The 60,948-nt window shown below is 43.9% G+C and overlaps 2 protein-coding genes across 2 annotated transcripts; both read left to right on the top strand.

The window, feature by feature from the left end:
- Positions 1-17,558: 17,558 nt before the first annotated feature.
- LOC142865880 (electron transfer flavoprotein beta subunit lysine methyltransferase) lies at positions 17,559-19,495 on the top strand. Its single transcript, XM_075999362.1, has one exon. It carries the CDS (start codon positions 17,856-17,858, stop codon positions 18,636-18,638), a length of 783 nt encoding a protein of 260 aa, XP_075855477.1. The 5' UTR covers positions 17,559-17,855; the 3' UTR covers positions 18,639-19,495.
- Positions 19,496-23,574: 4,079 nt separating this feature from the next.
- Positions 23,575-47,992, top strand: LOC105862159 (zinc finger protein 41-like). The gene is made up of 4 exons (XM_012748255.3): positions 23,575-23,692; positions 37,985-38,242; positions 47,485-47,611; positions 47,879-47,992. Exons 2-4 carry the CDS (start codon positions 38,174-38,176, stop codon positions 47,980-47,982), a joined length of 300 nt encoding a protein of 99 aa, XP_012603709.2. The 5' UTR covers positions 23,575-23,692; positions 37,985-38,173; the 3' UTR covers positions 47,983-47,992.
- The last annotated feature ends 12,956 nt before the right edge of the window (positions 47,993-60,948 follow it).

The raw sequence follows: 60,948 nt of genomic DNA, 5'->3' as shown, positions 1-60,948 counted from the left end.
GATAAATGAATTTGGTAAAGTCTCAGGATACAAAATCACTACACAGAAATCAGAGGCATTCATATACACCAACAACAGTACAAGTGAGAACCAAATAAAAGACTCAATTCCCTTGAAAATAGTAACAAAGAAAATAAAGTTTCTTGGAATATATTTAACTAAGGAGGTAAAAGACCTCTACAGGGAGAACTATGAAACACTGAAGAAGGAAATAGCAGAGGATGTAAACAGATGGAAGAATATACCATGCTCATTGATCGGCAGAATCAACATTGTTAAAATTTCTATACTACCCAAAGTGACCTACAGAGTCAATGCAATACCTATCCAAATACCATCATCATTTTTCACAGATATAGAAAAAATAATTTTATGCTTCTCATGGAACCAGAGAAGACCCCAGATAGCAAAATCAATCCTAGGCAATAAAAACAAAACAGGAGGTATCAATTTATCAGATTTCAAGCTATACTACAAGGCTATAGTCATTAAAAGAGCTTGGGACTGGCACAAGAACAGGGACATTGACCAGTGGAACAGAACAGAGAACCCAGATATAAAACCATCCTCATATAGCCAAGTAATCTTTGACAAAGCAGACAAAAACATACACTGGGGAAAAGAATCCTTATTCAATTAATGGTGCTGGGAAAACTGAATAGCCACATGTAAAAGACTGAAACAGGACCCACACCTTTCACCTCTCACAAAAATCAACTCACGCAGGGCAACAGACTTCAACCTTAGGTGTGAAACTATTAGAATTCTAGAGGAAAATGTTGGAAATACTCTTCTAGACGTTGGCCTAGGCAAAGAATTTATGAGGAAGACCCCAAAGGCAATCACAACAGCAACAAAAATAAAAAATGTGACCTGATCAAATTAAAAAGCTTGGGCACAGCCAAAGAAACTGTCAAGAGAGCAAACAGACAACCCACAGAATGGGAGAAAATTTTTGCAAGCTACACATCTGATAAAGGGCTGATAACTAGAATCTATTTAGAACTCAGGAAAATCAGCAAGAAAAAATCACACAACCCTATCAAAAATTGGCAAAGAACATGAACAGAAACTTCTCAAAAGAAGACAGAATAATGGCCAACAAACATGAAAAAATGTTCAACATCTCTAATCATCAGGGAAATGCAAATCAAAACCACAATCAGATATCACTTAACTCCGGTGAGAATGGCCTTTATCAAAATGTCCCCAAACAACAAATGCTGGCGTGGATGTGGAGAGAGAGGAACACTCCTACACTGCTGGTGGGAGTGTAAACTAGTTCAACCTCTGTGGAAAGCAATATGGAGATACCTTAAAGCGATACAAGTAGATCTACCATTTGGTCCAGCAATTCCACTACTGGGCATCTACCCAAAAGATCAAAAGTCACTTTATGAAAAGACACCTGCACTCGAATGTTTATAGCAGCACAATTCACAATTGCAAAGCTGTGGAAACAACCCAAGTGCCCATCAATTCATGAGTGGATTAATAAAATGTGGTATATGTATACCATGGAATGGTATACCATACATGGAATATTACTCAGTTTTAAGAAACAATGGTGATATAGTACCTCTTGTATATTCCTGGATAGATCTGGAACCCATTCTACTAGGTGAAGTATCTGAAGAATGGAAAAACCAGCACCACATGTACTCACCAGCAAATTAGTATTAACGGATCAACACCTAAGTGGACACATAGGAGTAACATTTATCGGGTGTCGGGAGGGTGAGAGGGGGAAGGAGGTGATGGGTATATACAACCACAACAAGTAAGATGTGCAACGTTTGGGGGATGGACATGCTTGAAGCTCTTACTCAAGGGGGGGGGCATGGGCAATATAAGTAACCTTAACACTTGTACCCCCATAATATGCTAAAATTAAAAAACAATTTTAAATTAAAAATAACCATTTGTGTACAAGTCTATATGTGGACATAAGCTTTTATATCTTTTGGATGAATACCTACAAGTAGAATGGCTGGCTTATACAGTAAGTATGTGTTTAAATGTTTGAAACACTGCCGAAATTCTTTCCAAATTGCTTTTACAATTTTACATCCCCACCAGCAGTGTAGGACAGTTTCAGTTGTTCCACATCCTTGCCAACACTTGATAAAATCAGTCTTTTTAATTTTGTGGATTCTAATGGATGTGAAGTGATTTCTCACTGTGGTTTTTGTTAGCATTTTTTTGATGTCTAATGAATCTTTTCATGTGCTTAATGACCATTTGTATGCCTTTGTTTCCTAAGGGGACAGCTTAAGTTATTGATTTTACATCTTTCTTCTTTTGTATTATAATATATGCATTCAATGCTATGAGTTCCCTTCAAGCACTGCATTCCCTTCATCCCACAAGTTTGAATAAGTTGTATTGTCATTTTCACTGAGTTCAAATATTTTTTAATTCCTCTTGAGACCTCTCCTTTGACTCATGTTTTACTTACAATTGTATTGTTTAATCTCTAAATATTTGTTGATATTTTTAGTTAGTGATTTCTGGTTTGATTCCATTGTGGTCTGAGAACATATTTATGTGGTTTATTTTCTTTTAAGTTTGTTAATGTGTGTTTTGTGGCCCAGGAAGTAGTCTATCATGGTGAATGTTCCATGTGAGCTTAAGAAGAATGTGTATTCTCTTACTGGATAAAGTATTCTATAAATGCCAGTTTGATCCATTTGTTTGGTGGTTCCAGTTTAACTGTATTCTTACTGATTTTCTGCCTGTTGGATCTATAAGGTACAGGAAGAGAAGTGTTGAAGTCTTTATCTATAATAGCAGATTTGTCTATTTCTCCTTGCAGTTCTATTGGGTTTTGCCTCGTGTATTTTGATGCTCTAATGTTAGATGCTTGTGTATTGATAGTTATGTCTTCTTGAAGAAATGACCCCTTTACCATTATGTAATGCCCCTATTATCCATAATTTTCCTTGTTTTGAAGTGCACTTTTCTGAAATTAATATATCTACTCCAGCTTTCTTTTCATTAGCATTAGTATGGTATATCTTTCTCTATCCCTTTACTTTTAACTATCTGAGTATTTATATTTAAAGTGGGTTTCTTATAGACAATACATAATTGTGTCCTTTTTTTATGCACCCTGACAGTCCCTGTCTTAATTGGCATATTTAGACCACTCACATTTAAAGTGATGATTGATATAGTTGAATTAATATCTACCATATTTTAACTGTTTTCTATTTATTGCATTTGTTCTTTTTCATTTTTTCATTTTTTATCTCCCCCCTTTTTCTGCCTTGTCCACTTTTTTTTTTTTTTTTTTGAGACAGAGTCTCACTCTGTTGCCGGGACTAGAGTGCCGTGGCGTCAGCCTAGCTCACAGCAACCTCAAACTCCTAGGCTCAAGCGATCCTCCTGCCTCAGCCCCCCGAGCAGCAGGGACCACCACCATGCCTGTCTAATTTTTTCTATATATTTTTAGTTGGCCGATTAATTTCTTTGTATTTTTAGTAGAGACAAGGTCTTACTCTTGCTCAGGCTGGTTTCAAACTCCTGACCCCCGAGAGATCCTCCCGCCTCGGCCTCCCAGAGTGCTAGGATTACAGACGTGAGCCACCATGCCCGGCCTGCCTTGTCTACTTTTAATTGATCATTTTTTTATTATTCCATTTTCTCTCCTCTCTTAGTATATCAATTATACTTCTTTTTAATTTTTTTAGTAGTTGCCCTACAGTTTGCAATATGCATTTATAACTAATATATGTCCACTTTCAACTAACACTATACTGCTTCATGGGTAGTATAGGTACCTTATAGCTGAGTACTCCTAGTTCCTTCCTTTTATCCCTTATAACACTACTGTCATTCATTTCAGTTATAAATATGTTATAATCAGATAATACATTACTTTGAACAAATAGTTGTCTATTAGATCAATTAAGAATAAGAAAAATAAACAATTTTAACTTTTATTATTCCTTATCTGACACTTTTCCTTTTTTTTGCATAGATCTGAGATTTTGACATATTTTCCTTCTCTCTGAGGAACTTCTTTTAACATTTCTTGCAAGGCAAATCTACTGGCAATCAGTTTCTTCAGTGTTTGTTTATCTGATAAAGTCTTTATTTCTTCTTTACTTCTGAAAAAAATTTTTTCAGAGGTAGATATATTCCTGAACTTCTTTACTTTTGAAGGATAATTTCACTGAATCTAGAATTCTATGTTATTGAGCTTTTTCTTTTTTTTTTTTTTTTTTGAGACAGAGTCTCGCTTTGTTGTCCAGGCTAGAGTGAGTGCCATGGCGTCAGCCTAGCTCACAGCAACCTCAAACTCCTGGGCTTGAGCGATCCTTCTGCCTCAGCCTCCCGAGTAGCTGGGACTACAGGCATGAGCCACCATGCCCGGCTAACTTTTTATGTATATATCAGTTGGCCAATTAATTTCTTTCTATTTATAGTAGAGACGGGGTCTCGCTCTTGCTCAGGCTGGTTTTGAACTCCTGACCTTGAGCAATCCGCCCACCTCGGCCTCCTAAGAGCTAGGATTACAGGCGTGAGCCACCGCGCCCGGCCCTGAGCTTTTTCTTTTAACACTTTAAATATTTCATTCCACTCTCTTATTGTTTTCATGGCTTCCAATAAAAAATCAAATGTAATTCTTAACCTTGTTCTCTAGACTAAGAATTTTCCCCCTCTGGATTCATCTAATATTTTCTCTGTTGTTGGTTTTCTTCAGTTTGACTATCATATAACTAGGTGTAGATTGTTTTGGTATTTATCCCGTGCTATGATTTGGATGTTTGTCCCCTCCAAAGCTCATGTTGAAATTCAATCTCCAATGTTGGAAGTGAGGTCTAATGGGAGGTGTTTGGGGTCATAGGGGTAGATCCCTCATGAATGGCTTGGTGCCATCCTCATGATAATACATGAGTTCTAGCTTTTTTAGTTCCCATAATAGCTGCTTGTTAAAAAGAGCCTGTCACCTCCCTCCCCGTCTCTCTTTCTTCCTCTCTCTCCATGTGATCCCTGCACACGTTTGGCTTCCCTTCACCTTCCACTGTGAGTGGAAGCAGCCTGAGGCCCTCACCGGATGCAAATGCCCAATCTTGAACTTTCCAACCATCAGAATCATGAGTCAAATAAACCTCTTTTCTTTATAAATTATCCAGCCTTGGGTATTCCCTTATTGCAACATTACATTGACTCAGACATCCTGCTTGCTGGATCTGTGGTTTGGTGTCTACCATTAAGATTGTAGAATTCTTTGCCATTATTTCTTCAAATATTTATTTTGCTCCTCTCTCTCTTTCTGCTTTCCAATTATGTATGTGTCACACCCTTTGTAATTGTACCACAGATCTTTTATATTCTGGGGTGGGTTTTTTTTTTTCAGTTTTTTCTGCTTGTAGTTCAGCCTGGGAGGTTTCTATTGACATTTCTTCAGGCTCACTGATTCCTTTTTTTTTTTTTTTTTTGAGACAGAGTCTCACTTTGTTGCCCAGGCTAGAGTGAATGCCATGGCGTTAGCCTGGCTCACAGCAACCTCAAACTCCTGGGCTCAAGCAATCCTTCTGCCTCAGCATCCTGAGTAGCTGGGACTACAGGCATGCACCACCATGCCCGGCTAATTTTTACTATATATATATTAGTTGGCCAATTAATTTCTTTCTATTTATAGTAGAGACCGGGTCTCGCTCTTGCTCAGGCTGGTTTCGAACTCCTGAGCTCAAAGGATCCGCCCACCTCGGCCTCCCAGAGAGCTAGGATTACAGGCGTGAGCCACCACGCCCGGCCAGGCTCACTGATTCTTTCCTCTGCTATGTCCAGTCTACTTATGAGCCCATGAAAGGCATTCTTCATCTCTGTTATAGTGGTTAATTTTTTTTCTAGCATTTCTTTTTGATTCTTTCTTATAGTTTTCATCTCTCTCTTTTTATATTACCCATTTGTTTTAGCATGCTGTCTACATTTTCCATTAGAGCCTTTAACATATTAATCATAGGCCAGGCATGGTGGCTTATGCCTATAATCCTAGCACTCTGGGAGGCCCAGGCGGGAGGATCACTCAAGGTCAGGAGTTCGAAACCAGCCTGAGCCAGAGCGAGACCCCATCTCTACTAAAAATACAAAGAAATTAATTGGCCAACTAAAAATATATAGAAAAAATTAGCCGGGCATGGTGGCTTATGCCTGTAGTCCCAGCTACTCAGGAAGCTGAGGCAGAAGGATTGCTTGAGCCCAGGAGTTTAAGGTTACTGTAAGCTAGGCTGATGCCATGGCACTCTAGCCCAGGCAACAGAGTGAGACTCTGTTCCCCTCCCCCAAAAAAAGTTAAAAATATATTAATCATAGTTCTTTTAAATTCCGCACATGATAATTTCAAAATCTGTGTCATATCTGAGTCTGGCCCTGATGCTTGCTTTATCTCTTCAGACTGTGGTTTTTCTTGCATTTTTTCCTACTTTTGTGATTTGTGATTTTTTGTTAATAGCTGGACTTGATGTATCAGGTATCTGAGGAATACAGGCATTTAGTGGGAAGTTTTATGTTAATCTAAGAGCTCGTCTATGTTTAATGTTTGCTATAGTTGTAGGTACTGTATTTGTAGGTGCCAGAGGCTTTAGGTTTTTCTAGTATTCTTTTTTTTTCTTTCCCTAAGAACTCCCTCATTAAATAGAGGCTTTGTCTTAAAGCTCTTTTAGTTTTAATTGACTGTTTTTATACTGTGATGGTAAGGAGTGAAGGAGAAGTGTTCTATTATCTTATGATTAAATTTCAGTCTTTTAGTGGGCCTGAGTCCCTGGGCTGTGACCTTCAGATGTGTTTCTTAGCCTTTTTTTCTCTCCTAGATTAAACAGGAAAGTTAGAATGGGCTGGAGTTGACTGAGTGCTCTTCACCCAGATAGACAAGTCTCTAGAAAAATTGCTTCCATTGGAGACCAAACCTTTGTTATGGAGAAAGCTCTCGGTACATCTTGAAAAGGTAACTTTAACCCTCCTCTTGCCAAAAACCTGAGGGGATATTTTTTAGATCTTCACTTTGAAAATCTGCTTGGTTCCTGGAGGTAAAACCCAGGAAAGTGTGAGACCTCCCTAAGACTAAGGTTTCTCACTCTCAAGCTAATTTACACACAGCCTCCAGCAGTTTGTCAAAGTCATCAGTGAAGTGTTCCTATCACTTTAGGGATCCCGAGGCTTCTACTCCAGGAAAAGTAAGCTGATCTCAGCTGTGATTCTCTGTATTTGCCTGTCTCTCCAGAGTTTGGGGTGGCAGTTTGTCTTGTAACCTCAATTCTCTGAGAGGTCTATGAAAAGTCATTGATTTTCAGTTTGTTCAGCTTTTAGTCTTGTTCCAAGTGTGGGAATGATTACTTCCAAGCTCTTAACATGTCAGAACTGAAACTGGAAGTCTGTATGCACTTTTCAAATCTCATCAAAGGATGCACATAAAATCTGTGTATTTTACTATATATAAATTTTGCCTTAAAAATATAAACAAATAGTGAACTCCAGTTTATGATATGCACATTGAATTTCTAGGGGTGATGTGTGCTGATGTAACATAATTTGAAATGCATCAAAGAAGATAGGTTGAATGGAAAGAAGAATGCATAGATGGATAGATATGAGATGAAGGAAATGTACTAAAATGTTGGTTATAGATTTTTTAGGTTGTGCTTTTGTGCATTATCATTTTTAATTTCTTTTGAGTTTTTATATCCAAAAATGTTCATAATAAAATGTTGGAATGAATGTATCATACTGTCTGTAATGTTTGGTAATTTATATTTTTTCACTTAGTATTTGTCCACATCGTTAAGTATTACTGTAGTTTGTTCATTTTGACTCCTTTGGTGATCATCTGGTTTGTTTCCACGTTTTTATGTCATGAGCAGGCTTTCCTGAATGTGCTTTTATGTTTTCTGGGCCACATGGGCAAGAGTGTCTCTTGGGATTATTCCTAGGACTGGACTCACATAGTGGTGAGGTATGTGAATGTCTAATTATAGAAGGAAATGCTAAACTGCATTTCAAAGTGGTTTCACTAATTTACACTCCCACCAACAGCATATGAGAGATCCTCACTAAAAGAATGGTCTCGCTAATGGTTAACAAGAAAATAAATTTCTAACTGGCAGCCAATTAGAGTAGCACAAGCCTTGCCTCTAAGGTTAGTAACATGAATATCTCTCCTACAGAGATGTTTACCTAGCAATTAAAGGAAGCTGAGCAGACAAAAGAAGGCATAAATCCTCATTAACATTTGTCAGAGCTGGTCAATTTACATTCCAAAAGGAAAGAAAGTTTCTGGGAGAGAGGAGGAAAGGGTAGACTATCTGATGGACTGTCATCAAAAATTGACTGCCTGTAAAAAAGTTTTTTGAGTATTGTTAAAACATCCTTGAAAAAGTTCCTGAGCGGACAGCAGGAGTGCAAACTTCCCTCACTTCTTCAAGAAGAGACGGTAATAAATGCCTCCCACTATCAAGAAGAAAGAAGAAACTAATTTCTGCTATCAATCTAATACGTGATAAACAGGAAAAGCCAACACAGCAGTTTCTCAGCTATTTTCTGCCAACTGGACTATAGTCATAACCCCTCCTCAGCCTGCTCTAATAAAAGGTCAGAGTCATTTGGTCTCAGGGCCAGCATGTCTGTCTGACTCTCTCCTTTCTCTCCCTCTGAAATAAACTTTTACTTCTGTATATTGTAATCATTGAGAATTCTTTCTCCCCTCGAGTATGGACTTCATACCCTAACACTCACCCACATTTAATCTTGCCCACCTGTTTTATTTTTGTCAAATTAATGGATATAAGAGAGTATCTCACTATGTTCTCAATAAGCATTTCCCTGATCACTAATGTTTTGCTAATTATTTTATTTCTGGTTTTAACTTTTACTTACCTCCTTTGCTGATATTTTGTTTTCCTTTCCTACAGTTTGTATTAAAAGTTTAGGTAGGCCGGGCGCGGTGGCTCACGCCTGTAATGCTAGCACTCTGGGAGGCCGAGGCGGGCGGATTGCTCGAGGTCAGGAGTTCGAAACCAGCCTGAGCAAGAGTGAGACCCCGTCTCTACTATAAATAGAAAGAAATTAATTAGCCAACTAATATATATATAGAAAAAATTAGCTGGGCATGGTGGCGCATGCCTGTAGTCCCAGCTACTCGGGAGGCTGAGGTAGGAGGATCACTTGAGTCCAGGAGTTTGAGGTTGCTGTGAGCCAGGCTGATGCCATGGCACTCACTCTAGCCTGGGCAACAGAGTGAGACTCTGTCTCAAAAAAAAAAAAACAACAAAAAAAAAACAATAAAAGAATTTTCAAAAAAAAAAAGTTTAGATAATTTGTTTTCAGAATTTCTTGTTTATTAATAATTGCAGTTTATGATATAAATCATCTTAAGTGTATTAATTTGCCCAACCCATAGATGTTGTGTGCTCATGCTCTTATTATTCTAGGTAGTTGGTAATCCATTTTAATTTCCTCTTTAACCCAAGTACTTACTGTATGTGAGTGTTTTTAACATCCAGGCATTTGAAATATTTACTCTTTGTTTTCATATCCATTTTTATTACACTGTGGGCTGTGAATATTGCCTGTATGATATCATTTGAAAGATTTATTATTTTTGTGGCCTAGTACAAGGAGAATTTTAGGAGTGTCTCATTCATGTTTAAAACATGCATTCTCCATTGAGTACAAAATGAAGATTGAATGTAGCTATAAAAAAATCATGTTTCTTGATTGTATTATTCCAGTCTTCATACCTTACACATTTCATCTACCTGACCTTGTCAGTTTCTGTGAGATGTGTTTTTCTTCCACTGTAATTGAATACTTGTAAAATTTTCCTTGTTGTATCAGCAACTTTTTGTTTTATGTATTTCAAAAGTACATATACACACACATAAATGCTTGTGATTGTTGTTATCTTTTTGGTGGCTTGCAAGCTTTTAAATTAAGAAATCTGGGCTGGGCGGGGTGGTTCACACCTGTAATCCTAGCACTCTGGGAGGCCGAGGCAGGCGGATTGTTCAAGGTCAGCAGTTCGAAACCAGCCTGAGCAAGAGCGAGACCCTGTCTCTACTATAAATAGAAAGAAATTAATTGGCCAACTAATATATATAGAAAAAATTAGCCAGGCATGGTGGTGCATGCCTGTAGTCCCAGCTACTCAGGAGGCTGAGGCAGCAGGATCTCTTGAGCCCAGGAGTTTGAGGTTGCTGTGAGCTGGGCTGATGCCACAGCACTCACTCTAGCCTGGGCAACAAAGCGAGATATTGTCTCAAAAAATAAAAATAAAAAATAAAAAATAAATCTGTTTATCTCTTTTAAAATTGTTCACTTTGAAATCTATTTTGTCTAATATTAGTATTGTTCCTTGTGAATATTTCATCTATTTCTTTTCTTCATTTAAAAAAAAACTTTTCATTATAAACCTTTTATATATATACTAAAGTACAGGAAATAGTATAATGACTCCCTATGTACCCAAGGGTCAGCTGCAACAGTTACCAACATTGTATTTTATTTGATTGCTTCCCCATTCCCTTGGTTGAGTATTTTAAAGCCAATATCAGACTTCGTATCATTTCCCCCATATGCCTCAGTATAAATCTCTAACACATAAGGACACTTTTCTTTCCTTTTCTTTGTCTCCTTCTTTTCCTCCTCCTTCTTTTCTTAACCACAGTACCATCACCCTCAACAAAATCAACAATAATTCCTGTAATGTTTTAGATATGTATCTGTGCTAGCAAGCTTCCATGGATTCAATTTCTTATTCACTCAAAAAAAAAATATCTAGTCCAGGGCTGTGGGAGAGACAGAGAACTATGTAATAATCAGAGAGTTCAACCCTCTAATGTCCAGAATATTGAATTGGCATCCAAAAAGGATGTGACTGATCTGAGGGCATGAATATAGAGGCCACCAGAGCTTAGGAACAGGTGCTTTCAGAAACCTTACCCCTGGAGAGATACCGAAAGATGGCGGACGAGAAACACTGCCAGACAGAGTGTCTCTGCAGAAAAGACAATTCTAGCAGAAATTAGAAGAAACAAGCAAGAAGACAAGCATACAGCGGAAAAGGGTTGGAAGTAGAGGCACCTGGGACCACGGAAGACTCCACGGGAGGAAGTTGCGGAGGAGAACTGGAAGCTGAGACCGCCAGAGCAGCCCAAGACCAGTGGGAAGGGTACGTGGATCGATCACCTTTCCCCTCCCATGCATCTCAGATGGCTGGTGGGCTCCCCAGTGGGTGGAGTGACCTGTGAACACCAGCCCAGAGACGGCCCCCAGCAGTGAGCAGTAAGCCAGTAGCGGACGCGGCACCAGGCTCCCAAATCCCTCGGGGCACCTCTGTGTGCACAGACCCGAGCCTCGTGGCAGGTGCCACATTGCCTCCTTCTCCCCTCCGCCAACCCTACCCGCGGCTGCCCAGAGAGACAATACAGCCACCAGCCAGAGGCACCTCCAAGGAACGGGACCTTCCCGTTTGGGACCCTACAGCTGACTAGGGGGAACTCAGGCGGTGAGCTCCCTACCTGCCAGCCCTCCCAGGGGCTGCTGGCACGGTGATCCCAGGAGAACGGGGCAGACCCTGCGGCTGAGAGACATAGACCCAGCTTGGGCTCCCCGTGGGTGAACTGGGACCGGCACTCATCTCTCTGGTGGGGATATAGTTTGAACTCTGGGACCCAGAGGTCAGACCTGCAGATCAGATCCCATGCCCCGAGGTCTCGCATTGCCCGGGGCACAGAAGGGATATATATGAAGAGCCTACTGAGGTGTGTGTGCTTTCAGGGGTCGATCAGCGTCCTAGAGGGCAACCCTCCTCCCTAAGGGAGGCCATGAGCTCAGCCCAGGTGGCGTCCCTGCACAGGGAATATCCCGGCTGGCATCACAGTCCAGGGAGGCCTCTGGTGGCGTGTGGTCTGGTCAGCTGGCAGAGAAACAGGAGTAGCTGCAAAGTTGGGGAGGGTGGAAAGAAGCGAGGCCCGCTGCAGACTTTGGGTCTCAGACAGCCCCACCCCACATGTTGACTTTCTGACTGAGTGGGACCATTCCAGCCCCTCGTGACAGCTTTTCCTGGAAGCAGAGAACAGAACTTTGACCCCTGCTAATGACATTGGTGGTGCCCGAGGGCAGGCTTACCCAACTGAGCTCTGTCCAGAATCTCTCCTAGACAAGCCCTCACTGAGGGGGAGAAAAGGACACAACTGGAAGTCCGAGGAACCCACCAACCACCTGAGGCACTAGAGTGCCTCTCTACAGGAACAAGAGCTGATAACAGGACACAAAAACAAAAGTGTAGCCTCTTCCTCCAAGCAAGCGCCACCTACTGACAGGGAGGATATCCTGCACACCCTTTTCACCTGACCTACTGACTCATCATACAGGGAGTGGTCAAATCTCACCGACAGATACCACCTACCGGCTCAGAAACTAAACAAAGCATGTGAATATCCAAACGAAAACCTAAAGGAAAGAAACAACAACTGATCAAAAGGGAAGAAATCAGCGAAGGGACTCCAGAAATATGAAGAACCAAATGGAAAACACACCCCCAAAGAGGAGCACCAGACCCCTAGAAACAGACACCAACAATAATCAGGCAACCAAAATGACAGAAGAGGAATTCCGAATGTGGATCATAAGAAAATTCAACGACTTGCAAGAACAACTCAATAACCAACACAAAGAAACCACAAAAAGCCTCCAGGACGTGGAAAAAAAGTTCACTAAAGAAATTGACACAATGAAGAAAAGTTTAACCGAACTCGTGGAAATGAAGAATCAATTCACAGGCCGGGCGCTGTGGCTCACGCCTGTAATCCTAGCTCTTGGGAGGCCGAGGCGGGCGGATTGCTCAAGGTCAGGAGTTCAAAACCAGCCTGAGCAAGAGCGAGACCCCGTCTCTACTATAAACAGAAAGAAATTAATTGGCCAACTGATATATATTTAAAAAAAAAAATTAGCTGGGCATGGTGGCGCATGCCTGTAGTCCCAGCTACTCGGGAGGCTGAGGCAGAAGGATCACTCAAGCCCAGGAGTTTGAGGTTGCTGTGAGCTAGGCTGACGCCACGGCACTCACTCTAGCCTGGACAACAAAGTGAGACTCTGTCTCAAAAAAAAAAAAAAAAAAAAAAAAGAATCAATTCACAGAACTACAAAATACAGTGGAAAGCCTCAAAAACAGGGTGGATCAAACAGAAGAAAGAATCTCAGAGATTGAAGATAACACGATCCAATTAAATAAAACAGTCACAGAGATAGAGCAGAGAAACAAGAGAAAAGAGCAAAGCCTACAAGAGATGTGGGATTATGTGAAGTAACCTAATGTGAGGGCCATAGGGTTACCAGAAGGGGAAGAAGACAACACTCAAGGGTTGGACAGCCTATTTGAAGATATAATAGAGGAAAATTTCCCAGGCCTTGCTAAAAATCTCGATATACAAGTTCAAGAAGCTCAGAAGACCCCTGGGAATTTCATGCAAACAGGAAGAAGTCATGACATGCAGTCATAAGACTGACCAAAATATAACTAAGAAGGCCCTTCTAAGAGCTGTAAGACGAAAGAAGCAAGGAACATACAAAGGAAAGCCAATTTGAATAACACCAGACTTCTCTACTGAGACTTTACAAGCAAGGAGAGACTGGAGCCCCATTCTCACTCTTCTGAAACAAAACAATGCCCAGCCTAGAATCTTATTCCCTGCAAAACTAAGCTTCGTATATGAAGGAGAAATGAAGAAATTCTCAGATAAGCAAAGTATCAGAGAATTCACCAAGATAAGACCAGCCCTACAAGAAGTACTCAAAACAGTATTACACACGGAACACCATAATAAAAACTCATGAATATAAAAATAACCAAAACCCAAAGATTAAAGGCCAGCTATTACAATGGCTGAAGAGAGAAATCAAAGCAATAACATCCAACCCAACAGAATGAACAATAATCTACCTTACCTATCAGTTCTCTCAATAAATGAGAATGGCTTAAACTCTCCACTCAAGAGACATAGGCTGGCTGAATCGATAAGAAAATACAGGCCAAGTATATGTTGTCTTCAGGAAACACATCTAACCTGCAAGGATGCATATAGACTAAAAGTAAAAGGGTGGAGATCAGTATTCCAGGCAAGTGGAAGCCAAAAGAAGGCTGGTGTGGCAGTTCTAATTTCAGCCGATTTAGTTTTTAAACCAACAAAAGTAGTGAAAGACAAAGAGGGTCATTATATAATGGTAAAAGGCAAAGTTCAACAAGAAGAGATAACAATTTAAATATATATGCACCCAACTTAAGTGCACCCAGATTCATAAAGCTAAGCTTACTAGCTCTAAGCAAATTGATTAATAGCAACTCCATAATCACCGAAGATTTCAACACCCCACTGATGGCACAAGACAGATCCTCCAAACAGAAAATTAATAAAGAAATAATGGACTTAAACAAACTCTAGAACAATTGGGTCTGACATTTACACGACATTCTACCCAATATATATGTATATGAATATACATTCTGCCCAACATATAATGTATATGAATATACATTCTTCTCATCAGCTCACGGGACATCCTCTAAGATTGACCATATCCTAGGACACAAAGTAAACCTCAAGAAATTTAAAAAAATTGAAATCATACCATGTACCTTCTCAGATCACAGTGGAATAAAAGTAGAAATCAACCCTAACAGAAATTCACATTTCTACACAAAAACATGGAAATTAAGCAACCTCCTACTAAATGATTACTTCATGAATGAAGAAATTAAGATGGAAATAAAAAAATTCTATGAACAAAATGACAATGGAGAGACAAGTTATCAAATCCTCTAGGACACAGCTAAAGCAGTTCTGAGAGGAAAGTTTTTCTCCATAAATGCCTATAACCAAAAGTCAAAAAGATCACAAATAGACAATCTAACGAAACGACTCAAAGAGATGGAAGAAGAACAGACCAACCCCAAACCCAGCAGAAGAAGTGAAATCAACAAGATCAAATCAGAACTAAATGAAATTGAAAACAGGGAAGCTATTCAGGAGATTAATAAAACAAAAAGTTGGTTCTTTGAAAAAATAAACAAAATTGACACGCCATTGGGTAAGCTAATGAAAAGCTGAAAAGAGAAATCTCTAATAAGCTCCATCAGGAACAAAAAAGGAGATATCACAACTGATCCCAAAGAACTACAATATATAATTTATGAATACTACAAAAATCTTTATGCACACAAACTGAAAAATGTGGAGGAAATGGACAAATTTCTAGAAACACACAGCCTCCCTAGGCTCAACCAGGAAGAAATAGATATCCTGTACAGACCAATCGCAAGATCTGAAATAGAAACAGCGATTAAAAATCTCCCTATAAAGAAAAGTCCCAGTCCAGATGGTTTCACGCTCGAATTTTACCACACTTACAAAGAAGAACTAGTACCTATCTTGCAGAAACTATTCCACAACATCGAGAAGAACGGAAACCTCCCTGACACCTTTTATGAAGTGAATATTACTCTGATACCAAAACCAGGAAAGGATGCAACAAAAAAAGAAAACTACAGACCAATATCCCTAATGAACATAGATGCAAAAATTTTCAACAAAATCTTAGCTAACCGAATCCAGACGCTTATCAAAAAAATAATCCATCACGACCAAGTGGGTTTCATCCCAGGTATGCAGGTATGATTCAACATACGTAAATCTATAAATGCAATTCACTACATAAACAGAAGTAAAAACAAAGACCACATGATTCTTTCAATAGATGCAGAAAAAGCTTTTGACAAAATTCAACACCCCTTCATGATATGAACACTTAATAAAATAGGCATACAAGGAACATACCTAAAAATGATACAAGCCATATATGACAGACCCATAACCAACATCATACTGAATGGGGAAAAATTGAAAGCATTCCCACTTAGAACTGGAACCAGACAAGGCTGCCCACTATCTCCACTTCTATTCAACATAGTGCTGGAAGTCCTGGCTACAGCAATCAGACAGGAAAATGGAATCAAAGGTATCCAAATAGGGGCAGAAGAGATCAAACTTTTACTGTTTGCTGATGATATGATATTATATTTAGAAAACCCCAAAGATTCAACCAGGAAACTCCTGGAACTGATCAATGAATTTAGTAAAGTCTCAGGATACAAAATCAATACACAGAAATCAGAGGCATTCGTATACGCCAACAACAATCAAATCGAGAACCAAATCAAAGACTCAATACCCTTCACAATAGCAACAAAGAAATTAAAGTACCTAGGAATATACTTAACGAAGGAGGTAAAAGACCTCTACAGGGAGAACTATTAAACACTGAGGAAGGAAATAGCAGAGGATGTAAACAGATGGAAATCCATACCATGCTCGTGGATCGGCAGACTCAACATCATTAAAATGTCTATACTACCCAAACTGATCTACAGATTCAATGCAATACCTATTAAAATCCCATCAGCATTCTTCACAGATATAGAGAAAATAATTTTATGCTTCGTATGGAACCCAAGAAGACCCCGAATATCAAAAGAAATTCTAGGCAACAAAATCAAAATGGGAGATATTAATATGCCAGATATCAAACTATACTACAAAGCTGTAGTAATTAAATCAATTGGTATTGGCACAAAAATAGGAATATTGGCCAGTGGAACAGATATGTGAATCCTAATATAAAACCATCCTCATATAGCCATCTAATCTCTGAAAAAGCAGACAAAAACATATGCTGGGGAAAAGAATCCCTTTTCAATAAATGGTGCTGGGAAAACTGGATAGCCACCTGTAGAAGGCTAAAGCAGGACCCACACCTTTCACCTCTCACAAAAAATCAACTCACGCTGGATAACAGACTTAAACCTAAGGTATGAAACTCTTAGAATTCTAGAGGAAAATGTTGGAAACACTCTCTTAGACATCGGCCTAGGCAAAGAGTTTATGAAGAAGTCCCCAAAGGCAATCACATCAGCAAAAAAATAAATAAATGGGACATGATCAAACTAAAAGGCTTCTGCACAGCCAAAGAAACAGTCATGAAAGTAAACAGACAACCTACAGAATAGGAGAAAAGTTTTGCATCCTAGGCATCTGCTAAGGGGCTGATAACTAGAATATTCTTAGAACTCATGAAAATCACCAAGAAAAAATCAAATAACCCTATTAAAAAGTGGGCAGAGGACTTGAACAGGAACTTTTCTAAAGAAGACAGAAGAATGGCCAACAAACATATGAAAAAATGCTCAACATCTCCAATCATCAGGGAATTGCAAATCAAAACCACAATCAGATATCACTTAACTCCAGTGATAATGGCCTTTATCAAAAAGTCTCCAAACAATAAATGCTGGCGTGGATGCGGAGAGAGAGGAACACTCCTACACTGCTGGTGGGACTGCAAACTAGTTCAACCTCTGTGGAAAGCAATATGGAGATACCTTAAAGCGATACAAGTGAATCTACCATTTGGTCTAGCAATCCCATTACTGGGCATCTACCCAAAAGATCCAATGACACTCTACAAAAAAGACACCTGGGCGGGAACTCGCGTCTAGGGAAGCGAGACCGCCTCGCGGGGCCGGGAAGAATGTGCGGAACGACTCGCAGGGACGAGTGACAGACGCGGCCTGTGCTCTACTGTCGAGCGCGGTGTTAGCAAAGCCAGGCTCGTATCATTCAAGGGATAGCCCAAAGCTGCGTGATGACAGAATTAGTCCAATGATGCATTGCTCCAGTGGAGGAGATCCAGAAATTCCAGTTGAGATCAAGTTGAAAGACACCCCTTGTTCTTTCCCCATGAGGAGCAGCCCTTATCAACAGCAACACTGACAGAACCTGCGTTTAGGGTAAGGCCTGATGGCTTTGAGTCTAGGTTGGAAAGCTCGCAGGAGCTGCTGTGGTCTCCTTCTGCAGGCTGTGAGACGTCCTCCTTTGTTTCCCTGGGCCAACTGTTCCTGGAGAGGAGCTGGAAGCTTTTTGGATCCTGAGATGAGAGCTTTCCTGGAGGAGAACACTGAAGTCACCGGCAGTGGCAGCCTCACCCCCGAAATCCAATTGCGGCTCTTGACCCCCAGGTGCAAGTTGTGGTGGGAAAGAGCTGACCTGTGGCCCCACAGTGATCCTTACTGGGCAATCTACTGGCCAGGAGGCCAAGCCCTGTCTAGGTATCTTCTGGATCATCCTGATGTTGTCAGAGGGAAATCTGTATTAGATCTGGGGAGTGGATGTGGAGCTACAGCCATTGCTGCTAAGATGAGTGGAGCATCAAGGATCTTGGCCAATGACATAGATCCTATTGCAGGAATGGCTATTACACTAAATTGTGAATTGAACCGACTGAATCCTTTGCCCATTTTAACCAAAAACATTTTGGATTTGAAACAAGATAAGTGGGACCTTGTTGTTCTTGGAGATATGTTTTATGATGAAAGTCTTGCAGATAGTCTTCATCAGTGGCTGAAGAATTGCGTCTGGACCTACAGAACTCGAGTACTGATTGGGGACCCTGGGAGGCCCCAGTTCAGCGGACACAGCATTCAGCATCAGCTGCACAAAGTGGTAGAATATTCACTTCCAGAGCCTACCAGGCAGGAAAACAATGGACTGACGACAAGCACAGTGTGGGATTTTCAGCCTTGAGTTGTCAAAGTACTTCCAAGTGTGAATATAGTTATGTTTGGATTTAACCCTAAAAGTTTTCTTCACAGGAGATATTCTCTAGTTTAAATAATGCAATTCCTGGCCTCGAGCGGCGGCACACGCCTGTAATCCTAGCACTCTGGGAGGCCGAGGCGGACGGATTGCTCGGAGTTCGAAATCAGCCTGAGCAAGAGCAAGACCCTGTCTCTACTATAAACAGAAAGAAATTAATTGGCCAACTAATATATATAGAAAAAATTAGCTGGGCATGGTGGCGCATGCCTGTAGTCCCAGCTATTCGGGAGGCTGAGGCAGCAGGATCACCTGAGCCCAGGAGATTGAGGTTGCTGTGAGCTAGGCTGACTCCACGGCACTCACTCTAGGCTGGGCAACAAAGTGAGACTCTGTCTCAAACAAACAAACAAAAAAAAGAATGCAATTCCTGTTAAATGGCAAATCTAGTTTCCAAATATGAAGGTTTAAAGTTGTATCAGCCTTTGTTACTCTGCATCTTTGTTAGTTCTGCATTTCTGTGCTTGCTCATTATACAATTCTCTGTCTGCAATTTTTTCCCTAGTTTTACTGTTATAGAAATATTATGATGGAAGGCAATACTCAGTGGTGGTAACATGTGATTTAAGTAGTGGAAATGAATTAGAAATTCTAGCTGGGCCAGGCGCGGTGGCTCATGCCTGTAATTCTAGCACTCTGGGAGGCCGAGGCAGGCGGATTGCTCGAGGTCAGGAGTTCAAAACCAGCCTGAGTGAGACCCCGTCTCTACTAAAATAGAAAGAAATTAATTGGCCAACTAATATATATAGAAAAAATTAGCCAGGCATGGTGGCGCATGCCTGTAGTCCCGGCTACTCGGGAGGCTGAGGATCGCTTGAGCCCGGGAGTTTGGGGTTGCTGTGAGCTAGGCTGACGCCACGGCACTCACTCTAGCCTAAACAACAAAGCGAGACTCTGTCTCAAAAAAAAAAAAAAAAAGAAAAGAAATTCTAGCTGAATTTGTTTCTATAGTTGAGGATAACTGTGATGAATCTTTGAATTAAACAAACAAAATACAAAATGTAGAAGGATTTTTTTTTTTTTTGAGATGGAGTCTCTCTATGATGCCCAGGCTGGAGTACAGTGGCTATTCATAGGTGTGATCATAGCTCGCGGCGGTCTCAAACTCCCGGGCTCAAGTGATCCTCCTGCCTCAGCCTCTCCAGTGGCTGGGCCTCTAGGCTTGTGCCACTGCACCTGGCTTAGGAGAATATTGTATATTTAAAAAGTTATTTGTAAAGATCAAATATACAGTTAGTATCATAACAGAGTACATAGGCTTTTGAGTCAGGCAACTCTGTCACGTTCTAGCCAGAATTTTGGGCTAGTTAAGCTCTTGAAACTTTAATTTTCTCATCTAGAAAATAGTAACAAAACTCAATAAACCTTACCTCAAAGGGTTATTGAACTAAATGAAAGTATAAGGTGTCTAATATAGTATGCAGTACATAGTAGGGCCTCAATTAATAATCATGGAGAAAAATAAAGATTTTAGAATTTCCTACATATTCTGTGCTGTGACACCTTGTGATTCCTCTTTATGGTTTACTAAGGTTAGCTAGAAACTGGTTATGCCACCATTACATGTCCCCGGGTTGTCAGGATGTTATCAATAAAAATACTATTACATAAGTGAAAAATAATGTGAAGAAGAATATGTATATTATGCCACTATTTTTATAAAAATGTATATATTTACCCATACATGTATATATATATTAATAAAATACATACTTGCTTACTGTAAAAAAAAAAAAAAAAAAGACACCTGCACTCGAATGTTTATAGCAGCACAATTCATAATTGCAAAGCTGTGGAAACAGCCCAAGTGCCCATCAATCCAAGAATGGATTAATAAAATGTGGTATATGTATACCATGGAGTACTATTCAGCTCTACGAAACAACGGTGATATAGCATATCTTATAGTTTCCTGGTTAGAGCTGGAACCCATACTACTAAGTGAAGTATGCCAAGAATGGAAAAACAAGCACCACATATACTCACCAGCAAACTGGTATTAACAGAGCATCACCTAAGTGGACACATAGGTACTACAGTAATAGGGTATTGGGCAGGTGGGAGGGGGGAGGGGGGCGGGTATATACATACATAATGAGTGAGACGTGCACCATCTGGGGGATGGTCATGCTGGAAACTCAGACTTGTGGGGGGAGGGAGGAAAGGGCATTTATTGAAACCTTAAAATCTGTACCCCCATAATATGCCGAAATAAAAAAAAAGAAAAAAAGAAAGAAAGCCTTCCCCTGCAATGGAACAATGTCTACTGGGAAAACAAAAAAGATTTAAAACACAAAGAAAAAAAGAAATTAAAGATTAAAAAAAAAAGCCTTCCCCACTAGCTTGGTCAGAAGGGGCTTCAGCTGACATAGACTCTCCTACCATGGTCAGGGAGGGCTTTCCATAGGAGGTATGTGGACTAGGTGTTGGAGAATGTTTAGCAGTTCATCATCAAAAAGAAATGGATTATACGGGGCGTGGTGGCTCACGCCTGTAATCCTAGCACTCTGGGAGCCCCAGGCAGAACCATCGCTCGGGGTCAGGAGTTCGAAAGCAGCCTGAGTAAGAGCAAGACCCAGTCTCTACTAAAAATACAAAGAAATTAGTTGGCCAACTAAAAATATACACTAAAAATTAGCTGGGCATGGTGGCGCATGCCTGTAGTCCCAGCTACTCAGGAGTCTGAGGCAGGAGGATTGCTTGAGCCCAGGAGTTTGAGGTTGCTGTGAGCTAGGCTGACGCCATGGCACTCACTCTAGCCTGGGCAACAAAGCGAGACTCTGTCTCAAAAAAAAAAAAAAGGATGCTTTTATTGACACATTATATTAGACGGAGAAAACAACACGTGGCCATATCAATTTAAAACTTATTTTAATTTATGCCTATTATTATATCAGTTGGGGTGGTGGTTGTGGGGGCTTATGGAGATTATGGTGATGTTTAGGCCCACACTCCCAGGCGAGACAGCACCACTCCAATTGCATCCCCAGTAGTATCACCGAGGAGGTACTGACATTTCCCCCTCTCCTCCAGTGGCATCTCCCAAACTCACTCAGGGCCTGTCTCTTTCCTTTCTTATTAGTTTTGGCTCCTGTTTCTCCCACTCCATATCCCTACTGGCCCCTCAACTTCTCTAGAAGTTGAGCTCCAGAGCCTAATTGCAAAGACCCCTATCCACCAGAAAGTCCACCCAAAGAAGGGCGGCCTATTTCTTCCCAGTACAGCTCCACTGTTCTGTGCCGTGAGGCGAGAAGCCACTTCTTCCACTGAACGGCACGAACAACCTTCCGAGATGGCGGTCCCCAGGAAGTGCTACATGGGAGCGGCCATATTCAAGCCCAGGAAAGCAGCTGATGGTAACCGTAACTGCACCCTAGATGGTGGAACACAGCTTCGCAGGTGATTTTGAGCATGCGTATCAGAAACCCCCACCTGACCCACCCAGCCCCCGCGGTGTTAGAGGTCAGTGCTCCAAGTGGAAAGGGTTTTCAAAAGGTGATGGTTCAGCGCCTGAGGGCGTTGAGGTGAATTCTAGGAGGTTAGCAATGGGGTTACTCTATGCTGAGTAATAGGGAAGGGGAGGTGGGTCGGTGGATTCAGGGATGGGGTCTTTACGATGGATGCTCAGCTAATTAGTAGTAAGCCTTTCTTTTTGTAATATAGGCATTAAGGCCATAGATTTCCAGCCCCACAAGATTTTGCTTTATCATATTCTCATTATTGTTCATTTCCAAGCATTTTAAAAAATCATTTATGATTTTTTTTCATTTCACACGTGTCATTTTGAAGTGTGTTTCTATTTGCAATAAACAGGTTCATCCTTCTGTTACTGAATTTCCAACCAGATTTCTCAGTGGTCAGATAATGTAATTTGTGTCCTGAACATTTCTTGAAATGAGTGGAGTCTTGCCTTACGGCCTAGACCTTTGTGAATTCCCATAAATGTTCTATTGTTTGCTTTCAAAGAATATGTGTTTTCGAGTTGTTAAGTGTGTTGTTCAAAACTTCTATGCCCTCTCTGATTTTTTTCACCTATTGCTGTATTGAGGGTAGTGTGGTGGTCATATGGGCATTTCTTTTTGCTTGTGTCAACTTTTGCTGTATTTGAGCTTTATTATTAGGTACAGATGTGTGTATTTTTAATACATATTGCCAAGTGGCTCTCAAAATGTTATATATACCAGATATATATACACACATGTACATTTATGTATATAAAATATTAATATTTCCACCAGCAATGTATTGTGAACTACAAATCTTAAGCTCCCCCCTCACTTGACTGAATGGACTCCCTCTTGGACAAGGGGATACCCTAAAGCTGAGTTGCTGGCCATGAGAAGAGAGGTCAGACATGATTCATCATGGTGTCTCCCTTTTTTGGAGATATCCTTTGTAGCTCATTAAAAGGCCTAAGGCTATGCAAGATAAAGCTTAAACCACACCTGCAGGTCCTCAATTTATATAACAAATCACTTGAGTCGGAGTATATAGCCAGTATCTTGTCTCTGATTAGCAGACTTCCTTAACTTAAACATTCTAAGACTTTAGAAAATGCTTCATTTTTTTAACCAATTACAAATCAAAGAGTCTTTAAACCCACTTATAACCTGTAAGCCCCTGCTTTGAGACGGTCCACCTTTTCAGGCCAAATATACGCCTTCCATGCATTGATTTATGATTTTATGTGTATCCTGTCTCCCTGAAATGTATAAAACCAAACTGTAATCCAACCACTGTAAATCCACTTGCTCAAGGCTTCTTGGGCATGGCTCCAGGCAATGGCCCTCAAACTTGGCTCAGAATAAACCTCTTTAAATTATTTTACAGAGTTTTGTTTCTTTTCCACTGTCAGATGGTGCCCAGATGTGAGGCTCGGAGATGACTCAGGACCTCCAGAAGGAGTACCTTGAACTTGGTACCAGGAACCGGCATGGCCCCCTTGAGCCCCCTGAGTCAGAGCTTTCTCTTTGGTGGAACTGGTAAGTCTTCCTGAGCTCCAGACCTCCTGTTCCCAGTTAATGGTCCTGGTTTATTCTGAACTGTTGGTTCTTTTCCTAGGAATTTGTTGTTCTGGATCCTAATTTTGATTTGAAGGTACATTCTAAAGGGTTTTCTCTATTGCCTCTTCCTCCCAAAATTAATCTCAGTTGGCTTCTCTGTGCATTTGTGAGAGAGGAAACCTAACTGTCTTATTTGTAGATAAATGAGAGACTGAGTTCTTTAGTTCCAAAGAGAAAGGGCATATTACTCCTCCCACCCAAGGGACACCCATGGGTGACGAGGGCCTGAGTGGGAGGTGCCTGGGGTGATCCCCTATGTCATGAGTGGCCCTATAGGGAACCCCCCAACAAAATTAGTTAAAAGAAGGTTCATCCAGGAAGCACATATAAGAAGTGATCACTCAGCATTTAGAGCTCTCTTTGAGGTAGTAGATCCCCAAAGAAAGAAACTGAGGCAGACAAGTAAGAGAGTGGGAATGACTCGGTGGTGAAACTCTGTAGCAGGCATCCTCAAACTACGGCCTAGGGCCACATGCGGGTGTTTTTGCCCGTTTGTATTTTTACTTCAAAATAAGATATGTGCAGTGTGCATAGGAATTTGTTCATAGTTTTTTTAAACTATAGTCCAGCCCTCCAACAGTCTGAGGGACAGTGAAATGGCCCCCTGTTTAAAAAGTTTGAGGACCCCTGCTCTGTAGAGTCCCACCCACAATCAGCATGCCCTGGTCCACTACACTAAACCCTAGACTACAGTTCGGTTGCTTCTTTTAAAGAAAAATGGGAAACAAATCCTTTAAAATGAGGAAAGACAAAGAGAATGACCCCCTTCAGGCACCACAGTTGGTTTTGGCACCTCTACTTGCAAGTTTTTGTGTAAATGGAAAGATTCAAAGGCATGTCATGTTTTTTAGGACTCCAGATGGTTATGGCCAATTCTTGTGCAGAAGTTTTTACTGAAGGGCAAATTATATCAAGGAAAATTCAGGCTGGGCGTGGTGGCTCACTCCTGTAATCCTAGCACTCTGGGAGGCCGAGGTGGGTGGATTTCTCAAGGTCAGGAGTTCAAAACCAGCCTGAGCAAGAGTGAGACCCCATCTCTACTATAAATAGAAAGAAATTAATTGGCCAATTAATATATGTAGAAAAAATTAGCCAGGCATGGTGGTGCATGCCTGTAGTCCTAGCTACTTGGGAGACTGAGGCAGTAGAATCTCTTGTGCCCAGGAATTTGAGGTTGCTGTGAGCTAGGCTGACGCCATGGCACTCACTCTAGCCTGGGCAACAAAGCGAGACTCTGTCTGAAAAAAAAAAAAATTCAGAACTCAAATGGTCACCCTGCCACTATAGAGTTAAAATGTCCAATCTCTCAAGCTCTCTCTCTTTTCTGCCTACTCCAAACCTACTAATTTTTTCTACTTATGTTGAAATAAACTCATTATTTATGGTACACCAACTGAAGGCTACCCAGAGATCTTGCAGCCAAGATGTAAAATGTAAACATTGAAAACTCATTTGATGCCGGGCGTGGTGGCTCACACCTGTAATCCTAGCACTGTGGGAGGCTGAGGCAGGTGGATCATTTTAGCTCAGGAGTTCAAGACCAGCCTGAGCAAGAGCGAGACCCCGTCTCTACTAAAAAAAAAAAAAAAATAGAAAGAAATTAGCTGGACAATTAAAAATATATAGAAAAAATTAGCCGGGCATGGAAGCACATGCCTGTAGTCCCAGCTACTTGGGAGGCTGAGGCAGCAGAATTGCTTGAGCCCAGGAGTTTGAGGTTGCTGTGAGCTAGGTTGATGCCACGGCACTCACTCTAGCCAGGGCAACAGAATAAGACTCTGTCTCAAAAAAAAAAAAAAAAAAAAACTCATTTGAAACTGAAGAAAAAAGGTAAAAGAGGTTTTGTTTAAGTCAAACTGCCACGAAAACTGCTTTACCCAAACTTTGCTCCACAGGCGTAATTAGGTTACCTCTCAGGACCACTAAAGTTTAGCCATGTGAACGAGTTCCAGTTTTGTTAGAAGAAATTTGGATCCAGTTGTCTTTTGCAAATTGGTGAGTTTGTATTACTATTTTTACTGCCTAACCAAGTTCATTGCCCACTGCTTGAGAGGAAGCCAATACACTGAGATAGCAGGGGTTACAGAGGAGAAAGAGTTTAATATTGCAGTGCCATGTGAGGAGATGGGAGAAGTTTCTGAAATCCAACTCCCTGGTAATTTAGGAGAAAGGGTTTTTAAAGACAATTTGGCAGGCAAAAGGCTAGGCACTTGGGTCTGCAAATTGACTGGGTTCTGGGCAGAACCACGGGGGTGTAGAAATTGCCTTCTTTGCTGAGTCAGTTCTTGGGTGGGGGTCACAATACCAATTGAGTCCGTTCTTGGTATGGGCCACTGGTCTGGGTGGGTCAGCCTTTCCACCGGAATGCAGGTTCTGGAAGATATCTCAAACACTACCCTTAGGTTTCACAAGGATGATGTTATCTATGGGGAAAGTTAAGAATCTTTATGACCATCAGCTATGTGACTCCTGAGTAGCAATTATAGGAAAGCAAACAAGGGGACAGTGGCTGGTTAGTGGCTGGTTATTATCATTGTTTTTAGCTATGTCTATGCCTTTGCAGAGTTTTAGGCCCCTGCCACAGTTCTCACCTTGCACCCCTTTATTAATTTGTACAGAGTGGTTTCACTATCTGGTGGCTAGAGTTCTGAAGTGAAATCTATTGAAATTTTGTGTACATGTGTAAGTGTATATGTTTAGATATGTTTTGTCTGTGTCCATGTATTATATGTTTGTGCCTACATAGTTCCAGACTGGCTTATAAATAAGGGAGTACTCATAAATTAATTAGACAAACCCAAGTGCTTTTCTAGTTCACGTGAATTTAGTAGTCTGGTTAATAAGTTGGGTTGCTTAAAAAAAGCATTACTGGTAAAGTAAGAATAAAAATGTTTTCAAATTGTCAGCACACATTTTTGCCTGGGTTTTACGGGATATTTTTATGTTGTTAAGGTGTCAGGGTTTGACACAAAGGTTATAAAACTGTAAACCCAGCCAAAGACAAAGTGATCTGTGTTTGTATGGTTTTTGATAAGTAAGGTAAACTTTAATATTGTCAGTCTAATGATAATAGCCACATCTCCTGAGTCATCAACAAAAATACCTGTGTGTTTAACTTTAAGTTTCTTAATTAGGTAAAAATGTAGACATACCTAAACAAAAAATAAGTGTCAGTAAATTAGAATAAATAAAACATCAAGTAAATAGAGCACAAAACCAGAAACTTATGGTCAAAGGTTTTTGAAAATATTTTGGTTTTGGTCTTTTAATCCCAGCTGCAGATAGATAGTTTCTTCCACTGATTTCAATGTCTGTGGAAAGGTACACGTGAAACATGTTTCTAACTCAAACTTTCTATCATCTGAAATTAACATTACTGTTAGGGATTCAAAGATGACCTAGAAATTGTAGTTACAAGGGCTTAAATTGTAAGCTTTAGTCTTCCCTTGGTCTTGTCCACTCTTGACTTGCTAGATGGTTATGTGTACATTGTGTTGCCATAGCCAAGTTTTTGCCTAGGGAAAAAAAATCCTAAACTGTTAATTTTTGTATAGTATAATAATTTATTTTAAATAATCAAAATGGTTATTAAAATCCAAAGATAATCTCGGGACTTTTCAAAGATAATTTAAAAGTTTAATTAGAGGCAATTAATGTTTTCCTTAGGTTATCTGTCTAAAGCAGGGGTCCTCAAACTTTTTAAACAGGGGGCCAGTTCACTGTCACAGACTATTGGAGAGTGCGCACTGTGGGCCCAGGATGAGTCGGCTACTAAGCAGGACAGGCAGCTGTGGCAAAAACACCCTGCAGGCTGGATAAATGTCCTGGGCGGGAGACATGTGGCCCTCAGGCTGTAGTTTGAGGACGCTTGGTCTAAAGGGTGTCAACAGAAAATAACCCAAACTCTGTAAAATAATTTAAAGAGGTTTATTCTGAGCCAGGTTTGAGGACCATGGCCTGGAGCCACTCCAGAGAAACCTTGAGCAAGTGGACATGCTGTTGTTGGGTTACAGTTTGGTTTTATACATTTCGGGGAGACAGGAATTACACGTAAAGTCATAAATCAGTACATGGAAGGAGTACATTGGTTTGGCCCAAAAAGGTGGGACATCTCAAAGTGGGGAGGGAATTTGGGGGGAATTACAGGTTATAGGTAGGTTTAAAGACTTTTTGATTTGTAATTGATTAAAGAAATGAAGCTTTGTCTAAAGGCTTGGAGGGTTTTAAATTAAGATAAGGAAGTCTGCTAATCAGAGACAAGCCACCTGCCATATACCCAGACTCAAGTGATCTGTTAAATAAATTAAGGACCTGCAGCTGTGGTTTAAGCTTTGCCTTGCATAGCCTTAGGCCTGTTAATGAGTTACAAAGGATATCTAAAAGAAGGGAAAGGGGCATGACTGGGCATGTCTGACCTCCCTTCTCATGGCCAGCAACTCAGCTTTAGGGTATTTTTGGGGTCCCGTTGGCCAAGAGGGGGTACATTCAGTCAGCTGGGGGGGACTTAAGATTTTATTTTAGTTCACAAGAGCCCTCACTTTTTTCTTTCAGCTTCCCAAATTTTCATCTGTTATGATTATACAGAAACACATACATACATATGCTTCCTGTTTTCTTCAAAAAGCTCATGATGTGGGGTGAGTGTGTGTCTGTCTGTCGGTCTATCTGTCTGTCTGTATCTGTGTACTCACCCATTGTTTTGCTCTTTTATTTTCTGATTTCACTTCTCATTCAATCTTCCTTTTTTAAGAACTTGTCCTTCTTGAATGTTTTCCTCAATTATGGTAAATTGATGGAACATTTTTCATATTATTTCATGTTGAAAACTGTCATTCTTTGCCCTGGCTGAGAAATGGTATCTTTGGGAGGGATGTAGGATTCTTACATTATGATCCTTTTCCTCTATGATCTGCTGAGGTTAAATGACTCTGCCTTCCATTGTTGTAAATTAAAAGTCTGATGCTAGGAGGACGCCTGTCGGGGAGGATCAGTAATTCTCAATGCTCACTTCAAATCAGAATCTCCTGTGAAGTTTTCACACATACAGATGCCTGGGCCCACATGTATTCTGTTACTGTTGTTCAGGAGAAGAACCCTGCATAAACATTTTTAGAATATCCTGGGTGATTCTGATGTGCCAGCAGGGTTAGGGACCACTGATTTCAGTCCTAATGGTATCAGTGATGGGAAGTCCTGCTGGAGTTGCTCATTTGTTCACAGTGAACATGCATTTGGGCGAGCTCTTAGCAAATAATACTTGGACATATGTTGAGAAAGTCATTGTGTCTCTGCAGGAATCATTAATTGTAGGAGTCAGTGATTCAATCTTCTGCAAGTTAATGATTGAAAGTCTGATGTAGTCATTGAGTAACTGGGAGCCTGGGAGCTTTGGGAATTGGAGACCTTTGGGGGTCATATTTTGAAAACACTTGGGATCAGTGATTTGAGTTCTGTGGGTATCAGGAATTGTGACCATGTAGAGGCAGTTAATTTGGGCCTGGAATGCCAGTGTTTGGCCTTTCCATGGGTCAGTTTTAGATACTGTAATGAAAAATAATTGGCTCTCTGGGAAGATCAATGATTGGATTCCTATTGTGGGGGGTGTTATTGAGATGCCTATAATGGGGATTATTTGAGGGCCTTTGGAAGCCAGATAACTACCCTCTCCAAAAAGTAATTTGCAATCTGTTTGCGTTAAGAGTCAACGTTTGAATTTTTCAGTAGCTTCCTGCATTTGATGTGGTTCAATCAATCATTAATGGCTTCTGCTGTTAGCCAGAGGTGACAGTGATATGGTCTCCAAGACCTGGGGCCTGTGGCAACCAATTATCAATAGGCTAGAGTCGATCAGGGATTGTTAGGGAGTGGGCATTTGATGCAGATGTGCTTGTTTTCATGTCCAGGGAGAAGTTAGGAAGGGTGAATCTGACTTCTTTTATCTTCTTCAGAAGAAGGTGGGCCACTTGTTAGGGACCGACCTTCCACAGCCCCACCGGACAGAAAAGCAGAGACATTGAGGATGCAATCACACAAGAGGAGGTTTCTTTTCTGGCTAGCCAGGGTCCAAGCCCCAGAGCACCAACGCAGTGGCCACTCTCGCAGGCAAGGACCCCGACCAGAACAACGGCATGCCTTTTATCCCCATGGTGCACAAGCTGCGCACAAGCTGACTATGCATGGATCATGCGTTGACCTTTAAAATGATTGGTTGCCCACTATTGCCTTTTGAAATAATTGGCGGGTTGGTTTCCCTCTATTACCTGATGGGCCAGTCGCCCGTGCTTCAATGACCTCATGCCATAATTCCCCCTACAGCGGTGTAGCAAGCAAGCAATGACCAGAAGCAAAGGTTTGCGGTTAGCTCATTGCCCCACCCAAGTAAATTCCCGACAATTGGAAGAATTCCTCTGCCCTTCCTCTGTCCTACAAATTCCTCTGCCCTACATTCCCCCCTTTCTCTAGGTAGCAGACGAGCACTCTTGCTCGTCCTCAAGGTCTCTTAGGTGCTCTAGTTCTGTAGCACTTGACTGTAGCTGCTGATATTGTTGTTGCAATACTAGTAGCTGGACGGTGTTTATCCGTTACAAAAGCTACTAGTCTATTAATTACACATGGCGTGAAAGTAAGGACTAAGATTAGCATAACGAGTGGGCCTAGTAGAGTGGATAGTAGCGTTGTTAACCAGGGGGAACTGTTAAACCAAGACTCAAACCAACCTGCTTGCTGTTCATATTCTCGTTTGCGGCGGGCAAGCCCTTCCCTGACCTTAGCTATAGATTCTCTAACAACTCCCGTATGGTCTGCATAGAAACAACGTTCTTCTTTGAGGGCAGCACACAGTCCTCCTTACTGGAGGAATACTAGATCGAACCCCCTCTGGTTCTGGAGCACTACCTCGGATCAACAGCTGCCCTCAGAGTATTAAACCCTCTTTGCTGCATTGCCAGAGAAGAGATACTAGTTCCTGCTCCTATTGTCCCTAAGCCAAAAAGAGTAGCCAGGGTTATGACTGTGAAGGGCTCTCTTTTTCTTTTAAAAATTAGGTTGGTGACTCTTCGCCCTACTATGCCCTCATACATTGTCTCCTCAGTGTGGTATATTATTTTTGGGAACACTAACACCATTATACAGTAATCTTTAGACCCATGTAAGGTTATGGGGTTGGTGGGGGTTCAGGGCGGTAAGTACAGCTGTAGGTCTCTATCCCAAAAACATTGGACCAAAAACACAACATCCCCAAAACACAATAACCAACCCCCCACCGCAACCCGTCCATGTTTGTCATCTAGTCAATCTTTAGATGCCACAACCCCAGTCCAAGTCTGTGTCAGCGGTCCTGGGCTGTCGCCGCCACTCAGGTCAGTCTGGTCTTTAGAGGATTCTTCGGGTCTGCAGTTGCTTTCTATACTGGTCCTGGCACCGCTCCTGGTCTTTTTATTAGCAGGTCTCAAGTGGGAGTGGTGTATCCAGGTCGCTACTATTCTATCAACCTTAAGAGCATGGGGGTAACAAGAATAATTTGATAGGGGCCCTTCCACCTCGGCTCAAGGGTTCTGCTGTTATGCCGTTTCACCCACACCCAGTCCCCTGGCTGGTGTGGGTGAAACAGTGTCCGGCACCCTCCTCCTCAGGCCGGTAGATAGCATGGAGGCCCGGCCATACTTGACTGTGGACACGTTGCAGAGCCTGCACCGCTTGTAACACTTCTTTGGGATGTCCCAGAAGAGCCTCAGGGCTCATCCTAGGAACTACAGGAGGGGGTGTGCCATACATGATTTCAAAAGGGGTTAAACCCAAGTGATAAGGGGTGTTCCGGGCTCGGAACAGGGCGAAGGGAAGGAGGGTCACCCAGTCTCCGCCAGTCTCCAGGGCCAATTTAGTCAGGGTCTCCTTTATTGTTCTATTCATTAGCTCTACCTGCCCAGAGCTCTGGGGATTATATGTACAATGTAATTTCCAATCTATCCCCATAGCCTGGGCCAGCCCTTGACTAACCTGACAGATAAACGCAGGCCTATTATTTGATCTTATCCCTTCCGGCAGTCCATACCTGGGGACTATTTCTTCCAGTATTTTCTTAGCTACTGTCAAAGCTGTTTCTCCTTTCGTAGGGAAGGCTTCTACCCATCTGGAAAACGTATCTACCATGACCAGTAAATATCGGTACCTGTATTTTCTAGGCTTGACCTCTGTGAAATCCACTTCCCAAAATAGTCCTGGCTGCCTCCCCCTTTCCCTCGTACCTGCGTGGTTCCCTCTGGTCCTCCCCGGCTGCATGACCTGACAGGCTCGGCAACTTTTGACGATGTCATCTGGAACCCGTCCTTGTGACTTGAACCTTAGTTGAGCAGTGTCCAGCAGTTGCAGCATCTTTCTCTTCCCTAGATGTGTGGTCTGATGCAGGTGTTCTAACAGGTGGCGTCCTAAGAGTTCTGGCACTATTAGGTGATGCCCTTTGTCCTGCAACCAGCCATCTTCACTTTCGCTTACACGTAGCTGCTCTGAGGCCCAGACCTCATCTACACTGGAATAGTCTGGCAGAGAAGCCAACTGTCCCATGCCCAGGGGGTGGCAGGCTAAGGTGCAGGATGTTTGGATGCGGAGTGTCTTCTGCAGCCTTCTTAGCTTTAGCGTCTGCTCTCCGATTGCCCCGTGCTTCCACTGAATCCCTGCTCTGGTGTCCCGGGGTATGGACTACCGCCACTGCCTTTGGCAGCAAAACAGCCTCTAGTAGGTGGAGTATTTTAGGCATGTGCTTAATTTTCTTTTTTTCTGCCATGATGAAGCCCCTTTCCCTGTAGAGGGCCCTATGTATGTGCACAGTCCCAAAGGCATAGCGGCTGTCAGTGTACACCGTCAGCCTTTTTCCTCGGGCCCAGCTAAGCGCTATTAGTTCTGCCTTCTGAGCAGATGTCTCTTGCGGAAGGCGTGCCGCCCAGATAAGTTTACCTTGGTCATCTACTATGGCCACCCATGCGTACCTGCGTCCGTCCCAGATGAAACTGCTTCCGTCCGTGAACCAGGTCAGGTCGCTACCTGGAAGGGGGCGATTCTTCAAGTATCTACGGGTCGTCTGGGTCTCGGCTAAGATCTCAAGGCAATCATGTTCAGGTGCGGCTGCATCAGGGGTTGGCAGAAGCATAGCTCGATTCAAGGCAGCAGGGGCCCGGAACTCAATGCGGGGTGCGTCCAGCAAAAGTCCTTGGTAATGAGTCAGCCTCGCATTTGTGATCCACCATCCCGGTGGCTGCTTCAGAACCCCCTCTATGGCGTGCGGGGTGGTGATCTGCAGCCGCTGCCCTAGAGTGAGCTTATCAGCGTCTTTGACCAACAGGGCCATGGCTGCGATGATTCACAAGCACGCTGGCCACCCCGCCGCCACTGGATCTAGTTTTTGACAAGTACGCCACTGGTCTCTTCCAGGGTCCCAGGGCCTGTGTGAATACGCCTTGACTATTCCCCTCTTCTCATCTATGAACAGGTGAAACTCTTTTGTAGGATCAGGGAGTGCTAGGGCCGGGGCTTCTAGCATGGCTGCCCTCAGGGCCTGAAAAGTGTCTTCCATTTGCACAGTCCACTCCCATGCTCACCCCGCCCTACACCCTTCATACAGAGGTGGAGCCTTTTCCGAAAACCCAAGCTCATCATGGAGGGCCTCGTGAATAGGGTAGGCGAGTTTTTAAACCCCTGGGGCAGTCTCCTCTACGTCAGCTGCCCATGAATTCCTCTCTGTTGTCCTGCCACTCAGAGGCGAAAATCTCCTGGCTGCGTGTTGCCACCACCAGGCTAAAGAAGGCATCCTTTAGGTCTAGGATGGTATACCAAGACAGCGTGGGAGAGAGAGAGCTCAACAGAGTATAGGGGTTAGGGACTGTAGGGTGGATATCCAGGGCCCTTGCATTGACTTCCCTGAGGTCTTGCACAGGCCTATAGTCCTTACCCCGCCGGTTTCTTCACCAGCAACAGGGGGGTGTTCCAGGCCGACTGGCATTTCTGGAGAATCCCACTGTCCAGGAGTCTCTGAATGTGGGGCGTAATTCCCACTCTGCCTTCCTGGGACATGGGGTACTGTCTGACTCGGGCTGGCTCGGCTCCGGGTTTTAACTCAGCATAAAGAGGCGGCCGGTGTTTTGCCCATCCTGTGCCCCCTGTCTTCGCCCACGCCATGGAAAATTCACAGAGCCATTGCTCCATGCCTTCCTCTCTGCTTTTTGTGGGCTAGTGCAGTCTATATTCATCTGCCTGTGTCAGGGTCAGGATCTGAGTGACCCCGGGGGCTGTTGATGAGATTGCCTTTATTATCAGTTATTATTACTCCCTCTTCTTCAAAATGAATTTGAGCCTTAAGCTTGGTAAGAATGTCTCTTCCCAGTAGTGGTGTGGAGCACTCAGGGATGACCATAAAGGCGTGACTCATTTGTCCTGAACCCAAATCCAATCTCTGCCACATGGTCCACCGATATAGTTTGGCTCCTGTTGCCCCCTGCACCCAACTGGTCTTACTGGACAATTTTCCTGTGTCTTCCGTTAGTACCAAATGTTCTGCTCCTGTATCTATGAGGAAGCTGACTGGGTTCCCCTCCACTTGCAAAGTTACCCTAGGTTTGGGGAGGGGGACCAAACCCCATCTTCCCTATTCGTCTATCACCTGTCCTGCAACCATGACTTTTTCAGGACCTCCAAGTCTTCACCCCCCTTTCTTTTGGGGCACTCTCAGGCCCAATGTCCATGCTCTTTGCAATTGGCACATTGATCCTTGCCTAGCCTTTCCCGCCGGGGCCTTTCTCTATCCTCTGACCCTATCTGCCGCCCTCTTGTGGCAGCTAGCAGGATTTTAGCCATCTCTCTGTTAGCTTTCCATGCTTCTCCAGCTTGGAATTTCCTATTTTCTATCCTGATCCTCTCTAACCTCTCTTCTGGTGTCTCTCTATTGTTATAGATCTTCTCCACCACTTCTAACAGGTCCTGCAGAGTCTTCTCGCCCAATCTATCTATTCTCTGCACCTTGCGCCTAATGTCGGGGGCCGCCTGATTGACAAATGCCATCATAACAGCTGACTTACTCTCTTCCATAGTGGGATCTATGGGGGTGTACTGCCGGAAGGCCTCCATGATCCTCTCTAAGTATGTTGCCGGGCTCTCCTCCGGCCCCTGACGAACACCTCCTACCTTGGCCAAATTGGTCGGCTTTCGCGCCGCCATATGGAGACCAGCCATCAGAGTCTGGCGGTAGACCCGGAGACGCTCCCTACCTTCAGCCTCATTGTAGTCCCAAAGCGGCCGTTCAAGGGGAAAAGTTAGGTCGATGGTTCGTGGGTTTGTAGTAGGTCTGCCGTCCTCCCCCGGAACCAGCTTCCGCGCCTCCCCCTGAATCCTTTCTCTTTCCTCCGTTGTGAAGAGCACCCTAAGCAACTGCTGGCAATCATCCCAGGTGGGCTGATGAGTGAAAAGAACAGAGTCTAAAAGATTAATTAGGTCTCCCGGATTCTGGGAGAAGTTCGAGTTTTGAGATTTCCAATTATAAAGATCACTGGTGGAGAAGGGCCAATATTGGTATGTCTGTGCTCCTCTGTCCTCCCCCAGGGGTCCCACTGCCCTCAGAGGGAGCGCCTTTACGGGCTCCGGATCTGGGGCCCGGCCAGTCCGCTGTCTGGTCCCATAGGCTGGCCCTGCTGCCAGTGGTCCCGTGTCCTCCTGGACCGGGGGAGCCACAGAGGCTGCACCGGGGTTATAGAGCGGAGGCGTGTTCCATTTGAGACCTGTCAGGTCTGGGTAGAGATTGGAGTCCAGCAACACTGGCGTCCCAACGGACCTCGGACTCTGAGCCCCCTCCTTTCTGACTTCTTTAACTGCCAGAACTTCCGCCTTTCCCCTCAGGGCGGGTAGGAGGGCCTTCAGCCAGGGTGGCGGGTCTCGAACCAAGTCTTGCCAGACCACAATATAAGGGATCTGTTCAGGGTGGCCGTGGTGGCCAAATACCACCCCTTTTACCTTTTCGATCAAGGAGGCATCAAAAGAGCCCTCCCTGGGCCACCCCACTCCAAACGTGGGCCACTCAGCCTCACAAAGGGTAACAAACTTTCCCTTCTTGACCTCCAAGGACAGGTTGTGTGCCCTTGCCCTGACATCTTTAAAATGGCTCACCAGGATGGACAATGGCGTTGTTAGAGCCTGTCCCATGGCTAGTGGATAATAGGCAGATGTGCAAACCGATATTCTGCAGTTGGGGCACTGGGGACAAGAATCTGAATCCCTAGCCTTTCACACTCCCTACGGAGGTAACGGCCGTGCCCCTCCCACACGAGCCACTCCTGGCACGGGCGGCAGGAGATACACTGTGTGCTGCCAGCCCATGCAGGGGAATACTCACCTGGAGGTTCTAGTCACCCCCGCGGATCTTTTCATGGGTCCCCTGATTCCACAGCCCCAGCCCGAATACCCATGCAACCCTGATGGGTTCTCGGGCTGAAACCACAGAACCCAGAGACTCCAACAAGCCAACGAGAGATGTCACACTCACTCACACACACACAGAAAGCCGGCGACAAACAAAGCAGACAACAGACAAGTAGACAGTGAGGTAAACACACAACCTAACCTGGTCTGGACCTGCTCCCCGGTATCCTCCTGACCGAGCCCTTGGCTACAAGATCAGCTCTGGAGTCCCAACGGGGCCAGAGGACGTGACCGAGCCCTTGGCTACAAGGTCAGCTCCAGCTCCTCCTGACCGAGCCCTAGGCTACAAGTTCAGCTCCGGCGTCCCAACGGGGCCAGAGGACGTCTCTGCCTGGCTCCGACCGGCGACCCACCAGCGCGTCCGCCTAGGTCCTGTGCCGGCGTCCTGATCCGGGGTCCTGCAAGGGGATTCCGCGTCCCTTGCCCAACACCACACCCGGCTAGTCCGGGGTGGATTTTCACACTCCTCCCTCAGCCCTGAATTCTATCCAGTAGTCTGTGGGGAAGGCAAATCCCGGACGAGCCCCCAAATGTTAGGGACCGACCTTCCACAGCCCCACCGGACAGAAAAGCAGAGACATTGAGGATGCAATCACACAAGAGGAGGTTTCTTTTCTGGCTAGCCAGGGTCCAAGCCCCAGAGCACCAACGCAGTGGCCACTCTCGCAGGCAAGGACCCCGACCGGAACAACGGCATGCCTTTTATCCCTACGGTGCACAAGCTGCGCACAAGCCGACTACGCATGGATCATGCGTTGACCTTTAAAATGATTGGTTGCCCACTATTGCCTTTTGAAATAATTGGCGGGTTGGTTGCCCTCTATTGCCTGATGGGCCAGTCGCCCGTGCTTCAATGACCTCATGCCATAATTCCCCCTACAGCGGTGTAGCAAGCAAGCAATGACCAGAAGCAAAGGTTTGCGGTTAGCTCACTGCCCCACCCAAGTAAATTCCCGACAATTGGAAGAATTCCTCTGCCCTTCCTCTGTCCTACAAATTCCTCTGCCCTACACACTGGCTGCCTTGGATGTACATGGAAATGTCCAGGAGTTCAGTTTATGCACATGCAACATGGTAGCCCCATAATCTGAGCTCTTTGACAATAACAAGAAGCAGAAGTAATATTCATTAGGAGCCGAACATTTATAGGATGTGAATGTGGTTGAGACTGTGAGAGTAGAGAGTGGTTGAGAGTGTGAAAGTTAGAAATACCAGATCTGGGTTGAATCCTGTTCTATTTGCTAACTTTGTGACCTGTGTGCACACTATTTAAAAGGTTTAAGCCTCTGTTTTCTTATCTGTAAATTGAGTAGAATAATAATAGTAACATCTAATTGTAAGGGTTGTTGTGAAAATAAAGTGAGGTGCTTGATATGTGCCTTTGTACCATCCATGGTCCCTTATAATAACAGTAATTTCTAATATTTATTCAATGCTTACACTTAGTATCATCTCATGTACTTGTCATTATCCCTTAAGGTAGGCATATTCATCCTTGTTTTGGAAGCTGGATTCAAAAGTAGCTTCTTCATATTCTCCCACCTAAACTGTGAGAGAACTGAGATACAAACCTTCATTCACTTTAGTCCAGATTTTACTATCTTTCCCCCATTCCATGATGACAATTAACTAGAGTTAGTTTTTTTCTGAACTTTATTCCACAACATCCAGGACAGCAAGCTGCCCCTTGGCGCCCCCAGGAAGCGTTTGCGGGTGAACGTGGAGGGACTGACCTTGTGGACACTGTCTTTCCAGGGTTTCTTGGAGCCTCTGCAGAGTCTGGGGGCCAGACCGCTTAGTGGGAACTACAAGATCTTCCTTCCGACCCCAACTTGCTTCACCCCAGCAGCTCTGGTTGAGTCCGCAGATGCCAGCCCAGCTTCAACCCCTGGGACGAGTGGAGCTGTCAGCAGGAGAGCCTGAGGCCTGAGGCCCAGTGTGGACATGGCAGCTAATGGGGACTCTCCCCCATGGTCCTCAGCCCCGGCAGAGGGACATGGCAGTTCATGTGAGGTGAGGACAGAGAGGACCCCAGGGCCAGGAATTCATTCAGAGAGGAGATACCCCTGACCTGTCCCCAGGGCCTCAGGGCAGGGACAGGTAAGTCACGGGAAGCGGTAGATTCCGGACTTGCTGCCCCAGAAACAGATCAGGATTCTCCACTGAGAGTGAGCACACATGGCTCACCACATCCAGAGCCCCGTGGGCTTCAGCGGAAAATGTGACTTGGCTGATGGAGGGGGGTGTGGAGGGTCCAGCCCCACAGCCTAGGGGAGAGGGAGGCAGCTCCCTGCTGATTCCAGATTCTGCAAGGTGCCCTTTCACCTGTACCTTCTCACTTCCCAGCTCTGACTTTGTAGATTGCTTTTCTTTCCAAAACAGAACCAAAAAAACCTAGTCTCTGCTAAATATTTATTTGTTTGTTTGTTTGTTTGCTTAGTTACTGCTTCCTTTTACCATTGTACTTACTAGGTTTATAATAATCTGAATAGTAAAATGAACACATAAATCTTTAATAGGATCAGGGAAACTATAGGTAGTGTGGACACATTCAACAACAGAACATGAGTGGATTATAAATACTGATGCAATATTGAATGAAGCTTAGTAACATAGTTGTGAAGCAGGTTCACTGCGCACCGATTACCAACTTGTCTAAGTTTGGTGAGACACAACACCCACACACACAAGTTACATGGAGTGAGTTTATTATGATACTTGCAGATAGGCAGCAAGGGACAACGGAAGCCTTAGGAATCATTGCGAGCTACTCCCTGAGACTCAGGAAAGCTGCTGGGGAAACAAGGAATCTCATCTGTGCACACCCCACTTGCCCCACAGCTGAGGGACCCTGAAAAGCAACCCACCCTGGGTTTTATACCCCAGGGCAATGTGACATGCTGGGCTTGAACACTGAAGGACATCTCATTTCTAGGGGCAACTGGAACAGAGCCTCAGCTGTTCTGGCCAGTCACTCCCTACCTCAGGATGTTGCATTCCCAGCACTTAATACAGTTACTCTTGGGAACTGTAAGGGAGACAAGAGGGAGAACTCCATCGGTCCAAGGCCACCTAGAGGACTGTCCTGCAGTCATTTATTAAAATTAAGCTACAAATTTGTGTTCTTTGTGGCAAATACACACTGAAATAAATACAAGCAGTTACATGATTTACATTTAATTGTCATAAGGACAATGTGACAATTCCTCTGTAGTAAAGACATTCTGGGATGGAGTTTTCAAAGTGTTTTTGATAGATCTTAATGTGAATTAGTACATAGGGGCTCTGTTCATAATTATGCTGTGACAACTAGTATAAACTGTATAGTCAGTCTAATAATAGAGAACAATGTCATTTATAGTGACCCCATCATTCCTAGTACAGTAGTCCTCCCTTATCTGCTGGGGATATGTTCCAAGACCCCCAGTGGATGTCTGTGCCCATACAGAGAGTACCAAACTCTCTGTACACTGTGTACACATTTCTTTTTTCTTCTTCATAATTTCATGGCTAAAAGATTTGTTCTTACTGTAGATCTTAGCAACCTCAACATACTATTTTTTCTTTTATTAAGTCAAGAACTTTCACCTTTTCACTTAAAGTACTTTACAGCTTCTTTTTAGCATTTCCAAATTGCCACCATCACTACTGATGTGGTTGGAGCCATTATGAAGTACAATGAAGATCACTTGAACACAAGCACTGTGATACCGAGACAATTGACCTGATAACTGAAGCCACTACTAAGTGACTAATGGGCAGATAGTGTGTAGAGTGTGGATACACTGGAAAAAGGGATGATTCATGTCCCGGGCAGGACAGAGTAGGATGGTGTGAGATTTCATCAAACTACTCAAAATAGTGCTCAATGCTCAATTTAAAACTTATGAATTATGTATTTCTGGAAGGTTTTTTTCTGACAGGATCAACCATGTATTAATACATTTCTGGAATTTTCCATTTACTATTTTAGGATCGTGGTTGACTGTGAGTAACTGAAACCACAGAAGGCAAACTAAAACTGTGTCTCAGGACACACCTTTCTGATGATCTGACTTCAGAGAAAAAAAGCAAAATTATACATATCAGTGGATGGGCTGAATATTACTGTTACATTATAATTTTTATTGGTCAGCTGTCTTAGTCAGTTCAGGGTGCTCTAACAAATTGCCATAGTCTGGTAGTTTAAATAAATATTTACTTCTCACAGCTCTGGAGGCTAGGAAGTTCAAGATCCAGGTGTCACCAGATCTGGTGTCTGGTGAGGGTTTGCAGACAGCCATCTACTCATTGTATCCTCATATAGTCGAGAGAGCAATATCTATACCTGTCATGTCTTTTCTTTTCTTTTCTTTTGTCTTTTTTTATTTATTTATTTTTTGAGACAGGGTCTTTCTCTCTCTCCTTGGCTAGAGCGCAGTGGTGTCATCATAGCTGACTGTAACCTCAAACTCTTGGACTCAAGCAATCCTCCTGCTTCAGCCTCCCAAGTAGCTGGCACTACAGGTGGGTACCACTATGCCTGGCTAATTTTTCCATTTATTGTAGAGACAGGGTCTCACTCTTGCTCAGGATGGTCTTGAACTCCTGACCTTAAATGATCCTCCTGCCTTGGCCTCCCAAAGTGCTAGGATTACAGGCATGAGCTACTACACCCAGCCTGTTGTGTCTTTTCTTTTAAAGACCCTGATCTCATTCGTGAGGGGTCTGCCTCACGAGCAAAGCCCCCACTTCCTAATATCATCACATTGAGGGTTAGGATTTCAACACATGAATTTCAGGGGGCACATTCAGTCCAGAACAGCAGCCTTTTGATGCTGCTTGAACCACAGATAGATTAAAATTATAAGAGGAATTAGTTATACATGTAATTTTAGTCCAGTTTTAGACTGTGTGATAGCCCTTTCTGTGTTTGTTTTCTTTTTTCTTAAAAATTAACTTTTAGGGGGGGAATAAAGATGGCGGACGAGAAACACTGCCAGACAGAGTGTCTCTGCAGAAAAGACAGATTCTAGCAGAAATTAGAAGAAAGAAGCAAGAAGACGAGCATACAGTGGATGAGAGTCAGAAGGAGGAGTACCTGAGACCACGGGAGACTCCAGGGGAGGAGGTTACGGAGGAGAAATGGAAGCTGAGACCGCCGGAGCAGCCCGGAGACCAGCGAAAAGGGTAGGTGGATGGATCACCTTTCCCCTCCCCTGCATCTCGGACTGCTGGTGGACTCCCCAGCGAGTGGAAAGACCTGCGGACACCAGCCCAGAGACGGCCACCGGCAATGAGCGGCAAGCCAGTAGCGGACGTGGCACCAGGCTCCCAACTCCCATGGGGCACCTCCGTGTGCACAGATCCAAGCCGCGCAGCAGGTACCATATTGCCTCATTCTCCCCTCCGCCGACCCTACCCGCAACTACCCAAAGAGACAATATAGCCACCAGCTGGAGGCACCTCCAGGGAACGGGACCTTCACTTTTGGGGCCCTACAGCTGACTGAGGGGAACTCAGACTGTGAGCTCCCTACCCACCAGCCCTCCCAGGGGCTGCTGGCATGGTGATCCCAGGAGAACGGGGCAGACCCTGAGGCTGAGAGACATAGACCCAGCTTGGGCTCCCTGTGGGCGAATTGGGATTGGCACTTCTCTCCTTGGTGGGGATATAGTTTGAACTCTGGGACCCAGAGGTCAGACCTGCAGACCAGATCCCATGCACCAAGGGTCTCGCATTGCCCGGGGCACAGAAGGGAAATACGTGAACAGCCTACTGAGGTATGTGTGCCTTCAGGGCAGATCAGCATCCTAGAGGGCAACCCTCCTCCCAAAGGGAGGCCGTGCGCCCAGCCCAGGTGGCAACGCTGCACAGGGAACATACCCACCGGCATCAGTCAGGGGTGGCCTGGTGGCATGTGGTCTGGCCTGCTGGCAGAGGCCCTGGAGTAGCTGCGGAGTTAGGGAGGGTGGAAAGAAGCGAGGCCCGCTGCAGACTGCGGGTCTCAGACAGCCCCACCCCACGCACAGATATTCTGATTGAGTGGGGCCATTCCAGCCCCTCCCTGACAGCTTTTCTTGGAAGCAGAGAACAGAAATTTGACCCCTGCTAACGACATTGGTGGTACCTGAGGGCAGGCTTACCCAGCCCAGCTCCGCCCAGACTCTCTCCTAGACCAACCCTCACTAAGGGGGAGAAAAGGACACACCTGGAAGTCCCAGGGCCCCACCGAACACCTGAGGCACCACCTCTAGAGAGTGCCTCTCTAGAGGAACAAGAGCTGATAACAGGACACAAAAACAACAGTGTAGCCTCTTCCTCCAAGCAAGTGCCATCTACTGACAGGGAGGACATCCTACACACCTTTTCACGGCACCCACTGACTCCTTATACAGGAAGTGGTCAAATCTCACCTACAGATACCACCTACCGGCTCAGAAACTAAACAAGGCGTGTGAATACCCAAACAAAAACCTAAAGAAAGAAACAACAACTGATTGACATGGGAAGAAATCAGCAAAGGAACTCTGGAAATATGAAGAACCAAACAGAAAACACACCCCTAAAGAAGAGCACCAGCCCCCTAGAAATGGACACCAAACAAAATCAGGCACCAAAATGACAGAAGAGGAATTCCGAATGTGGATCATAAGAAAATTCAATGACCTGCAAGAACAACTAATAACCAACACAAAGAAACCACAAAAAGGCTCCAGGACCTGGAAAAAAAGTTCACTAAAGAAATCGACACAATGAAGAAAAGTTTAACCGAAAGCCTGGAAATGAAGAATCAATTCAGGGAACTACAAAATTCAATGAAAAGCCTCAAGAATGGGGTAGATAAAACAGAAGAAAGAATCTCAGAGATTGAAGATAACACCCTCCAATTAAATAAATCAGTCACAGAAATACAGCAGAGAAATGAGAGAAAAGAGCAAAGCCTACAAGAGATGTGGGATTATGTGAAGAAGCCTAATGTGAGGGTCATAGGGTTACCAGAAGGGGAAGAAGACAACACTCAAGGGTTGGACAGGCTATTTGAAGATATAATAGAGGAAAATTTCCCAGGCCTTGCTAAAAATCTCGATATACAAGTTCAAGAAGCTCAGAGGACCCTGGGAGATTCAATGCAAACAGGAAGAAGTCACGACATGCAGTCATAAGACTGACCAAAATATCAACTAAAGAGGCCCTTCTAAGAGCTGTAAGATGAAAGAAGCAAGTAACATACAAGGGAACGCCAATTCGAATAACACCAGACTTCTGTACTAAGACTTTACAAGCAAGGAGAGACTGGGGCCCCATTCTTACTCTTCTGAAACAAAACAATGCCCAGCCTAGAATCTTATTCCCTGCAAAACTAAGCTTCGTATATGAAGGAAAAATAAAGACATTCCTAGATAAGCAAAGTCTCAGAGAATTCACCAAAACAAGACCAGCCCTACAAGAAGTACTCAAAACAGTGTTACGCACAGAACACCATAATAAAAACTCATGAATATAAAAACAACCAAAACCCAAAGATTAAAGGCCAGATATACAAAGGCTCAAGAGAGAAATCAAAGCAATAACATCCAACCCAACAGAATGAACAATAATCTACCTTACCTATCAGTTCTCTCAATAAATGTGAATGGCTTAAACTCTCCACTCAAGAGACATAGGCTGGCTGAATCGATAAGAAAATACAGGCCAAGTATATGCTGTCTTCAGGAAAGCATTTAACCTGCAAGGATGCATATAGACTAAAAGTAAAAGGGTGGAGATCAGTATTCCAGGCAAGTGGAAGCCAAAAGAAGGCTGGTGTGGCAGTTCTAATTTCAGCCAATTTAGTTTTTTTTTTTTTTTTTTTTTGAGACAGAGTCTCGCTTTGTTGTCCAGGCTAGAGTGAGTGCCGTGGCGTCAGCCTAGCTCACAGCAACCTCAAACTCCTGGGCTGCAGTGATCCTTCTGCCTCAGCCTCCCGAGTAGCTGGGACTACAGGCATGCGCCACTATGCCCGGCTAATTTTTTTTTATATATATATCAGTTGGCCAATTAATTTCTTTCTATTTATAGTAGAGACGGGGTCTCGCTCTTGCTCAGGCTGGTTTTGAACTCCTGACCTTGAGCAATCCACCCGCCTCGGCCTCCCAAGAGCTAGGATTACAGGCGTGAGCCACAGCGCCCGGCCACAATTTAGTTTTTAAACCAACAAAAGTAGTGAAAGACAAAGAGGGTCATTATATAATGGTGAAGGGCACAGTTCAATAAGAAGAGATAACAATTTTAAATATATATGCACTCAACTTAGGTGCACCCAGATTCATAAAGCAAACCTTACTAGCTCTAAGCAAATTGATTAATAGTAACTCCATAATCACCGGAGATTTCAACACCCCACTGACGGCACAAGACAGATCCTCCAAACAGAAAATTAATAAAGAAATAATGGACTTAAACAAACTCTAGAACAATTGGGTCTGACTGACATTTAGAGGACATTCTACCCCAAATCCACTGAATATATGTTCTTCTCGTCAGCTCACTGAACATTCTCTAAGATTGACCATATCCTAGGACACAAAGTAAACCTAGCCGGGCGCGGTGGCTCACGCCTGTAATCCTAGCACTTTGGGAGGCCGAGGCAGGCGGATTGCTCAAGGTCAGGAGTTCGAAACCAGCCTGAGCGAGACCCCGTCTCTACCAAAAATAGAAAGAAATTAATTGACCAACTAAAAATATATATACAAAAAAAAAAAAAATTAGCCGGGCATGGTGGCACATGCCTGTAGTCCCAGCTACTCGGGAGGCTGAGGCAGAAGGATCGCTGAGCCCCGGAGATTGAGGTTGCTGTGAGCCAGGCTGATGCCACGGCACTCACTCTAGCCTGGGCAACAAAGTGAGACTCTGTCTCAAAAAAAAAAAAAAAAAGTAAACCTCAAGAAATTTAAAAAAATTGAAATCATACCATGTATCTTCTCAGATCACAGTGGAAGAAAAGTAGAAATCAACCCTAACTGAAATTCACATTTCTACACAAAAACATGGAAATTAGACAACCTCCTACTAAATGATTACTTCATAAATGAAGAAATCAAGATGGAAATTTAAAAATTCTATGAAGAAAATGACAATGGAGAGACAAGTTATCAAATTCTCTGGGACACAGCTAAAGCAGTTCTGAGAGGAAAGTTTTTCCCCATAAATGCCTATAACCAAAAGTCAAAAAGATCACAAATAGACAATCTAACGAAACGACTCAAAGAGATGGAAGAAGAACAGACCAACCCCAAACCCAGCAGAAGAAGTGAAATCAACAAGATCAAATCAGAACTAAATGAAATTGAAAACAGGGAAGCTATTCAGGAGATTAATAAAACAAAAGGTTGGTTCTTTGAAAAAATAAACAAAATTGACACACCATTGGCTAAGCTAACGAAAAGCTGAAAAGAGAAATCTCTAATAAGCTCCATCAGGAATAAAAAAGGAGATATTACAACTGATCCCAAAGAGATACAAGATATAATTTATGAATACTACAAAAATCTTTATGCACACAAACTGAAAAATGTGGAGGAAATGGACAAATTTCTAGAAACACACAGCCTCCCTAGGCTCAACCAGGAAGAAATAGATATCCTGTACAGACCAATCGCAAGATCTGAAATAGAAACAGCGATTAAAAATCTCCCTATAAAGAAAAGTCCCGGTCCAGATGGTTTCACACTCGAATTTTACCACACTTACAAAGAAGAACTAGTACCTATCTTGCGGAAACTCTTCCACAACATCGTGAAGAATGAAAACCTCCCTGACACCTTTTATGAAGCGAATATTACTCTGATACCAAAACCAGGAAAGGATGCAACAAAAAAAGAAAACTACAGACCAATATCCCTAATGAACATAGATGCAAAAATTTTCAACAAAATCTTAGCTAACCGAATCCAGATGCTTATCAAAAAAATAATCCATCACAACCAAGTGGGCTTCATCATACGTAAATCTATAAATGCAATTCACCACACGTATGGTTCAACATACGTAAATCTATAAATGCAATTCACCACATAAACAGAAGCAAAAACAAAGACCACATGATTCTTTCAATAGATGCAGAAAAGGCTTTTGACAAAATTCAACACCCTTTTTCTGTTTTTAGTGGAGCCAAGGCCTCACTCTTGCTCAGGCTGGTCTCAAACTCCTGAGCTCAAGGGATCTTCCTGCTTCAGCCTCCCAGAGTGCTAGGGATTACAGGTGTGAGTCACTGTGCCCAGCCAACAATACTTCCTCTTTTTTTTTTTTTTTTGAGACAGAGTCTCACTTTGTCACCCGGGCTAAAGTGAATACCATGGCATCAGCCTAGCTCACAGCAACCTCTAACTCCTGGGCTCAAGTGATCCTCCTGCCTCAGCCTCCCAAGTAGCTGGGACTACAGGTGCAAGCCACCACTGCTGGCTAATTTTTTGTTTCTATTTTTAGTTGACTGGCTAATTTTTTTCTATTTTTAGTAGAGACAGAGTCTCACTCTTGCTCAGGCTGGTCTCAAACTCCTGGCCTCAAGCAATCCTCCTGCCTCGGCCCCCCAGAGTGCTAGGATTATAGGCGTGAGCCACTGCGCCCGGCCCAATATTTTATTAATATCATCTGTTCCTATTCTGTGTGCAAATTTCCTGTCTTAGTCTGTTTTGTGTCAATATAACAGAATACCAGACACTAGGTAATTTATAAAGAAAAGAAATTTACTTCTAATAGTTCTGGAGGCCGTCCCACCTAATAAAGCTTAAAACTATGACCTGAAAGGATTAACCTGTTTCCAAGTAACTTAACTGCATCCCAGAGCAAAGCTCAAGAATATTTATAGGAATACAAATATATTCAGGACTCAAAAAGGTAAAATTGACAATGTCTGTCATCCAATAAGAAATTACCAGGCAGGAAAATACGGCCCATAATGAAGAGAAAAATCTATCAAAACTGATCCAGAAAGGACAGAGATAATAGAATTAGTAGACAAGGACATTTAAGCAGTTACTATAACTGTATTTTCTATGTTCAAAACTAGATGAAAGCTTGAGATTGAGTGGAGACATGGATTTGCCAATTAAATTTAACATAGAATGAATAGGGAAATTTTTCATGAGATATTTTCCTACACAATGTTAGGTATTTAATAGGCATACCATATGCCTATTCACATTGTGGTGAAAAAGCATGAGAAACAACTTCCCATCTATCTTCCATCCTCCAGTGCTGACCATGCTGCCTTGAACAGGATTGTGTTGTTACAGGTACCAGTGTCATTTGAGGATGTGACTGTGGACTTCAGCAGGGAGGAGTGGCAGCACTTGGACCCTGCTCAGAGACGCCTATACTGGGATGTGACACTGGAGAACTACATCCACCTGCTCTCAGTGGGTAAGCACAGCCATCCTGCGCATCTGCGAGGGGCTCCAGTGAGGGTGTTTCCAATCTCAGCTGCTGAGTGCTGCCCGACATCGGAAGTGTGTGCTGGTGTCATCCTTGATTTGTCTGGAATTCCTCAGTCCCTTTTCACCTCTGCGAATGTTATTCTGCTTCTAGTGAAACATGGTTACTCTTCTGAAGAGCAAATGGAAAGTGTCATTGAAAGGCCCCTGAAACCCAATCAGCTAGACCCAATCCTGTATCATGTCCTGTTAACAGGGTATCGAGTTCCCAAGCCAGAGGCCGTCTTCCAGCTGCAGCAAGAGGAGGGGCTGTGGACACTGGAGGGGGAAGCCCCACACCAGAACAGTTCAGGTGAGTGAGTGATCTCGACAGATGGGGACGTGGAAGTAAATGTCACTAGGAGAGACTGATGTCTTTGAACACTAAAGATAACCCATCTTGATACTTCTAAACTTTTGGACTTGCTTGGAGATCATCGGCATTAGCCCATCAGATACCTAAATACCATCTCTAAGTATGACCTTTGCCAATATCAATTGTCTGCTTGGCTTTTTGGCAGGAGAGTGATCTGCCTCCTCTCTCCCCTTCTTGTACTCTAGATCACATGCCAAGCTGCTCCTGCAAGGACCTTCCTTTCTTGATTGTTTTCTCCTTCCCTAATATTTTATGCTTTTTCTATCCTGCCTTCCCCTATGGTCTTAGATTCAGGTCTTATGTATTCATGTTTTTGTGGATCTGCCTCCTTTCAAAATCATCGTGTCTCACTCTTGTTCCTGCTTAATCCCCTTTCATTTCATTTCCTCTCCAGCTTTTCAGAACCGTCACCTACAACCAGCCTCATATCGTTTCATGTCTGTCAACATAGCCATCAGAATCTGTGCGCTTCCTCACTACCCTAGGTCTCAGCCCATCTGCTCACATTGTGGTGTTCATGCTCTCGTTCCATTTGTGATATAATTAGCTACGCTGAACTTTTCATTATATTTGTTATCCATGTGGGATGTTCTTTTGTAAATTGCTTGTTCCTATTGTTATATTCATTTCTAACCACAGATCGTTCTTTTTCTCGTTGATGTATACCTCGTTTTCTTATCTTTACAGTCTTTTCTTCCTCCATTCCCTCTAGCTGAAGGGCCCTTAGCTAGGGCCATGTATACTGTCTTCTGCTCTCCCCTTTACAGACTATCTTCCGTAAAGGAGTCTTCCATACATTCTGAACACGTGTTTTGTTTTCCTATTCTATTGATTTATCTACAGTTGGCCCTTAGTATCTGCTGGGGATTGGTTCCAGGACCCTCCCCCACCCCCAGATGCCAAAATCTGCAGGTGCTCAAGTCCCTGATATAAAATGGTGTAAGATTTGGATACACACATTCTCCTGTATACTTTAAACCATCTCTAGATTACTTATAATACCTAATACAATGTAAATGTTATATAAATAGTTGTTATACTGTATTGTTTAAGGAATAATGACAAGAGAAAAAGTCTGTACATGTTCAGGATTGATACAACTATCCATCTTTTTGTTGAATATTTTTGATCTTCAGTTGGTTGAATCCACAGATGCAGTACCTATGGGTATGGAGGACCTTACTGTACCTTTAGTCCTTGCGTTATAACTGTGCTGTGGTACTCTATTTACTTATGTAAAATGACATTTCTCATTAAATTCCTGTTCAATTCCTTCATTTCAATATATTAGTAAATGGAATTGTTACTGTCTAAATCAGAAAATTTTCTCACCTCCTAAATTCTTCTGGATATTAATATATTTGCTGGCTATTCACTCTAGAATTTCTACCCTTCTCTTCATGGAAGTCTTTAAATGTCCTTTCTTTTCAAGTCCCGTTATATCACCTAAAATCAAGACTGTAGTTTATCATGCTGGGATTATTCTGTTCTTTTTAATATTATTATTATTATTATTTTGAGACATGGTCTTGCTCTGTTGCCAGGGCTAGAGTGCAGTGGCATCATCATAGCTCACTGCAACCTCAAACTCCTGGGCTCAAGTGATCCTCCTACCTCAGCCTTCTGAGTAGCTGGGACTACAGGCACGTGCCACCACATTCAGCTAATTTTTTCTTTCTTTTTTTTTCTTTTTGTAGAGATGGTGTCTTGCTCTTGTTCAGGCTGGTCTTGAACTCTTGACTTCCAGTGATCCTCCCGACTTGGCCTCCCAAAGTGCTGGGATTACAGGTGTGAGCCACCATGCTCAACTATTAATATTTTTAATTGACAAATCCTAATTGTATTACATTTATGGAGTACAATGTGATATATGGATATATGTACACAATGTGAAGTGATTAAATCAAGCTAATTCACATATCCATGTGAATGAGCAAGTAAGTGACAGCCTCACTTACTTGACATTTTTTTTGTGGTGATATATTTGAAATTTACTCTTACTTATTTTGAAATATAAAATATATTATTATTGACTATAGTTCCCCTGCTGTGCAGTCCTTCTCAAAACATATTCCTCTGTCTACCTGAAACTTTGTACTCTTTGACTAGTAACTCCTCATTCCCTCACTTTCCCACCTCTAGCCCCTGGTAGCCATCATTCTAATCTCTACTTCTATGAATTCATTTTTTTTATTCCACATATAAGTGAAATTGTATGGTATTTGTCTTTTTATGCCTGGCTTATTTTGCTTAGTGTAATGTCCCCTAGATCCATCCATATTGTCCCAAATGACAAAATTTCATTCTTTTTTAAGGCTGAATATCCATTTCTTTATCCATTTATGCACTGACAGACAGGTTGATTCCATATCTTGGCTATTGTGAATAGTGCTGCAATAAACGTGGGAGCATAGACATCTCCTCAACATATTGATTTCAATTCCTTTGGATATATTCCCAGAAGTGGGATTTCTGGATCATATGGTAGTTATATTTTTAGTTATTTTGAGGAACCTCTGTACTGTTTTCCATAATGACTGTAATTTTACATTCCCACCAATAATGTTCAAGGGCTCCCTTTTTCTGTATTATTGCCAACACATTATTTTTTTTTATCTTTTTAATAAAAGCCACTCTAACAGGTGTGAGGTGATATCTCACTGTGGTTTTAATTTGTATTTCTCTAATCATTAATGATGCTGAGCATTTTCTTTCATGAACCTGTTGGTCATTTGTATGTTTACTTTTGAGAAGTGTTTGTTAAGGTCATTTGCCCTTATTTATTTATTTAGAGACAGGGTCTTGCTCTGTCACCCAGGCTGCAGTGCAGTGGGTGTGAGCCACTGCATCTGGCCTAGAAGAAAATTTTTATATGATTGAAATAGCATCTCAAATCATAAGGGCAAAGATGAACTTTTAAATAAGTAGTACATTCATTTCCCAGGACTACAGTAACAAGTTACCACAAGCTGGGTGACTTAAAACAAAAGAAATCTACTCTCACAGTTCTGGAGAATAAGTCCCAAATTAAGGTGTCATCAGGGCTGGTTCCTTCTGGAGGCTGTGGGGGAGAATCTATTCTATGTCTCTCTCCTACTCTGTGCCTCTCTCCTAGCTTCCAGTGGCTCCAACAATCCTTAGTATTCCTTGATTTGTAGATTTATCTCTGCCTCTGTCTTCACATTACCTTCTCTGTTTCTTTCTCCTCTTCTGTCCATTATAAGGACATTTGTCATTGGATTTAAGGCCCACTGGCTTAATCTGGGATGATCTCATCTCAAGATTCTTAATCACATATGCAAAGATCCTTTCCTAAATAAGGTCATAGTCACATGTTCTGGGGACATATCTTTTTGGGAGACACCAACCCACTAGACATAGCCATTTAGAAACAGTTTAAATTGGGTACACCAACAGTTCCATTGGGTACACAGGAACAAACTCCAAATGGATCAGAGGTCTAAATGTAAAAATGAAACCATATGCAAGTATTGGACAAAAACCTGGGTATATTTCTTTCTAGCCTGGATTTGGGGAAAGCCATTGTAGCTGTGTCTCAATGTCCAGATACCTCAAGAAATAAATGAATTAATAGAGGTAAAGTACTTAGAACTATGCATGCAGACAGCAAATGCTTGATGAATAGTAGACATGCCGCTAAGATTCCTAGAGGTTGTTTGCTTCCCCTCCACCAGGAATTTTTCTTCCATCTCTCTGTGGTAGCACTCAGGGGTGAGACTTTACTACTCTGACGTCTCCTCTCTCTCCCCCAATGCCCACATGGGGACTGTACCAAAATTATTATTTACCTGTAGGGAAATATATCACCCTAACATTCCCCCTTCTTTTCCAGTGGTATCTCCCAGTAGCTTATTGTACCTCCCTGGTATAACTCAGAAGAGGATAATTCCATCCTGAATTTTTACCTCTCACACAGTTGTATCTCTTAGGAGATCATTTCTCTGCCTTGTCCCTGTGCCATAAGCTGAGGGGCACCTCAGCTTCTATAAACACCACAAATCTCTATAGCCCTCATCCAAACACCCCCTACTCCTGCCTAGAGTAAGGCCAACACCCTTGATCCCTGACCACTTTGGTAAAACAAGCAAGGCTTTTTTTTTCAGGGCTGGTTCCTTCTGGAGGCTTCCTGAAAAAAAAAAAAAAAAAAAAAAACTCTGTAAAATAATTTTAAAGGGGTTTATTCTGAGCCTATATGAGTGGCCATGGCCCAAGGATCCATAAACCCGAGAAGCCTTGAGTAAGTGGTCCTGAGTTGGCTGGGTTACAGTTTCGTTGTATACATTTTAGGGAGATAGGACTTACAGTTTAAATCATAAATAAATAGGTAGATAGTTAGGAACTCCATCCCTTCTAGGGACAAGGGTGCCCTGCTTTGGTGCTGTCTTGAGCAGTTGCTCCAGAAGAAGGATAGGGTGGGCACTCCATTCTGGTGGCATCCCACCCTTAATCCTATCTGGAACAACTGCTAGGCCTGGGGAAGGAGGGAGTGTTTTATCAACCTGGGAATGCACCAGCCTAGGCATGATGGATTTAGAAAGTGACCTGGAGTAACCTAAGGGTAATTATCATGCTATTAGCTTGAATCTGCATTGTGGGTGACCCTTCCAGGTGGGCTTTTGGAGAGAGAGCTCATATACCCAGATGGGATTTTAAGGACACCTGTTGATCATTTGATAACATCCCACACCTCCCAAGAACCCTCCCCTGGACTGGGCTAATAAAAGGAAACAATCCAAGAAGTCAGGGAGATAGTGGGTTCGTTTGTCTCTCTCCACTTGCAGAGACCAGTTTTGTTTTATAATAAAGAGCTGCTCTTGTGAAACTGCTTCCTGCCTGAAGTTACTCCATCACACACATTGGCCCTGCTGATGATGTTTTGAAGAAAGGAGCCTGAGGACCAGGGTAATGGTCTGGACTTGACACTTTGGTGTGTTTGGTCATTCTTTGGCCAAGAGCACATCAAGAACCAAGGGCAGACTGCCACCCTGACAAATACATGGAAAGTATATTGGTTTGGCCCCAAAAGGCAAGACATCTCAAATCAGGGGCTTACAGGTTATAAGTATATTTAGAGATTCTTTGATTTGAGTTGGTTAAAGAAATAAAACTTTGTCTAAAGGCTCAGAATCAGTAGAAAGGAAGGTTTTAAGATAAGGAAGTCTGTTAATCATAGAGCAATAGTAGAAAGAAATGTTTTAAGATAGGGAAGCCTGTTAATCACAGAGCAAGGCACAATATACAGACTCAAAGTGATCTGTTGAGCAAATTGATGGCCTGCAGGCATCACTTAACCTTTGCCTTGCATGGCCTTAGGTCCTGTTTGTAATTTAGTATCTCATTGCCACAAAGAGTCAATTTTGTCAGTCTTATGGTCTCTATTTTAACATTAATGCTGGTCAGTTGCAGTGTCTTAACTCCAAAAGGAAGGAGGTAATAAGGAGGTGTGTCTGGCCTCCCTATCCATCTTGGCCAGGAATTCAGTTTTAACGTTTTTCTAGGCTCCCCTTGACCAAGAGGGCGCCTGCTCAGTCAAGAGGGGTGCTTAGGATTTTATTTTTACTTTACATCCTGTATAGAATGGATGCTCTTCCAAGATGGCTACTCCCACAGGGAAGCTCCCCAACAGTTCTGCCATGGTCCCTGCCTGACAACACCACTTACGGACACTGAACACAGACTGTGCCATATTGACTGTTGGCCCAATGTGGCATCCATGGTGCTCCAAAGTATGTGCTCCGAAGCTGCCCCCAAAGCTTCAGAAGGGAGTAGTGCTAGGGTCACGACCCCAAATTAACAGGGGATTTCAATGCAGGCATAAGTGCCGTTAGGGTGGAAAGCCTAGTAGGTGGTCACAGCACAGTTGGAGTGTGGGGGCGCCTCGATGGAGCCTCGGCGGTGTCTCAGTGGCACAACAAGAAAAGAGTTTCCCCCCCCCCTTCGTGTGAAGTAGGGTGAGGCAATTAGCGAACAGCACACATCTGTTTATACTCATACCTCCGGTTATCTCTTGGGTTGTGAAGAAAGGCAAAAGGGAGGTGGGATGCGCAGGGATCGCACAAAATACAAAGAAAATTAATCACGTCAAAGGTCAGCTCATGACCAGCGCATAATTAGTTTGTGCGTTGCTAGGGCCCTTTGGGGGGGGGGGGATAAAAGGCACCCCGCAATTCAGGTCGGGGTCCTTGCCTGCGAGAGTGGCCACTGCGTTGGTGCTCTGGGGCTTAGACCCTGGCTAGCCAGAAAAGAAACCTCCTCTTGTGTGATTGCATCCTCAATGTCTCTGCTTTTCTGTCCGGTGGGGCTGTGGAAGGTCGGTCCCTAACATTTGGGGGCTCGTCCGGGATTTGCCTTCCCCACAGACTACTGGATAGAATTCAGGGCTGAGGGAGGAGTGTGAAAATCCACCCCGGACTAGCCGGGTGTGGTGTTGGGCAAGGGACGCGGAATCCCCTTGCAGGACCCCGGATCAGGACGCCGGCACAGGACCTAGGCGGACGCGCTGGTGGGTCGCCGGTCGGAGCCAGGCAGAGACGTCCTCTGGCCCCGTTGGGACTCCAGAGCTGACCTTGTAGCCTAGGGCTCGGTCAGGAGGAGCTGGAGCTGACCTTGTAGCCAAGGGCTCGGTCAGGAGGATACCGGGGAGCAGGTCCAGACCAGGTTAGGTTGTGTGTTTACCTCACTGTCTACTTGTCTGTTGTCTGCTTTGTTTGTCGCCGGCTTTCTGTGTGTGTGTGAGTGAGTGTGACATCTCTCGTTGGCTTGTTGGAGTCTCTGGGTTCTGTGGTTTCAGCCCGAGAACCCATCAGGGTTGCATGGGTTTTCGGGCTGGGGCCATGGGATCAGGGGACCCACGAAAAGATCTGCAGGGGCGACTAGGACCTCCAGGTGAGTATTCCCCTGCATGGGCTGGCAGCGCACAGTGTATCTCCTGCCGCCCGTGCCAGAAGTGGCTAGTGCAGGAGGGGCATGGCCGTTACCTCTGTAGGGAGTGTGAAAGGCTAGGGATTCAGATCCTTGTCCCCAGTGCCCCAACTGCAGAATATTGGTTTGCACATCTGCCTATTATCGACTAGCCATGGGACAGGCTCTAACAACGCCATTGTCCATCCTGGTGAGCCATTTTAAAGATGTCAGGGCAAGGGCACACAACCTGTCCTTGGAGGTCAAGAAGAGAAAGTTTGTTACCCTTTATAAGGCCGAGTGGCCCACGTTTGGAGTGGGGTGGCCCAGGGAGGGCTCGTTTGATGCCTCCTTGATCAAAAAGGTAAAAGGGGTGGTATTTGGCCACCATGGCCACCCTGATCAGATCCCCTATATTGTGGTCTGGCAAGACTTGGTTCTAGACCCGCCACCCTGGCTGAAGGCCCTCCTACCTGCCCCGAGGGGAAAGGCGGAAGTTCTGGCAGTTAAAAAAGTCAGAAAAGAGGGAGCACGGAGTCCGTGGTCCGTGGGATGCCAGTGTTGCTGGACTCCAATCTCTACCCAGACCTGACAGGTCTCAAATAGAACGCGCCTCCGCCCTATAACCCTGGTGCAGCCTCTGCGGCTACCCCGGCCCAGGAGGACATGGGACCACTGGCAGCGGGGCCAGCCTATGGGACCAGACAGCGGACTGGCCGGGCCCCAGATCCGGAGCCCGTAAAGGCGCTCCCTCTGAGGGCAGTGGGACCCCTGGCGGAGGACAGAGGAGCACAGACATTCCAATATTGGCCCTTCTCCACCAGTGATCTTTATAATTGGAAATCTCAAAACTCGAACTTCTCCCAGAATCCGGGAGACCTAATTAATCTTTTAGACTCTGTTCTTTTCACTCATCAGCCCACCTGGGATGACTGCCAGCAGTTGCTTAAGGTGCTCTTCACAACGGAGAAAAGAGAAAGGATTCAGGGGGAGGCGCGGAAGCTGGTTCCGGGGGAGGACGGCAGACCTACTACAAACCCGCCAACCATCAACCAAACTTTTCCCCTTGAACGGTCGCTTTGGGACTACAATGAGGCTGAAGGTAGGGAGCGTCTCCAGGTCTACCGCCAGACTCTGATGGCTGGTCTCCGTATGGCGGCGCAAAAGCCGACCAATTTGGCCAAGGTAGAAAATGTTCGTCAGGGGCCAGAAAGCCCGGCAACATACTTAGAGAGGATCATGGAGGCCTTCCGGCAGTACACCCCCATAGATCCCACAATGGAGGAGAGTAAGGCAGCTGTTATAATGGTGTTTATCAATCAGGCGGCCCCCGACATTAGGCGCAAGGTGCAGAAAATACATAGATTGGACAAAAAGACTCTGCAGGACCTGTTAAAAGTAGCAGAGAAGGTCTATAACAATAGAGAGACGCTAAAAGAAAGGTTAGAGAGGATCAGGATAAAAGATAGAAAATTCCAAGCTGGTAAAGCACAGAAAGCAAACAGAGATGGCTAAAATCTTGCTAGCCACCACAAGAGGGGGGCAGATAGGGTCAGAGGATAAGAAAAGGCCCCGGTAAAAAAGGCTAAGCAAGAATCAATGTGCCAATTGCAAGGAGCATGGGCACTGGGCCCGAGAGTGCCCCCAAAAAAAGGGGGGCAAAGACTTGGAGGTCCTAAAAAAAAAAAGTCATGGTTGCAGGACAGGTGACAGACAAATAGAAAAGATGGGGTTCAGTCCCCCTTCCCAAACCTAGGGTAACTTTGCAAGTGGAGAAAAACCCAGTCAGCTTCCTCATAGATACAGAAACAAAACATTTGGTACTAACAAAAGACACAGGAAAATTGTCCAATAAGACCAGTTGGGTGCAGGGGGCAACAAGAGCCAAACTATATCGGTGGATCACATGGCAGAGATTAGATTTGGGTTCAGAAAAAACTCGCCTACCCTGTTCAACAAGGCCCTCCATGATGACCTTGGGTTTACAGAAAAGGCTCGACCTCTGTATAAAGGGCGTAAGGCGGGGCGAGCATGGGAGTGGACTGTGCAAATGAAAGACGCTTTTCAGGCACTGAGGGCAGCCATGCTGGAAGCCCCGGCCCTAGCACTCCCTGATCCTACAAAAGAGTTTCACCTGTTCATAGACAAAAAGAGGGGAATACCCAAGGGGATACTCACGCAGGCCCTGGGACCCTAAAAGAGACCAGTAGTGTACTTGTCAAAAAAACTAGATCTGGTGGCGGCAGGGTGGCCAGTGTGCTTGCGAATCATCGCAGCCACGGCCCTGTTGGTCAAAGACGCTGATAAGCTCACCCTAGGGCAGCGGCTGCAGATCACCACCCCGCACGCCATAGAGGGGGTTCTGAAGCAGCCACCGGGACGGTGGATCACAAATGCGAGGCTGACTCATTACCAAGGGCTTTTGCTGGACGCACCCCGCATCGAGTTCCAGGCCCCTGCCGCCTTGAATCCGGCTACGCTTCTGCCAACCCCCGCTGCAGCCGCACCTAAACGTGATTGCCTTGAGATCCTAGCCGAGACCCAGACGACCCGTAGAGACTTAAAGGATCGCCCCCTTCCAGGTAGCGACCTGACCTGGTTCACGGACGGAAGCAGTTTCATCCGGGACGGACGCAGGTACGCAGGGGCGGCCATAGTAGACGACCAAGGTAAACTTGTCTGGGCGGCACGCTTTCCGCAAGGGACATCTGCTCAAAAGGCAAAACTAATAGCGCTGACAGAGGCTCTTAGCCGGGCCGAAGAAAAAGGCTGACGGTGTACACTGACAGCCGCTATGCCTTTAGGACTGTGCACATACATGGGGCCCTCTACAGGGAAAGGGGCTTCATCATGGCAGAAAAAAAGAAAATTAAGCACATGCCTAAAATACTCCACCTACTAGAGGCTGTTTTGCTGCCAAAGGCAGTGGCGGTAGTCCATACCCCAGGACAGCAGAGCGGGGATTCCGTGAAAGCACGGGGCAATCGGAGAGCAGACGCTGAAGCTAAGAAGGCTGCAGAAAACACTCCGCAGCCAAACATCCTGCACCTTAGCCTGCCACCCCCAGGCATGGGACAGTTGCCTCCTCTTCCGGACTATTCCAGTATAGATGAGGTCTGGGCCTCAGAGCAGCTATGTAAAAATGGCTGGTTACGGGACAAAGGGCATCGCCTAATAGTGCCAGAACTCTTAGGACGCCACCTGTTAGAGCACCTGCATCAGACCACACAGCTAAAAAAGAGAAAGATGCTGCAACAGCTGGACACTGCTCAACTAAGTTTCAAGTCACAAGGACGGGTTCCAGATGACATCATCAAAAGTTGCGGAGCCTGTCAGGTCATGCAGCCGGGGAGGACCAGAGGGAACCACGCAGGTACAAGGGAAAGGGGGAGGCAGCCAAGACTATTTTAAAAAGTGGATTTCACAAAGGTCAAGCCTAAAAAAATACAGGTACCGATATTTACTGGTCATGGTAGATACATTTTCCAGATGGATAAAAGCCTTCCCTACAAAAAAAAAACAGCTTTGACAGTAACTAAAAAATATATTTAAAAAAATAGTCCCCAGGTATGGACTGCCGGAAGGGATAAGATCAAATAATAGGCCTGCGTTTATCTGTCAGGTTAGTCAAGGGCTGGCCCAGGCTATGGGGATAGATTAAAAATTACATTGTGCATATAATCCCCAGAGCTCTGGGCAAGTAGAGCTAATAAATAAAACAATAAAGGAGACCCTGACTAAATTGGCCCTGGAGACTGGCGGAGACTGAGTGACCCTCCTTCCCTTCGCCCTGTTCTGAGCCCGGAACACCCCTTATCACTTGGGTTTAACCCCTTTTAAAATAATGTATGGCACACCCCCTCCTGTAGTTCCTAGGATGAGCCCTGAGGCTCTTCTGGGACATCCCAAAAAAGTGTTACAAGCGGTGCAGGCTCTGCAACGTGTCCACAGTCAAGTATGGCCGGGCCTCCATGCTATCTACCGGCCTGAGGAAAAGGGTGCCGGACACCGTTTCACCCACACCAGCAGGGGACTGGGTGTGGGTGAAACGGCATAACAACAGAACCCTCAAACCGAGGTAAAAGGGCCCCTATCAAATTATTCTTGTTACCCCCAGTGCTCTTAAGGTTAATAGAATAATAGCGACCTAAATACACCACTCCCACGTGAGACCTGCTAATAAAAAGACCAGGAGCGGTGCCAGGACCAGTATAAAAAGCAACTGCAGACCCGAAGAATCCTCTAAAGACCAGACTGACCCGAGTGGCAGTGACAGCCCAGGACTGCTGACACAGACTTGGACTGGGGTTGTGGCATCTAAAGATTGACTGGGTGACAAACATAGACAGGTCGTGGTGGGGGGTTGGTTATTGTGTTTTAGGGATGTTGTGTTTTTGGTCCAATGTTTTTAAAATAGAGACCTACAGCTATACTTACTGCCCCAAACCCCCACCAACCCCATAACCTTACATGAGTCTAAAAATTATTATATAATGGTGTTAGTATTCCCAAAAATAATATACCACACTGAGGAGATAATGTATGAGGGCATAATAGGGCAAAGAGTCACCAACCTAATTTTTTTTTAAAAAAAAAAGAGAGCCCTTCACAGCCATAACCCTGGCTACTCTTTTTGGCTTAGGGACAATAAAAGCAGAAACTAGTATCTCTTCTCTGGCAATACAGCAAAGAGGGTTTAATACTCTGAGGGCAGCTGTTGATAAAGATATTGCAAAGATAAAAGATTCAATTTCACACTTAAAAAAGTCTTTAACCTCCCTCTCGGAAGTAGTTTTACAAAACTGGAGAGGGTTAGACTTGGTGTTCCTGCAACAGGGAGGGCTATGTGCGGCCCTCCGGAAGAAATGCTGTTTCTATGCCGACCACACAGGAGTGATAAGAGAGTCCATGGCCAAAATAAAAAAAGGGCTTGCTCGTCGCAAACGAAAATACAAAAAACAAACAGGTTGGTTTGAGTCCTGGTTCAATAGTTCCCCCTGGCTGACTACTCTGATTTCCACGCTTATAGGACCACTAGTGATCTTACTCATAACCCTAACATTTGGGCCCTGCATATTAAACAAACTCATAAAATTTATAAAAGACAGGGTCAGTGCTGTTCAGCTTCTAGTGCTGCAACAGCAATATCAAAGACTTAATGCGGACCTAGGACTTATAAATTACCCAAAAGACGAGCAAGAGTGCTCGTCGGCGATGTAAAGGAAAGGGGGAAATGTGGGGGCGCCTCGATGGAGCCTCGGCGGTGTCTCAGTGGCACAACAAGAAAAGAGTCCCCCCCCCCTTCGTGTGAAGTAGGGTGAGGCAATTAGCGAACAGCACACATCTGTTTATACTCATACCTCCGGTTATCTCTTCGGTTGTGAAGAAAGGCAAAAGGGAGGTGGGATGCGCAGGGATCGCGCAAAATACAAAGAAAATTAATCACTTCAAAGGTCAGCTCATGACCAGCGCGTAATTAGTTTGTGCGTTGCTAGGGCCCTTTGGGGGGGGATAAAAGGCACCCCGCAATTCAGGTCGGGGTCCTTGCCTGCGAGAGTGGCCACTGCGTTGGTGCTCTGGGGCTTGGACCCTAGCTAGCCAGAAAATAAACCTCCTCTTGTGTGATTGCATCCTCAATGTCTCTGCTTTTCTGTCCGGTGGGGCTGTGGAAGGTCGGTCCCTAACAGGAGAAAGATTTCTCAAGCAGAGGTTAAGATATAAAAGTAAAAGAATTTATTTTATCCTTTTAAAGGAGAGAGAGAGAGAGAAAGAGAAAGAGAGGGGAAAGAAAGATAGCAGGGAGACAGCATGGCATCGTAAAGAAAAGAAAGCAAGATGCCAGCATCAAGGCCAAGTGGCTTGCTGCTTTTACGGGACAAATAGAAGAAAAAAATAGCGATGGCTGTCAGTTGCTAACAAAAGCAGCATCAGGTAGATAACAAAAACTGCAAGGATGTCAAAGTCTAAGACTTGGTTTCCTGCCTTTCCTT

This window comes from Microcebus murinus, chromosome X (assembly GCF_040939455.1).
Source record: "Microcebus murinus isolate Inina chromosome X, M.murinus_Inina_mat1.0, whole genome shotgun sequence".
NCBI classification, from domain to species: Eukaryota; Metazoa; Chordata; class Mammalia; order Primates; family Cheirogaleidae; genus Microcebus; species Microcebus murinus.
The sequence above is the reverse complement of the archived record's forward strand: the minus strand, read 5'-3'. Positions and strand labels throughout refer to the sequence as shown.

What these genes read in the sequence shown, in the direction of transcription:
- LOC142865880 (XM_075999362.1), top strand. Translation starts at nt 17,856, where the DNA reads ATGGCTTTGAGTCTAGGTTGGAAAGCTCGCAGGAGCTGCTGTGGTCTC.
- LOC105862159 (XM_012748255.3), top strand. Translation starts at nt 38,174, where the DNA reads ATGGCAGCTAATGGGGACTCTCCCCCATGGTCCTCAGCCCCGGCAGAG. An exon ending in GACATGGCAGTTCATGTGAG is followed by an intron (nt 38,243 to 47,484) that starts GTGAGGACAGAG and finishes GTGTTGTTACAG; the next exon opens with GTACCAGTGTCATTTGAGGA. An exon ending in CATCCACCTGCTCTCAGTGG is followed by an intron (nt 47,612 to 47,878) that starts GTAAGCACAGCC and finishes TCCTGTTAACAG; the next exon opens with GGTATCGAGTTCCCAAGCCA.